At 42.8% G+C, this 72,089-nt stretch overlaps 1 protein-coding gene across 1 annotated transcript; it reads right to left on the bottom strand.

Moving 5' to 3' along the window:
* Positions 1 to 37,277: 37,277 nt before the first annotated feature.
* On the bottom strand, positions 37,278 to 68,298 carry HINT4 (histidine triad nucleotide-binding 4). Its single transcript, XM_086496157.1, has 6 exons — positions 68,056 to 68,298; positions 38,181 to 38,227; positions 38,027 to 38,103; positions 37,853 to 37,919; positions 37,685 to 37,762; positions 37,278 to 37,603 (listed from the first exon to the last, which is right to left on the bottom strand). The coding sequence occupies exons 1-6, from the start codon at positions 68,263 to 68,265 to the stop codon at positions 37,516 to 37,518; spliced, it is 567 nt and encodes a 188-aa protein (XP_086352283.1). The 5' UTR covers positions 68,266 to 68,298; the 3' UTR covers positions 37,278 to 37,515.
* Between the last annotated feature and the right edge of the window lie 3,791 nt (positions 68,299 to 72,089).

Genomic DNA, 72,089 nt, shown 5'->3' with positions numbered 1-72,089 from the left:
TCTTATAACACAAGTTCATCCTTGCTAAGATACATCTTCCTTTTACAATTGACATGTGCACCGATACAAGGTTTCTTCAAAGACTCCTCTCTTAAATATGTGTTGCTTTGATACAAATGCAAAACTTAGCTACCCTAATACACTTAGACACAATGAATTTCTTGACAATTGGTTTTGAAAGAATTTTCTTTATGAATAGATGAGGCCAATCCATACTCCATGCTGCAATCTTCAATTTTAAATTTCCATGTGGTCAACATTTTGAATTCCTAGTAGAAAAGAGAGATAGAAGTGGAGCCAATAGGTCAATGATAGCTCCACCTAAATCCATGAGAGAAAACTTGTCACCATCTTGTAAGGAATCATGCGAGAGAGAGAGAGAGAGAGAGAGAGAGAGAGAGAGAGAGAGAGAGGAGATGAGATATAAGGGAATTTGGAAACATGCTTGAGGTTTATTCTTCCCTTAATTTGATGTCATAGTACCTATTTTATGAATATTTACTTGCATAATCATTGTCTTTATTTCTTTCTTTTATTGCAATCTAGTTAGATTTTTTCGCTTTTCAACCATTTGAAGGGATACCTTTACTAAACCCATTTCAACAACCTTAATTATATAAAGTAAGGAGAGAGAGAGAGAGAGAGAGAGAGAGAGAGAGAGAGAGAGAGAGAGAGAGTATAAGAACATGTAGGGAGAGCATTAGGAAATTTCGGAGGTCATTTGGAGGGCCTTCTAAGAAAATGTATTTTTTGCACTCTCTCTCTCTATAAAAAATGGCAAATAAAAGAGCTGGATCTTTCATAGTAAAAGTTCAAAAAGTGTACTTTAAGTAGATTCCTTACTCTTCTGAACATTCGTTCGTAGTGATTGAGGGATAATCCTCTTTTCAGTTGCATTGAATGAACCTCGTCAATATGGAGGGAATGAGGCTAACATGGAGGGACGAAGGCGCAGCCGCTATTCACTTTCCATTAAACCTGCACATTTGGCTAATGGCGCACTCCTCAAGTGGCACAAATGTTACCCAGAAACGAGCCAAATATCACCTTCACATTGATTTAGACAATGAGTACCAACCATTGATTAAGCGCAGTAAAACAAACACACATATACCTCTGGCTTCCATAGACATGCTCAGAGCTCAGGGAGCTAAACACATAGATATCTGGACGAGAGGCTCTCTCTACCCTAAGAATCCAATGACTAATGCGTCTCCACCGTTTGTAAATCCTACAAGCTTATTGACCTTTGCTGGTGATGGAGAAAAGGGCCTTCTGGGTTATTGTAAATCTCTTACAAGAGAAGCTGAAACTTACAAGAGCATTCTCCAAGCTCAACAATGTGAGATTGTTCGCCTTTCACATTTACATTCTACAGATCAGGTTACCATTTTGCAACATAAAACAGAGGTACAAGAACTGAAAGGAAACATGCGAAGTTGTCAAATGAAGGACACCATCTTGGGTGGTCGTATCCGAAAGAAGAAATTGCGCAATCTTGAAACATTGCAGGTTGCATCAGGAGGTCTCAAGAAAAGAATCCGAGCATTAAGGTGATGCTTCTTGGTTGGCTACATTGTCTTAGTTAAGTAATCTTTTTGTTTTTTCTTGTTATGCATTGTTTTCATGTGCCTAAATAGTGTTAGTGAAGCAAATTTTCTGTTATTTACTTATGCATTGTCTTCATGTAGAGATTCAATCTATCCTTACAAGGAAAACATTGACCCCAAAGCCAATATAGGAAAGAGATTGAAGCCACTTATAAGTAGAAGCCTGGCAGCAGATATAGTACATGACAAGAAGTTTAAGGTCCTACAACGAAATGTAGTGGACCGCTTTATTTCAGAGAACTCAGTGCCTGCAAAAGAGATACAAGGCACACTTGATTCACTTGGTGTAAGCAAAAGAGGATATTCGGCTATCCAAAATTCTGTCTCATCCATCTTTGTTAGGAAGGGTATAAAATCCAAACTTCTACCATCAGCCTCAAGAGTTTGGAAAGAGAGGCTTCAGCTTAACGAGGCACAGGGAGACTATCTTGGACAGCCCTTTCATATTAAAGCAACTTACAGTGGCCATGGAGCAAACATGGCATACGATGAGTTCAACAATATTTTTATGGACCTGCGGATATTACAGAAGAGAATGGTGGAGTTTTACAACATCACATTTGAAGAGTCACGAGGGGTATTACATTTTGTGTTAAAACTGGATGAGTGTGAGCTTGTTAAAGAGAAAAAGCTAGAGCGTGTTACTATTACTTTAATGAATAGAGCCCTCTCAAAGTGTCCCAGTGATGATCCTTTATATTTTAGTGTTCAATCAAAATCTAACATATGGTGGCTTAGTGCGTTTGAGGTAAGCGAGATTCTCAGGTAAGCTCAAATGTTCACATCTACTTAAGTCTCATTTATTTTGTGTTGCAGGTAAAGAAAGAAGATCATGAGATTCTATATTGGGTGTTCCATCGAACTAATATTCCGGAGGTGATTGATCAACAGACTAACCAGGGAGAGGTACTACGTCTAGATGGAAGGGGAGACTTTCAAGTTCAGTGGCATCTTGCAGATTACCTCAAAACATTAAAGTGCATGTATAATTGTGGAATGGGTGCAATGGCAAAGTCACCGTGTTTGTTCTGCATGGAGCCTGCAAAGGTCATGGACCCAAAGTGGTGGAGAAAAGCTCCAACACCTCACATTGAGGATCCTGCTTTTCGACCGGTTTTGAAAATACCACTTGTGAATGTCTACATTTGTACAATGCATGCACTTTGTAGAATTGTGGAAAAATTGGTCTACTTATACATCGGGTTTGCTTAGAAGATTAAGAACTCCGCAGAACGACAAGTAGCCATACAGTGCTTAGAAATGGTACTGTCGGATATGGGGCTTCATGGTGGCAATGTGAAAATCCAGTGGGATGAAAAGAGATCAACTGCTGAGAAGGATGTCCCATGCAAACCATCCATCGATGGGGTGAAGGCATGGAGGTTTTTATCTAAGCCCCAAGGTACAAGAGATCCGAAGCTAACAAAACATGGAAAAATATATAACACATCTTATGTTAGCAAGGTAGAGTATCAGAGCTGAAAAAAGCTACATATTGCAGTCAAAGACCACGAACCAACTACTCGTAACGCGAAGGCTGAGGTTTGGCGATCAATAGACATCCTATTTTTGATGTGCGACAAAGATGACTGGTCACAAGTTGATATGAACAAGTTCAAGGAAAATCTCAACCTTCTGAAAAAATCATTCAAGACAGCATGGACAGACACCCAGATTACTCACTACATGGTATTATCATGTATTTCTTTCTCTCTTATGTGCAAATATGTGACTGTAAAACATTCTAACTAATCTGTTTTCATATCCAGCACATCATCTTCAATCATTTACCATATTTTATACAAAAGTATGGGAACCCGGCAATATGGAATACCCAAGGGATGGAAAAGTCTCATTACATGGCGAGAAATGCTTATTTCAGGCACACACGACATGGTGGCTCTCGAATCAAGGCTAACAGTTTGAGAGAACTATTTGAATGGTTCTATCGTAGAGTCATTCATCAAATGCAGGCAAAAGAAGTCTTGGCAAATTCAGCAACAGCACAAGCCATCAGACATTTACAACAACAAAAAGTTAAAAGATCAATGGCATACAACAACTCCGGAGCTCGTGAAAGTCAACAAAGGTGGAGAGAGGCAATGGTGTATGTGAATCACAAGTGGGGAAAGATACTCTGAGTGGATGACATTGTACAAAATTTATGTAATACATGATCTTATACAATTGCTACTTGAAGTGTATCAAGATTTTGAAGGTTCAATTTGATTTTTTGGCACGTCACCCTTGTAATGAATCATGAGATGTTTGCCATACTCTAAAAGTTCATCTGGGTTTTGTCTACCAAGAGCTAGTGCCATTGCTATGTAGGTGTAGTAATACGCTACCCGACCACCTGTATAGCCCGGGCAGTAACCAAAATAATCTCTAGCAAACACTTTGTCCACAAGAATGACTTTATCTGCACTTTTGGGCAGCACCGGTCCACCCAAGAAGCGTGATAGTGTCTTGAATGTGTAAGTTACTATTGAACCCTCTTGTGACATGGAATTGTGAAAAACTACTATCGGCGACTGGCAAAGCTTTGAAAGGTACTGCAGTAGGGCCGCATCCCTTCCTCGATACTCTCGAGTCCGGCGCCGAAGGAAGTCATCCTTGTCAGCAATCCAAGACTGCACATACCATGTCAGAAGTGACACAAAGAGAGAGAGAGAGAGAGAGAGAGAGAGAGAGAGAGAGAGAGAGAGAGAGAGAGAGAGTTACCATGAAGCTCTCATCCTGCAGAAAGAGGTTTTCTTGCCACAGGTCTACAGATGTAGTTGACCCCTGACCTGAATGGTTAAATCAATCCTCCACTTCTTTGTTACTTGTTGATGGTCTTAGGCTTTGTCTTATTGCTTGGAAGGTGGCTTCATCAGGTAGTGTCTCCTTGTATTTTTCAGCTTTCTCAAAGCATCTTCGAAGGCATTCCATTGGATTGCTGGATGTTTCCATTGCCTCATCATCACTACTATCCTCTGAAACAAATCCACTCCTCTCCTCTTGGACTCTGGAAATAATAGCCAGGGAGAAATCCTCCCTCAAATAAAAGACACTTTGCACATCATGGAAGAAGATATCTGTCTCCAATCCTGAAGTCAGGCACAGCAGGCAACATCATCTGAGCATGCTTCTCAGTGAAGTTACTGAGATCCAATGGAAGTTTGATTTCTGTGGTTTTCACAGAGAGCATCTTACTTCTTTGTACTTCAATTGCCTCAACCTCAAGGTTGACTGTGTCTTCAACCTCCTCGACTTCTTGTATATGAGTTGTCTCCTCGCATTCTTCATCTGGTGATGCATCCTGCTCCTCTAACACCTCATCAGGATTCTGCATGAGGAATCCAAACAGGCTGTTCAGGTAAATCAAAAAGCCAAAGGCTTCCTGAATGAGTTTGCATTCTTTTTGATGCGAAGGGCAGGCTGAATGTCGGCAAGAAGGTGGTAATTCCCTATACTTCTTCAGTCCCTGTCCCTTTCCACCACAGTCATTTAATTGCACAAGAGTCATAGTAGGTAGAACAACCCTCCCTACCTGCACCATCACTTCAAACTTATCTCTGTAGGACTGCAAGAAAATACTGTGCTGAGCTAACAGGTCTTCAATGTCAAACTTTGGATTAAACATAGAATGAACTAGATCAAACTTGTCCCCAGCACCACAAGATGCTGCAAAATCAAACAGCCTCTCATCAGTTGCAGCTGGGTCTTCCAGACAAGACACATCCTCTTTGGCTTTACATTTAGTTGCACAGGGACTACTTTCTAGCACATCTGCATCATCTGAGAAGTCTATATTCCTCTTTCTTGTATTTTTCTTCAGAAGTACTGTACAGGTCACCACAGCCTTGTAGGGTGAGGGATCCTCTTGCCCTGGTGACCTCTCTGATTGATCTTCACCAATTGACTTTTCTTCAGATATGTCCTGACAAAAGTCAACAGTTCTTTTGGCAGAAACATTAAGCAATTGAGCCTGCAAAGGATGAAATCCTGGCACAAGCTCTGGGTCTGGTTTCAGCCTCTTCTGCCTACTGGACCTTAATCCTATTCATCAGGAAACATGACAAGTCTCTCTCTCTCTCTCTCTCTCTCTCTCTCTCTCTCTCTCTCTCTCTCTCTCTCTCTCTCTCTCTCCATATATATATATATATATATATATATATATATATATATATATATATATATGTATATGTCTCTCACCAAAGCACAAACAAAAACACACATAGTCTCTCTCTCTCTCTCTCTCTCTCTCTCTCTCTCTCTCTCTCTCTTTGTATGTGTCTATTTGTACTAAAGGCGCGCAAGGATGAAAACGTGCTTTTTGCAACTCTCTACGCGCGCCTTAAGTGAAATTGAGGGAAAGGCGCATAAGGATGTAAACGTGCCTTTTGAGAGAGTCATAACTATACTATAGGCGCGCGGAGAGAGCTGCAGCCAGTGTTTGGTTGGCTCTGCACGCCGTTAGTAACGGGGACAGAGAGGGGAGGGAGAGAGAGAATGTGTATATCTGTGTGTGTGTGTCTGTGTGTATGTGTGTGTGTGTCTCTGTCTATGGAAGTATGTGTTGAGGTGTGTGTGTGTGTGTGTGTGTGTGTGTGTGTGTGTTGAGCAACAGTTTGGGTTTTTCTTTGTTTACACACACACACACACAATTTGTACCAACTGTTGGAAATACAGAGAGAAAGAGTGAGAGATCACCTTTTGTTGGTGGGGTTTGCAGGAACTCCAAGGGAGGTGTCTCCTCCATTGCTTTTTGTGTGTCAAACTGACTCTGTCTCTCTCCCTCCTCTCTCTCTCTCTGAGAGTAAGGAGTCCCTCTCTCTATCTCTCTCTCAATCTGTGTCTCTCCCTCTCTCTATCTCTCTCACAATCTGTTCTCTCTTTCTCTCTCTCTCTGTCTCTCTATCACTCTCTCTCTCTCTTTATCACTCTCTCTCTCTTTCTATGGCTCTCTCTCTCTCTCTCTCTCTCTCTCTCTCTCTCTCTCTCTCTCTCTCTCTCTCTCTCTCTATTGTTCTCTCTCTTTCTCTCTCTCAAAATCACACTTATAATGGATACACACGGCGGCGCCCCACGTGTCACTATAAATTAGAGTATAATTGCATGTTGTCACACGTGCGGTCATTATTGAGACCGTATACTTTTGTACGTCATATATAGAGGTCAAGAGAGAGAAAAACCACACCTCGTGGAAGAGAGTGAGTGAAAGAGAGAGAGAGAGAGAGTGTGCAAGAGCCGTCGTCTGCGTCTCCGACAGCAAGCCGACCCATCGACATAACGAAGGTCTGCCTCTCCCTCTGCCTTTGCCTCTATCCCTCTATCTCTGTTTCTGTCACAGTACCAAGCTCAGTCTTAACAAACAACACACACAAACAGTCACAAGCACAACACACACACACACACACACACACACTCACAAACACACAGACACACACACACACACACACAAATATAACATACACACACACACACACATAGAGAGACACACACACACAAATATAACTTACACACACACACACACACACACACACACACACACAAATACAGGCACACACACACATAGCCACTCTCTCTCTCTCTCTCTCTCTCTCTCTCTCTCTCTCTCTCTCTCTCTCTCTCTCTCTCTACCAAAGGCGCGCGTAGAGAGGCATAACCGGTGTGCATGTCTCTATGTGCGCCGTTAGTACTGTGCATTGACTAGTGTATGTCTGAGTGTTATAGAGAGAGAGAGAGAGAGAGAGAGAGAGAGAGAGTGAGTATTTCTTTTACCTTATACTAACGGTGCGCGGAGGTGTTTGTTGAGGTCAAAACGTGCTCCACGCACGCCTTTAGTAATGGGCTCTCTCACTCTCTCTCTCTATTTAAATATGCTAAGCTATAGAAAGGAGAGAGAGAGAGAGAGAGAGAGAGAGAGACTCTTCTTTTTGTGTACAGTGAAATGGCTAGAACAAAAGTCACTGCAAGGAAGGCAGGCAAGGGACCAGGATTAGCATCTAAAGCAAGTAGCAGATCTGCAACCCCAAAGAAAAGACCTGGAAAACCCAATAAAATTCTGAAAGGGCCAAGGGTGAAGAAGTTACAAACCTGCATGGGACTTTTCAGAGAAATCAGAAAGGCACAGAAATGTGTAGATTTATGCATACCAAAGCTGCCCTTCCAGAGGATGGTGAGGTCCATATGTGAAGAAGCTACCTGGGGCACCAAAAGGTGGAAGGTGGTGGCATTAATGGCTCTACAAGAAGCAGCAGAGGACTTCCTACTGGATTACTTCAGTAACATGACCATTGTTGTAGCCCATGCCCACAGGGTTACTATAATGGACAAAGATAGTGAGACACTGAAAAGAATAAGGTGGAGGTATGACAAACTACTGGTCCCCAATGTCTGCAAGGATAAGAAAATGAGGGAAATTTTGTTATACCCCCCGGAGCTAGTTCCACAACTCACAGTTGTAGATGTCACACATGATGTGAATACAAGGGCAAGGGCAGAGACTATTGCTCGCCAAACAGAGAACATGAGGGAAGCAGAGCTTAAGGAGAAAGCAAAAGTAGCAGTGGAGTCCCAGAGGCAAACAGAATGCAATGTGACCCTGTCCATAGAGGCAAGCAATCAAGAAACTCTACTTTCAATGAAGGATGGTTTGCTTGCAGAGATACCATTTGTAGATGGAGCCAGAAAGCTAGCTCTGAAAAAAGTGGACATTAATTTATTGCAGAATCCAGATGCTCAGATTTCAGACACAATTATCTATGCTTGTCTTAAGTAAGTGTTACTATCTTGCTAGCTTTGAAAACTCAGATAATAGGTTTGCTAACTCAGGTAAACTCTCTGCAGCCTGATCAAAAGTCAACTCCCACTGCACACCCACACAGAGGTGTTTCTTCTTGATCCACAAATGTCAGAGATTATTAGACAAAAGAACAGTCCATCTGGGACCTTTGAGAGTTGGTTTCTCCACTGTGCTATGCTGGAAGTTACTGTCATCATCTTTCCATATGAGAACAACCATCACTGGAGTCTCATATGCCTTGATGTTGACCAACCAGCAGTGTGGGTGTTCAATTCAATAAAAAGAACCCACCCTGAAATTAGGCTGTAAGTGTTTTGTATCAAAAAGTGTTTCTTATAGATATCCATGTAAATTTGACGGCTCATGCTAACATCTTGACATTGCTTTGTGCAGTTGTATAAAGAGGTTGTTGCTTGCCTATGGCAAGCTATGTGGAAGGTATGAACTATACAAGGCCCCAATCAAAGATGTACCTATCCCAAATCAAACCGATGGAAATTCTTGCGGCTAGAGATGTCTTCTCCATGCAGAATATGTCCTGCAAAGCTACTTTGCATTAAAACCTTTCATGAATAAGGTACCCATTTGGCAATGCATTCAGTTAGTTTTGGTTTAGTCTATAAAATAATTCTCACCATGTGGTCTTTCAATTTTGCAGAGTGCTTTAAAAAACTACACATATGATTATTTGCAAAGATACCGGGTAAGTTTAATACAACAATTGCTTACTATGTCTAGCCCCAGAGAGCTTGAAGATAGCGGCTTGGATGACCGCACTATTGATCTAACAAAACATGACGTGCCACCACGACAAACCCCTGCATCCGATACAGTGGAATCACAACGGGCCGAGGGGGTCATATCAGCAGAAGATGAAAGAGCCGAGGATGAGGAAAGGTCAAATGAGCATATGGAAGGTGCTAGTGTACAACCAGAGGAGACGATGAAAGAGCCAAGTCATCCAGTGGAGGAGCCAAAAGAGCCTATGGCTAAAACCCAAGATGAGGAAAGCAAGCCTATAGATGAGCAAAAGGATATGGATGAGGAAAGCAGGCCTAGGGATGAGCAAACTAATATGGATCAGGCAAGGATGTATGAGGCAAGCCGATCAACCGAGGGAGAGGAAAAGACCTTGGAGGAAACCTTGAATGAGGTAGAAAGAGCCATGGGGGAGACCCCTGATGTAGATGTGAATGATGACTATGAAGATAAAGCAGAGGAGAGCAACAATGACATGAACACTACAGAGACCCAGTATGGACCCTTGCTACCTGTAGATACGATTGTTCCGGTAATGTCTATTCAAGTATGGAAAAATATGTTCAGCTTCTAACTACTTATATGTACTTGTCAACTTTTATAGAGGTTGATTATCTTGGACGTCAATGGATTGCTGCTGATGCGGGTGCCTCTCGGTGACAGAGAACCCTTTGAGGATTTGCAAACGTTTCGGATGGGAACTTGTCGAGTCGTGGTTCGTCCAGGAACCAAGGAATTTATTCAGTTTCTTCTTCCGCGCTTCAGAGTTGCCATATGGTCTTCAATGCAAAGGCAAAACTTGTCGCCACTAGTTAGAATAGCTTGTAGTGTATGCCACGCTCACACGTCAGATTTTGCCTTTTTGTATGATCAAAGAAAATGCGTTACCGTTGAGGGCCACTACCACCCTAAAAAACCACACTTACCTCTTTTGTACAAACCGTTTAGCCAAATCGGTGTACCCTTTGATGCAACTAATACACTACTGATTGATGATACTCCTGAAAAGGGAGAACTAAATCCGCCGGGAACAACTATCTCACCACCTTCTTTCGAGGGGCATTCCTTCGATTTTTACCTTGAAGACATTCTGATTCCATACTTACAGAAATTGTATCTCGGTCCATTGTTCACGGACGAGTTTGTACTTTCTAATGAATTAAGATGACTCTTCTATCATGTCTTTGTCTTGTCTAACATTGAGAGAGAGAGAGAGAGAGAGAGAGAGAGAGAGATTTGACATTGTAAAGAAATGTATTTCAAGCACACTTTTTCACGGGGCACAATTGAAAAATGAGCTCAATAAACTTCATGTCTTGAAAGTCATTTGTATACACTTGGGTTCACAAGAATATCTGTTACATTGACACTACTTCAACCCGACCATCCAACTCTTTGCACAAAATATCTTTTTCCCTTCGCCGCATCACCTTACAGCCAGCTAGGAAAAAGGAAAAATCTGATAGGTCCTTGTCCATTGACTCTTCAATTATGTCATGCCGCAAATGCTGAAGTCTGCATAGCTCCCTTATTGTAACCACCAACAGTAGGCCATGCTCTTTATCAATCACTTCCACATCCATAGCAGGATTATCTTCCAAACCTGCAGAAACCTGGTCCATAGGAATGTACTTACCGTTGAGCATTTGTGATTGCATATACCAAAACGAGAGTAACAGTGATTGGCTTGCAATCATGTACTTGACAACTAGAGTATCAAGCGCGACCTCGCACCGTAAACCAATCTCTTCCTTTGCATACCATCCTCTGTCAAGAAGTTTGTCACAGGATGACTGCTGAAATGACTTGCACATGAACATAGTTTTTGTAACACGGATGTTGTAGCTATGAAACAGCTCTATGAAGAGTGCAACAGGACAAAAGTTTGCAATTCTAACCAGTTTGGTGGGAATAGAGCTACGTAGAGACCTTTGTATATCCTTGTAGAGCTTACTTCGCATTGCCTCCACCATTGTTTCCTCGGGAACTGGCCAGTCCACAATGTTCCAATCGGTTGGTAGAGGCACTTTCACCAACATGCCATTCTTATTCCCTGAGCTGAGTTGGTAGAACTGGTCATAAAAAAATATTCCCTCATCAGCCAATCTTTTGTTGCTCCTCCCTGAATACTGTAGAGAACCAATGTGGGCATGAACAACATGGAAGAGTCCTATTATGCACTCCACAGGCTCCCATTGCTCATAAGAAGAGGGATAAACATCTGCAATATATATAAGAAGAGTTAAACTAAGAGTATCAATAAGTACAAATGACAAATCTAATGTAATTGAGCTGTGAAGAATGGAGACATTGCTCATAACAAGCCGGAGAAACATTGCAAAATATATAAGAAAAGTTATAATGAGAGTATCAGTAAGTTCACATGTCAAGAGTACTTACAATTGCAATGTGGTTGATGTATATATGATACATTTCCACCGTTTGCTATCACCTCTGGATGGGTAAACACATGCTGAACAAGAACTTCCTTTACAGATCTTTTGCCGATTTCAACTTTGAAATCCAACACTCTGGCCTTCCATGCTGAGCGGTAAACGTTGATACCACTAGACCTCTTGGGTCTTCTTGGTTGCATGAGGACCCATGAACCTTTTTTTATCCTTTGTCCAACCCATTGGTTCTCTGCACTTATTGAAGCTGGTATTGTAATTGAGGATATGCTACTACTTGGCCTTCTAGGCAAAGTGCAGTTGTTGGTTGTTGGTGTGAGAGACAGTAAACACCTGGAGCCTCTTGGGCGAGAAGACGTGGAAGCCATAGCTCTCAGAGAAAATCTTTAGTGGAGGGAGATTCACTTTGAAAGCATTCTAATGGAGGGAAAGTGTTTTAGAATTCCAATATCTTGTGCGGGCTTAATGGTCACCCTCCAGTACGTTAATGACCATAAGAGAATATCAGAAGTGGGACCACATGCAAGCACCTAAAAGCTCGGTAAAAGGAAGGAAATTACGATGCTAGAATCATAGATTCGTGAAAGTTTTATGCTATTTTCCTATTTTTTGAGTCTTTCCACGTACTTTCCTACGTAACGTAGCCTTCGTGCTCATTGGACGCGTTCTATTATTCTCTCTCTTCATATGGCCTTCCAAATGATCTCTGAAATTTCCTAATGATAGCATAGTGGAAGAAGGCAAGAAATCATGAAAGCCAAAAATATGCTAGGGGTTGTTCCTTGCCTTGCTTTGAGCTCATAATGTATAATTAAAAAATAATCTCAAGATAGCTATCTTGCATTCTTCCTTTCAAAACACTTTTTAGTATTCTAAAAAAATGTCTTTTAATAACGCTAAATTTGATGTTAAATCCATTCTGCAACTTTTAGTTACATAGAGAAAGTGAGGCAAAAATAGAGAGGGAGAATAAGAGAATCTAGTGAGAGATAGAATAGTGGAACTTAGAAATTAGAGCAAGGTGGGTAGATGCTTTGGTTGAACCTTGGCTCTCATCCTCAAAAATATACGTCATTCCAGAAACTAATCCTCAAGCAATACTAAATGTCAACTTGTAGTGAGAATAAGTTGGTGGCTGGAGGTTCTATAGGTTAATCCCACTTGAAATAGTTTGTATATAATGAGAAATCGTGATGAGGTATGCCCATCCAATCAGAGTACTTATCTCCTAGAAGGGTGTTGTGTCCTTGTACTCAATGTGAATTGGATATGAGTGGCACTCATTGTGTTTCAATGCAACATTCATGAATACGACAAATTTGGTCCAACCACTATAGATCAAACTATTGGAAAGTATAATTTGTTCATAAGTTTTGATGATGATGGTAGGTAGGATATCTCCATTTTTTCTTACTTGGTAGGACTAACATGGTGCGTGTGGGGATACAATCCTACAACCCTAACTTGCTAGATCTTTTCATTGGCTCGTTCTACTGAAATTAGTGAATGCGGATGAATGATGTACATTAAAATAAAGGGATTGAACCCTCTAGAAACATGCTTGGCACTATTACAAGAAAACTTTAAAATTGGCAGATAAAGTTCCAATTCGATTGCTTACATAGGTACATAAGATATCCGTTGTGACTAGATTTACCCTGTTGGGGTAGGCCATCAATTTTAGGATGATTAGCTGTACTTAGACATACTTAGCACCCAAATTTGGAATATTTATTGCTAAAAATGGTTAGTAAACTTACAATTGCGATCACTTCCAATATTGGTGGGTAAGCCATGAAATGTATAGAGATTCTCCACAACCATGTGTACGCCATGTGGCATGCTTCTCCTTTTAGATAGCATCAAAGGCTTCCTAGAAAATTAAGGGTAAATATTGTTGCTAATTCTAGATTTTTCATGATATTCTTTGTAGGAATAAACCTAAACATCTTGGCAAGATGGCCAACCACTACTCAAATGGGATAATTTCCACCATCTACAATAGTCGATAGTCCTACTATGAAATCCATAGAGATACTTTTCCGCTTGCCATCAAGGATCTCTAAGGAATGAAAGGACCCTCGTAATTTTAGTTTTTTTTCCTTATTAACCTGGCCTTATTAAACACATAATCTTGTACGCATTTATGCAAATGTATAGCAACGTACAAGTGCATAGATCTTTCTTAGCTTGGGATGACTCGTGCTAAGACTATCATGACATTCATAAAGGATTTGGTGCCTAATTTTATTACGTGTTGGTACACATACTATCCTCTTGTGGAGTAAGAAAACCTTATCAATAAATAAATGCTTCCATCTATTACGTTCATCCTAGTTAAAGAGGAGCCTTGTGTAGAGTCATTCTAAACACTAGCATGAGTGGTGAGATCTTTTCTCAGAACATGACTCCACATCTTGGAGCAAGATCGATAATCCTCGCATTTTCCCTTAAGAGATTACAAGAATTTTCTTTAACTTTCCAAATTTGTAAAAGCATTGACCTCAAGCATGTGACCTAAAGCATGAGCTACAACATCGTATTGACCTTTACAATGTCCTAACTTACAGTTGTACTCTTGCAGGATGTCAATCCAACTAAAAGTATGTCCAAATCTTTTTGATGTGAAAACCATTTGATTCTTTTGTGATTAAAAAAAAAATCTCAAGTTGAGCACCATACATATAATGTCCCCATTGCTCCAAAGCACGAATGATGGCACACAAATCATGCTTATAAGTGTAATAATCTTGTTGAGAAAAGCAACATGTTGTATTTATTGCAATAGCTTTGTGCATATAACTTGGTTGCTTGCATCCATCTCAAGCACAAATAGTTTGACAAGATAAAAAATAGCTAGAGTGGGTGTCATAGTTAAAGTCCCCTTAAGCTTGTCAAAACTACGTTGTTGCTTTTCATCCCAGGTGAAGGCCTTGCATTGATTCTTTACTTGATTCATTATAGAAACCATTGTCTTTGCACAATCTTTGATGAATTTACAATAATAGCATGCCATACATAGAAAAATTAGATTTAGGTTAGCTGGACGAGGCCATTTGAAGGCCAGGATAAGAGATAAAGTGCCCCCAGTACTTGATTTTAACTTTCAAGGTATCACATTGGATAAGCTTTGCATAAAACTTGTGCTCTGTTAGCGAATCAAATACAAACTTTAGGTGCCATAAATTCTCTTCTTCAGAGCACTCTGAACCGAAATTTCATCTAGGAAACAATGATAGATGTCCTTGAATATCACAGAGTACCATGCATCATGGCCATGAAAATAGTTGGAGAGCTAACTAAAACAAAAATCATGATCAAGAGCTCATAATACCCATATCTTGTACAAAAATTAGTCTTTGGAATATCTGCTAAGTGAAATCTATCTTAGAAAAATATCGAACTCCCTTCAACCTATCAAATTAATACACCCTTGGGAGATTCTTAATAGTCATTGCATTCAAAGCATGATAATCTACACAAATGTGCATAGGAACGTCTTTTTTCTCAACCAATAAAATTGGTGCCACCCACAACAAAGAACTTGTTGAACGAAGGCTTTAAGTAGTTGGCAAGCTGCTGTTGTACTTCCATGGCTTCCATGTGACTTAGCTTGTACGAATGCTCGCTTACATGTTTACTACCAAGCACCAAATAAATGCCATGTTGCATTGAACATTGTGGTGGAAACCCTAGATGTAAATCTATAGGAAAAACATCATTACAATCTTGTAACAGTTGGTGGATTTGGTACAACATGCTTAGAAACATATTGTTGAGTGTGTTCGTGAGTAGCCCCACACACACACACACACAGTTGCATTGAGAAAGTTCCTTCATTAATAAACACATTGTCATCAACACTTAAAGAAAAATCCAACAAAGCATGAGGCAATGAGTAACACAAGACGACTTCTTCTATTTACGATTTTGAACAACTTTGAAAATTCCACAGAACATAGCAGTGGAGATCGAGGTACATCATGTTCGTCTAGCAACACAACATAACCTCAATTGGCAAAAAAACTAAGAGAATTATGCTCTTATCTCCTAGCTAAAGGACCTAAACTATGTACCCATGCTCTACTATGGACCCCATCCACACAACTCATGTCATCATTTGAAAATCCAAGTGCATGAGATGTCTTTGAATTTTCAACAAGGAGATACTTAAACTCAAAATTTCATACCTCCTTCTACACCCCATTTATGAGAAAAATAACATAGCGGGGTGAGTGACATCATCATCAAATTAGTATATGCACTTCTCTACCATGAATAGTGCCATGCATACATACAAGCTCATGAGGTCATGAAGGATAGCCACCAGTGAATTAATGGTTTGAAGGTATTTATTTTTTACTTATTTGACATGAATTTAGGATTCTAAGTAGGGAAATTTGTTGAGGGAGGTGCTTAAGGCCCCAAGCTAATTTATAAGTGCATAGTGAGCCCCGTTGTAGCAATCAATATCTCATTGCTTAGTTGCTTGGTTCAACAACTCTCTCTCTCTCTCTCTCTTTCTCTCTCTCTCTCTCTCTCTCTCTCTCTCTCTCTCTCTCTCTCTCTCTCTCTCTCTCTCTCTCTCTCTCTCTCATTCTCTCTTGCCCTACACTTCCTAATCATTGATTGTGACATAGTATTAGAGCTTTGGTGGAAGAACTAGCTGCAAAGTTGAGAAGAGTTGGTGCGGCAATGCTACCTTTTAAAACATAGGAAATTTGGCTTATTTCTCCCTTGTAGCATTGTTTGGTGGAGTCTGACCCCTTGGAGTGCTTTAAAACACTAAGGCAAAACTATGGGCCAACAACAACAAAAAAGGCAAGCCATGGGTGCTTGAAATGGGGTGAGATGCAAAAAAAAATCATTTCGAAACGCCTATGCATACCTACAGACTACATCAAGGGAGAGCATTCTAAAATGCTCCCTAGTTCAGACAACTCTGGGACAACACATTGCTGCCTATTGAGATGCTCATGCATGTGGGCTCTTTGATAGCAAGGGAAGCTAACTCTCTGAGTGTTTTGAAAAAGTTTGTGGAGAAGATCCCGTGATAGAGCTTGGGTAGGGTGTTTTGAGATGCCTTGGCTATAGAGCCTTGATGAGCACACTCAAGGCATTTTTTTTCTTGTTCTTTGAAATGCTATAGCCCTAGGGGGCTTGGGAGGTAGAAGGCTTGGAAACTTTTGAAGCTTTTGTAGAGTTCCATTCTGTGTGAGAATGTAGTTGAAAGTGGTTGGGCAATTTTCCCAAGCAATTAAGGTTCTCATTGAAAGAGAATTTTAAAACATTGTATAAAAAGCTTGTGGGGACACCTATTAAGCATGGTATTTTGAAATGCATTGGTAGAGGGGATCACAATTTCTTGACCTATTGATGCTACATTTGAAACACTTTAGAGAAAAGATGCCCCCAACAGTCTGAGTCGGATGCTTTGCACGATACGTAATGAAACCTTAAAAAGGGAACAAGCTAATTAATCAACATTTTGAGATGCCATTGACAAGGGTGGGCTGTGTATGGTGTGAAACATTTTGAAATTCATAGTTGGTGGAAGCTCAACCTTGAGGACTTCTTGAGAATAGTTTCTTTGCAATCCCTTCCAGGGTATTCCCCCATAGGCCTCAACATCAACATGACCATCACGAATATGGATAGCATATTGGCTAGTACTTAGTTAACTGCCTCGGCACACCCAAAGTCCTTACGGGAGTCGACAGTTCATTTTTCGAGCCCTCAAAAGGACAAATGCAAAGGAAAGTTTGACGAGGACAACAAAGGCATTTGTTCCACCCAAGACATCAACAAGGCAAACATGGTGGCAGCCACAATGGCCTCTATTCTAAGTTCTAGCCTGGTGGAGGTTGCCGCAACATGCTTTAGACAAAGAGACGTGATAGGCAATTGGATCTCCAAATTCTAGATTTGGACCTGTATGCAGAGTTCAATTCATCAATGTTTGACCCCATGTGTCAAAACTCAAAGCACATTGAATCTGACAAGGACCCAACATGACGTAAACAAACCACTATGGATGTGCTGCATGCATTCCATTTTTGTTGGCCAAATTCTGGATAGGGTGTATCCCAAAGTTCATTATCTTGTAAAACCTTGGACGTGATGCATTCACAGCTCATGAATGAGGATTCTTGGATGTAGGGCCATCTCAAATTCAACTTTCTAAGAGGAAATTGGTGCTCAAGATGGACTCAATTTTGGTGACAAGTTGGTGATTGCAATCCAAGGTGTATTCACAACCTACCTATGCATAGCTCTCCTCAAGCGACCTACTCTCCTGGAGGGGAGACAAAGATTGATCCCATGCAAGTTTGAGCATGGTGCTTGAAGCCAAGAGTCAAGACGAAGCATAAACCCTACATGAAGCAAATACTACACATGAAGAAGACCAAGTACAAACGTCAACACCAACTTCATCCATCCCTCTAGCATCCTACTCTCCTTGAGGGGAGACGGGGGGGGGGGGGGGGGCAAAGATTGATCCCATCCGAGTTTGAGCATGGTGCTCAAAGTTGAGAGTCAAGATGAAGCGTCAACCTCACATGAAGTAGAGACCACACATAAAGAAGACCAAGCCGCGAGTCATGGTGAAGAAAAAACCTCGAATGAAACAACTTGCATGCACAAAGAAAAAGAGAATTGCTTGGGTACTTCAAGAAACCCATTTCCTTGATCTTGGATAGCCTCTCCCTTGACTATTCTACCTACCTATGCTTAGCTATCCTCGGATGTATTAAAAAAAAAAACAGCACTCTTGTAGCCACACACAAGAAAAATTTTCAATAAATCTCTCTCTCGCTCTCTCTCTCTCTCTCTCTCTCTCTCTCTCTCTTTCCACAATTGCGCTTGAGGGGGATTGTTGCAGCTCAAGCACAATTGGGCACTCACAATTGTCCACCACTCATCATCCAAGGGGCACACACCCATTGGAATCACACCCTTTGCGTAGTTATAAAACCTGTACCTAATTATTAATCAACACCATGTAACTGTAAACAAAAGTGTGTTGCCTCTCTTTCTTTCTCTATGTGTATGCACAACTCTCTCTCTCTCTCTCTCTCTCTCTCTCTCTCTCTCTCTCTCTCTCTCTCTCTCTCTCTTTCCACAATTGCGCTTGAGGGGGATTGTTGCAGCTCAAGCACAATTGGGCACTCACAATTGTCCACCACTCATCATCCAAGGGGCACACACCCATTGGAATCACACCCTTTGCGTAGTTATAAAACCTGTACCTAATTATTAATCAACACCATGTAACTGTAAACAAAAGTGTGTTGCCTCTCTTTCTTTCTCTATGTGTATGCACAACTCTCTCTCTCTCTCTCTCTCTCTCTCTCTCTCTCTCTCTCTCTCTCTCTCTCTCTCTCTCTCTCTCTCTGTAGGTAGCCATGGGGCCCTTGTTGGGTGTGTGACACATCCGCACCACCAACTAGTGAGAACCCTCTCTACATTGGAAGCCTACACATTTGAAATCATTGTTTACATCGGTAGATGCCCTCTCCCAATTTTAAAAAAGAAGCCTAAGCTACATACTTTCTATCCACTTTGCATCCCCACTCATTACCATCATTGTAGCCCACTTTGTAATCATTTGCATATTTGTTATTTTTGCTACTTCCATTAGTGTCAATCTCTCTCTCTCTCTCTCTCTCTCTCTCTCTCTCTCTCTCTCTCTCTCTCTCTCTCTCAATTAGCATGTTAATTACATTATGAAGAGCTCATTAACATTTTTTCCATGATCACAACCCCTTTCATGTGATATCAAAGCCGATGGTTCCTACATAGACCTATTTATCTCTATTGCATTAGCATTCTTAATAATCCCATTCCCCAATCACCACTTGGGCATGCACATGCTCCACTATACTTTGTTGATTAGAAGAGGAGGAAATCATTCATCTCTTGCATAATTTTTATCTTCAATTAGCCTTTTCACTTAGCGTGGTTTTTTCATAATTTTTGTCTCTAAATAGCCCTTTTGACTTCATGATCTATGTGCATTAAAAGTGTGTGCAAGAAGCCCTTGCCAAGAGCTAACCATTGACTATCTCCTTGCTCTAATTGGGCTTCGTTGGTGCAATAAATTGCTCGACCAATTTTGCCTAATTAGTGCATCATTAGCCTCTATAATTTATACAGAACTACAGCTTAAAAGCATTTTGTGTGTGTGTGTTGAAGGAGTACGAGCGGAAGTGCGACGCGAGAGAGAGTGCGAGAAGAAGAGCACGACGATATGGTGAACTCGCTCTACTGTAATGTGTAGAGCATAGTGAGTTCTTATTAGGTTTTTACAAAAGAACATGTGTACATACCTAGTGGCCCGCCCACTTACCTGGGCGACCACATTGGGCTTTATACCCCAACAACCTCCCACTTAAAGTCCAATGTGGTACTTTAAGTGTGAGAGAAGCTACTATACAAGCTAATATACAAGAGATGTAGAGAAGTGATGTACTACCCTACACCTAACTGCTTGCGAAAATGCACAAAGCTCTCTGAGGGAAGTCCTTTTGTAAGTAGATCAACAGGATTTTCTGTGGTGTGAACTTTGACAAGCTGAAGTTGCTTATCCTCGAGCATTTCCCTGATGAAATGATACTTCACATCCACATGTTTTGTCTTTGAGTGATAAACTGGATTGCGAGCCAATTGTATAGCACTTTGACTATCACAATATAACACAGGCATCTCTTCTTTGATTCCCAAATCTGTTACTATTCGATTAAGCCAAATTGATTCTTTGCATGCCTCTGATGCTGCAACATATTCAGCCTCTGTAGTAGACTGAGTAACACAATCTTGTAATCTAGAACGCCATGATACTGCTCCACCAGCCAATGTAAAGACATACCCTGACGTAGACCTTCGGTTGTCTAAGTCACCTGCATAATCTGAGTCTGTAAAACCCTTTACACTTAGCTCCTGACTCCCATAGCATATACGCATACTCTTTGTAGCTTTCAGGTATCTCAATATTCCTTTCACTGCCTCCCAATGTTTCTTGCCTGGGTTTGACATGTATCGACTTACTACTCCCGGACAACCTTTCTGGATTCGGGATCCCAAAGTCTGTACCCCATCTCACCAGAATTACCATAGCCTAGAAAGATGCACTTTCTACTCTTTGGCTCAAGTTTGTTCCTAAATTCCTTTGGAACGTGAGTATATGCCTCACAGCCAAAGACTCTGAGATGCTTGTATGAGGGCATTTTGCATGACCATATCATCTCTGGCATTGAATCCTTCTGCAAAACCTTTCTAGGAGATCTATTTACAAGATGAACAGCTGTTGATACAGCTTCAGCCCAAAGCCCATTTGGCAGCTGTGCATTAGACAACATACTTCTGACCTTCTCTTGTATGGTCCTATTCATCCTCTCAGCAACACCATTTTGAGGAGGATTGTAAGGAGCAGTAAGTTCACGTTTTATACCTTTTGACTCACAAAAGTCCTGAAAGGCCTTTGAAACATACTCTCCACCATTGTCAGTGCGTAAGCATTTAAGCTTCTTGCCACTCTGATTCTCCACAAGTGTCACAAACGTTTTGAAAACACTAAACGCTTCATCCTTGTGCTTGAGAAAGTAAACCCATACTTTCCTCGAGTAATCATCTATAAATGTCATAAAGTAAGAAGCTCCCCCTAGAGATAGGTTAGGCATAGGTCCACACAAATCACTATGAACAAGTGTCAACTGTGTATCTCTTCTACTGCTTCTATGCTTATGTGGCTGTTGTGTTTGCTTACCATACAGACAATGTTCACAGAATTCAAAATCATTAAATGAAAAGCCAGGCAAATAACCAGAACGAGACAAGATTTCCATTCCCTTCTTGGACATATTTCCTAATCGGCTATGCCACAAAGAAACGTTCGGCTTCTCGGTTACATTGATTACATTTTTAGAGACATTTGATACATAAATCATGTAAAGTCCTCCAGACTTTACTCCATGTGCTACTGTCATAGAACCCTTGGATATCTTCCACATGTTCTGTCCAAAAGTGGTGACGTAGCTAGCATCATCAAGTAAACCTGTGCTGATCAAGCTCTTTGTAATTGCGGGAACATGTCTCACATTCTTCAGCGTGAAAGAAGAGCCATTCTGAAACTTCAATTGAACATCTCCAACACCTAAGATCTCACATGTCTGCCCATTGCCTAGCCAAACATGATCTTTAGTGGTCACATAAGAGGTAAACCACTCCTTGTTTGGAGACACATGAAGTGATGCCCCTGAGTCTATAATCCAGTCACTCAGTGCATTTCCATCAGATGTTGTAAGAAGAGCTGAGTCCATTGTATTCTTCAAGAAGTAGATGTCTCCTGACACTAGACTGTCATCCTCTGCAACAGTGTTTGTCACATTTATTTCTTGAATCTTCACTGAGGACTTGTTCTTCTCACCATGGTCTTCAGCTTTCTCTTTGCCTTTTTCTGCTTTCCATTCTCTGCAGTCTCTTTTCATGTGACCCTTCTTGCCACAATGGTAGCATTCTATGTCACTCTTGCCTTTAGCACTGCGGGACTTGCTACGAGACTGATTCCTCTTTCCACCTTTGTACTTTTCTATGGTCCTTCCCCTGACAACTAAGGCTGTTCCTTTGCCTTTGTCCATTGTCTTTCTATTGGTTTCTTCAGTAAGCAGACTTCCTTCTACACCTGCTATGTTCAAACCATCTGGAGGTGCAGAATTACTCAAAGCTGTGCGAAAAGTGTCCCAACTTTTCGGCAATGTAATCAACAGGAACATAGCTCTAACAGGTTCATCAAACTTGACACCTTGAGCTGACAACTGACTATAGATTGTGTTGAATTCATTCAGATGATTGGACATAGGTGTCCCTTCTTTCATCTTCAAGTCAACAAGCTTCTTAAGCCAGTATACCTGTGAAGCTGCACTCTGCTTCTCATAAAGATCACTCAGCTTTAACCATGCTTGATAAGCCGACATCTCGTCTGCTACATTGAAGTAAACGCTTTCTTCCAAAGTCAGCATAATGGTAGAAAGTGCCAATTCATCCATTTCGCTCCATTCATCTTCGTCCATATCTTCTAGTTTTATCCCCTTGAGCTTTATAGGTTTTATCTGCTTCTTTTGTACCAACACGTGCCAAATCTGCTTCTTCCACAATGGGAAATTGGTTCCATCCAGCTTCTTGATATTGTAAAGAGCAGTGTCCTGTGATCCAGCCATAGCTATGCTTCACAGTAGTTTACTTTTCTGGGAAAAATTCGGCAGAGTTTCCCCTGCAACCTGACCTCTGAACCAATATCAACCTGTCAAATGAACCAAGAAAGCTTCAGATTCTGCAAAAATTTTGGCAAAGTATCCTTTGTAAAATGGCTCTGGTGTACTAAAAACAGACCAAAAAACAGCTCAAAAAACACTGTCTCTCTGACACTGTAAGCTGCGGGTAAACCTGTCCTACACCTGTACTGTCTGTCACTGTCCTGTCACTGTCCTATAAGCATAGACTGCGACAATGCCTCAACGGCAGTAAAGCAAAGATGCAATCCCAACTGTCTAACTCACAGTCAATACATCCTAGCTGCCTATCTAAGGGTGCTCGAGGGATCGCTCCAAGACCTGTATCACCGAAAGGATCTCAACATTCGAGAATCCCCCAGCTCAATAAAACCTCACTCGACCCTCAACAAAGGCTGCAGTAAATCTGACAGTACATAGACTTCCCACAAAGTCATACATCCACAAATTTCCCACTGTATACTGTAACCGCTGGCGGTTGTTTGCTGCGTGACTCACAGCCAGCAAACCCTCAACAGACATACATCATCTCTGACAATACATCCCATGTGGAAGTACCTGCAATGTCAGGATGAAATCTGGAATATCAAGCAGCAAACACAAGCTACCTGATGAACTAGTGGATGTCGCCTCCAGTCTGTGTGTAGATGCGCCCGTGTCGTATGTGACACGCCTCCAAGAACTGTGAGCCGTCCTTCGATGTGTAGACAGCCACAAATCAACACTCTGGGAGTGTCGATATCCTCAGCACCTACAGTCGTAGGCCGAAAACCCCAAATTTGCAGAGTCGGATCTGCACCCGTCGAGACCACGTAGTCGAAAATGGCCTGCGCAGACCTTTGTCGAAGCCGAACGGTGGCCGAGATGACCTCAGAATGGATTTCTGACAACACCGTGGCCTTCGGGCTTTCCCACAGGATTTGGGGCCGTGTCTTCGCCTGTCGAATTTCACTCCAATCTGAGCTGGTGACTCTAGCCTCCTGCACTGCTGCCCCGAGCCTCGATCTGAGCTCTGATACCAGTTGAAGGAGTACGAGCGGAAGTGCGACACGAGAGAGAGTGCGAGAAGAAGAGCACAACGATATGGTGAACTCGCTCTACTGTAATGTGTAGAGCATAGTGAGTTCTTATTAGGTTTTTACAAAAGAACATGTGTACATACCTGGCGGCCCGCCCACTTACCTGGGCGACCACATTGGGCTTTGTACCCCAACATGTGTGTGTGTGTGTGTGTGTGTGTGTGTGTGTGTGTGTGTGTGTGTTTTGTTTGGGGGGGGGGGGGGGGGGGGGAGCATTTAATGAAAAGAGATTTTTTTGGGGACAATGGATTTTTTCAAGCCTCAAGGGTTTTGATAGTCGTGTGAAGAACCTCCTAAATTAGCCCTAAAAGGGTTCCCACACACATCTGCCACCCAAGGAAGACTCCATCCAAGTGCTTGAGCCAATTGAATATTTGTCTCGGGTCCGAATGGACCTCAACCAACCGTCTACGCACGGAGTAGTCATCTGATGATGCCCTGCCATCGACACATACTATCCATAATGCCACACCTGCCTGACTGGCATATTTCACGTCATGAGTTTTTCGGGTTTGCGCTTGTGGAAATACCTTTCCCACGACCTATTGGGATTGATAGTCCACGATCTCTGGATGATGCCCCAATCTTGGACTCCAAGGACTTCATTAGCCCGATTCTCGCAAACCGCTATCTCAAGGGCCCCTTCATGTGATGTATTTTGAGGCACTAGTCTCTTAAGGTATGAACCCATGTTCCACAAGACCTCTGCCAGCGAGCAAAGGGAGAAAGTTTTACCACGCTTGTTTTCAAACAAAATATGTATGTGTTTATCCAATCAAAAACTAAACTTGAGCAGGCACTAAACTTGAACACATGAGGCATGCATATCACCTCACAATATAAAGTCATAAAAACGATTGTGATTACATGATGCACGCGTGGGTGAGGTGGTTAGCTTATGTGACCCTAAACTCGGACTGCAAGGTCACTAGTTGAAATCGTGACAGCGTGTCTCGTTTTCCCACTGGTTTATTGTGCCTAGCTTTTTGGGCAGCCGTGTTTTGTGCACCTCCAAATCTCGCCCCTCAACCCAGAACGTCGATCCCATTACTCCACCCCGCATTAAAGATGGGTGTTAGTGCCAAGGATTTTCCACATACAATATGATATATTAAATCTGTGTATTTTAAAGTATCCATGGTGATATAATTTGTCATGAGGTATATGTTAGTTGGTATATCTTTCCCCAGGCAAAGTAAGCCATGATTGTTAGAAAAAGCTAACTTTAGAAAACTTCGAAAATTCGTTAAAACAAGTTGTCGACTTAATACTCTTATGCCGGAGTTGTGTGTTCCTTCCCTCCAAGCAAAATGTTATTGTGTATCCTCCCCTCTGATCAAAAGGGTGTTTATCTATCTAAATGATAAAAAATCGGACAGCACCTTGTTTATTTTACAACAGTCTTTCAATCGTAAAAAAACTAAGATCGACTAATAATTAAGACTCAAAAAAAATTAGGTCTTGGATTCTAGTATGGCTAACCACATAGTTGTGTGTGTGTGTGTGTGTGTGTGTGTGTGTGAGAGAGAGAGAGAGAGAGAGAGATGGATTAAGCATCGGTATTGGGGTGTGTGTGTGTGTGAGTGAGAGAGAGAGAGAGAGAGAGAGAGGGGGAGGGGGGGGAGGAGGGGCGGGGGGGGGGGGGGCGACCAAGAATACACTCTTGCATTGAACACATTTCTCTCAAAAAACTTACCCTTCTTTTTGGTAGCTTAGTGAGAACAAAGCTCAAGCTATGTACACGTGCACTAATGAGCCTCTGTCTCCATCACCTTCAAGCGACGATGGTGGGCCTAGAGATGGTTTCGAGGTTCAAGCGATAGGTGGGGCAATGACCTTAGTGGTGGTGTCATGGAGAACCCCTTGGTGGAGGTGGTAGCTCACAGCCACCATTGGCTTGCATTCGAGGAGGTTCTTATGGCGGCTTAAATGGTGGTCTCGGTGGTTTCAATGGTGGACTTAGATTTGGCAGGCGTGGTGGTCTTCGCTATTGAAGCCTTAGCATTCACAATTCCATCTATTGCTCACTCATTGATGTAATACAAAGTTATTATGTATTATCATCTGCCAAATTACAATGTAAACACCCAACTTTCCAGACATAATAACTGCATTCAACACCTCAGTTCTACTAATAATACTACTACTAGCGAGAGAGAGAGAGAGAGAGAGAGAGAGAGAGAGATTTTTAACATCATAGAAGAGATCTCAAAGATCTCCCTAGCGAGACTTCAACTCAAGGCTTTTACTCAAGAAAACACACACACAAAGATGATAAGAAGATTTCGTAGGAACAGTTCCAAAAGAGATTAAAGATCTACTTGACTCAAAAACTCAAGGCGCCCGCGCGCGCGCACACAGACACACACACACACAGATTTCATTGTCATCCTTGAGGTCAAATAGGACCCAATAAGCATAGCAATAGAGTCCACATCGTGAATTGGGAGAGAAATGTATGTTGGGAGAGCTCATGGCTGAAAATGTGAAGACAGAAAACTCTACTATGATCAAAATTTGAACACTCAAGTAGGGTGTGATGCTCAACCTTAGTGACTTTATGGGGGCATGTGCATAGTTAATGAGACTCCTCATTGGTGCTCCAATGCCATGTTTGACATTGAAGAGAGAGAGAGAGAGAGAGAGAGAGAGAGAGTTTTGGAGCTCAAGACTTGATAATCAATATAGCAAGAGAGGAGGAGGAGGACAAAGAAGAGAGTTCTTAAGTTTTCAAAACAATCCAAAGAGACATTAAAGATCCACCCGATTAGCTTCAGCTCAAGGCACGAGAGAGAGAGAGAGAGAGAGAGAGAGAGAGAGAGAGAGAGAGAGAGGTGGATTGCATTATTATGCACAAAGGTGAAATATGACATATGGGACCATTTGATCAATGCTTTATGTTGTGACTCTCAATGCTTCATGATTGTGGATACAAGGGTAGTCCACGAAGTGGCTAGAGAGAAAGGTATGTAGGGATGGACCTCGCTAGAAATATGCACACACACATATAATCACATCAAGCATGGGCATGGCCTCAATCCCAAGAGACATCAAAGCTCTACATTACGAGTCTTAAACTCAAGAACTACAGTGGAGAGATCTTGGAAACATCCCGAGATCCCTTTGTTGTAAATATAGTGAAAACTATATACTGCTCACAAGAAAGTGGTAGGTATGCAAGCAAGCAAAAGAAACTAGTAGAGATGTTGTGTTGAATTGTATTCCAAACGTTGAAGCCCATTCATGACAACTCCACTCTTGCTCGATGCTTTATTAGTTGTACCAGTGTTTATAAACCCCCTATCTATGTGATGATGTGTACTGCAACCTATCTTGCATGCAAGAAGGAGGAGGAGACGCAAGCAATTAGATAAGAGCTGGAGAGATGCCAAGGTTGATTGCATCTTAATGTTAGAGAGAGGGAGAGAGAAGGGGGAGGGGAGGGACACTCTTAATCAATGGTGCACATGAGTGCATCAAATTATTCTTAGGTCCTTCTTCCTTACCTTGCTAGTGTTACTATCATTAGTTAAATGGAGAGACTCATAGATGTATAGGGGAAACATTTTATACAATAAGGAGCATTGATTGTATGATTGGTGTTACGAAGTGGGGACACAAAAAAGGAATTGAAGACCACACTTTCTATAGCCACAACAACGAGCTAGTTACATACTAGTACTTTTTGATCGACACACATTGAAAGGACCTCTCAATGAAACCAGAACTATCAAGAAAGTTAAAGTAGCGGACAAGAATATTAACAACTGCACGAGGAGATCGATGCCTATAAGAAGCTCTCAATTGATTGAGAAAGTTAAATAGACATGTTGAAAGATTAAGTTGAGAACCTACACGAAGGTCTTGCTACAAAAGATCAGCTAAGGATGTGGTCACGCGAAGCATAGTGTTATAAAATCTAATATCTAACTTTACCAAATGATTTTCTCATATTAAACTGATCATTTAATGTGGGAGAATAAACGGGAACAAGAGTTAGAATAGAGACATGTGCTTCTAGACCTATCTCAACACGGGACCAAAAGGAGAGATGGTTGCATCTCAATAGGGTCCAAAAGGAGATGGTCTATCAAAGAGAAATGTGCAATAAGTGCTTCTAGACTTACCTCAGCAGCGGACCAAGAGGAGAGATGGTTACATCTCAATAGGGGTCCAAAAGGAGGTAGTCTATCAAAGAGCAATGTGCATCTAATGGAGCTTAAAAGACCTTAGGGTTAGCTTCATTAAAGACCTCCAATGGTTAGTGTTAAAAGTCCTTTGATCAAGCTAGGGCTAAGCTTGAGGTGGGAACCCAACCTAAAATTACCTTTGACCTTAGGCAAGTTTTAGGCAAGCTAGGGCTGTGAGCTTGAGGCGGGAACCCAATCTAAACTTACCTTTGACCTTAGGCGACCTTAGGCAAGCTAGGGCTTAGCTTGAGATGGGAACCCGACCTAAACTTGCCTTTGACCTTAGGCAACCTTAGACAAGCTAGGGTTGAGCTTGAGGTGAGCTTGAGGTGGAAACGCCACCTAAGGTGCTTGTCATGCTTGATGAATAAGGTACTTGAGGTACTTGTCATACTTAATGAGGAAGGTGCTTGAGAAGCTTCCTATGCATGGGGGGTAAGATGCTTGAGTCAAAAAGAGACCCTACAAACTTAATGAGAAAGTTGCTTGAGAAGCTTCCTATGCATGAGGGGGTAAGATGCTTGAGTCAAAAAGAGACCCTACACACTTAATGAGGAAGTTTCTTGAGAAGCTTCCTATGCATAAAAGTCCCAAAGATAGGGGAATCTTTGACCTAACCTTCCACTCACCGCAAAGGCACCCCTTTTTCTAAAAGGACACATGGGACACATGTCAAACTCTCACTAAGCTTAACCACATGGTGTGCTTGAATGCTATTGGTTGGGCTAAAGAGGGGTCCAATGAGCTTCTACTTCCATCCAACAAATATCTAGATATTTTCAAGCTCTCTCTCTCTAAGGGGTAAGTAGGACACTTGTCAAAAGACTACCCATGTACTTGAATGCATACAGCATGTGATTGGCTAGAGGGAGAGGGGTCCAATGAGCTTGCAGCATGTGGAAAAGTTAGCCCCAAGCAAGCAAGGGGGGTGCTAGGGGGATATACACCACACACACACTCATTTTGTGGATTCATTCTCACTTGGTGAAAGTAGAGGAACACCACCTCCTTCTCCAAGCTTGTGAGAAGTAAGAGCCTACACCAACACTCTTGGCTATGGAATGCAAATCCAACCAAGAGTCATGCTTCAATGCTTAATCTTTCCATCTTCATTACTATGCTATTATGTATGCTAGCAAGTAGAGTGATGATAAGTGAGGAACTATTTCTTTCTCCTATGGGATGTTTCTTCTTCCTCTTCCCTACCCTCATTCCCCACTAGCTCTCTCCACCTTTTAAGGTGTTTTAGGCCTTGGGACTGAGGCTTGGGATAGTTAATTCTTTCTACAAGTTTATGTTATGCTTGTGATGCATGAAGCTTTCCATCTTCATTGCATCACGTAGGTCACAGAGCATTTGGTTTCTCTTTTCGTGCTTAAGAAGAGAGGTCCTTAAGTAGCCTATTAATGGTTGATTTTGTTAATTATATTAGGGTAAGTGGGACTGGGATCTATTATCGGTTTTGTTGAGTCCACTATGTGGGATATGGTGCACAACTCGGGAGCTTTGGTCTTAATAATGGAGTCTTTTTAGACTTGCCTACGGCTTTACCATTATTGAGCCATAAGAAGTCCGAAAGGAGCTATCCCTCGGCAGCTTCGCTATGTTAGACTCACTCCACTACTCTCTATAATTAACCAATTCGAGCCGTGGGTGTAGATACTTAAGTGCCTATTTTCAAAGGCTAAGAGGAGTAGCAACTAAGGTTTTGAATTGTCAAAGCATACACTAAGTAAACACATAAGTTTAATTAACATGGCTGACAATAACCAAGAGAATAGAATGAACATTGATAACTTTGATTTTTCACATGAAGGTGTTATTGATGATGCCCCCATGTTTGTTAATTATCTTGTTACTAGGTTGCAACAAGCTATGGGCAACCCCTCTTTACAGGCCGAAGTTACTCAACAACTTCGTGCTTATGGAATTTCCTTTCCTCTCAAAGAGGAGAGAGAGCTTAGGAGGCCTCTTGGTGAGACCCCCGAAGACTCTCTCCCATACAAGAGGAGGAAACCAAAGAATGAGAAAGTAATGACTCCCTAAGTTCCTCAAAAGATGTGGCTCCATGAAGACAGCGGTTTAGACGATCACCAACTCCTCCCAAGAGGAAACGGTCAACTCATAGTCCTTCTCTTTGTCACTCCGAAAGGGAAGAGAGGAAACAAAGGAAGAGAAGGGGAAGAAAGAGGTCACCCTCTTCTTCTAATTCTTCACCTTCCTCCTCTTTCGAGACAAAAGCTATGGCTATTCTCCTAGAGAATACAAGAGCGGAGGACATTGCAAGTCTTACCATGCATGGCGAAGTTCACAAAAGCTAAAGATGTTCAAAGAGGGAGGAAAGAGTATCTCTTTTCTCACCTACGATGGAACCTTTGGTGCTACCGACAAAGTATTGGCCTTCATCCAACAATTTGATGCGGCCTTTGGAGAAGAGGGCTTCACGGAGTCCTCCAAGCTACGACATGTAGCTATACACTTCCAAAAATCGGCTCGTCAAAGGTGGGCTAGCCTTCGTGGCAATGGTGAAGCCCCAAAGACATGAGAAACTCTACGAGTTTCCATCACGAAGCAATTCCTTGCACGTGATGCAAAGGACAAAGTGCTTACCAAATGGTGAAGTTTAAAGCTTCTCTCTCATGAGTCTATCCACATATATGTGGAGAAGTTTTGGAATTTACATCTCAAGGCTACTATCTTTCAAAAGATAGACTTTGCCGAGCAAAAGCAACAATCCTATGTGGGATTACCCAAAGAGATGGCCGAGTATGTCAACTGTCAACGGCCTGGTTCTATCACTAAAGTAATCCACCACACCATAGTTGCTTCGCGCATCATTTTCCAACAAGGGGCTAGATGGAATGTCAAGCCCATGGAAACTAAATACAAAAGTGATGCCAAGGGGAAATCCAATGCCCAAAATTCTTACCAAGGCCATTCCAACAACAGCAACAACAATCGGTCCAAGGAGAAGGGAGTTTACAAAGGTAAATATAAACTCTCTCCTAAAGAGCTAGAAGCTTTTTGTAAGGACCACAAACTTTTAAGTGTGGGGAGCAAGGCCATGGTTATCATCCTTGCCCCAATAGAATTGCCCGCAATAAGACTCCTAGAGCCTCTATGTTTAAAGCTCCAAAAGAGGATGCTCATTGCGAAGGATTTCTCCTTTCCTATGCTTAGGGAAAGAGGCATGATGCCTTTATTTTGTTTGACCCTATTTCAACTCACAACTTCATATCCACGGAGTTGACCACCAAGCTAGGCATACAGCCCACAAGATGGGAGATACATTGAAATCAAATGGAGCTATCAAGGGACAAGACCTCTCAATTACTCCGTTAATGGGAAAATTGAGGCTTCATGTCCAAAGCTATGTGGACAAAAAGGATTTCTTCATCTCCCCTCTCAAACATGAGAATGTTAATCGTTGGGGCACCATGAATTTCCTTGAAAGGAGAATCTACTTCACCTACAAGGAAAAGAGCATGTACATAGATGCTAATGAGCTAGGGAACACCATACCCTTGCAATAAAGGGAATCACGAGGAATTAGAGTTGTTTAATTTCCTAAATGGATCCCAAGATGTTTCCATTGATGACATCCCTAGTGAGCTAACTCTAAAATGAGGGATGATGACCATGCAATTGAGCTCCTACCAAGGAGCTCAATGCCTAACAAGTCTCCTTATCGAGTTTCACAAGCTCGGCAAGAGGAGATCATGAGGCAAGTGCATGAATTGGTGGAAAAAGGCATGGTGAGGTCTAGCTCCTCTCCATTTTTTTCACCATTGCTTTTAGTGCAAAAGAAAGATGACGCATATCACATGTGTGTCAACTATAGAGCACTAAATATGATCACTATCAAAAATAGATTTCCCGTGCCGCGGGTAGAAGATCTATTTGATGATTTACAAGTTTTGGCTTGACAAATGCTCTAGATGCATTCAAACTCATGATGGACAAAAATCTTCAGGCCATCCAAATTCTCTTGAAGAGTACAAGCGACACCTTCATGTAACCTTTCAAGTTGTGAGAGAGAATAATCTTTTCATTAATCAAAAGAAAAGTGAATTTTTCCTACAAGAGATAGGTCACATTATCTCTAATGATGGCACCCATATGGATCCAACAAAGTTAGAGATAATAAAAGGATGGCCTAATCCAAGGAATCTACATAAGATACAAAGCTTCATAGGTATGTGTGCATACTATAGATGCTTCATAGAAAAAATTCTCGCTAATAGCAGGCCCATTATATGACTTAACAAAAAGAAATGTTAAGTATTCATGGATTGCAAAAGTGCAAGAAGCTTTTGAGAAGCTTAAGGAGAATCTTATCTCTCAATATGTGCTCACACTACTAGATCTCTCAAAGCCATTTGAGGTCCAATGTGATGCTTGTGGTAATTGCCTTGGAGCTATTTTTCTTCAAGAAGGGCATGCCATAGCATATGAGAGTCAAAGACTCAACTTCGATAAGTGAGTATTGGGCAAAAGCAAAAAAGAGCTACTAGCTATTCTATATGCCCTAAACACGTGGAAACACTGCCTCTTGGGGACTCCATTCATCTTACAAATGGATCACAACGCCTCAAGAACTTCATGACGCAAACCAAGCTCTCCGACAAACAAATGAGGTGGGAAAATTTTCTTTTGCAATTTAAATTTCAGATTGCTCACATTGTTGGCAAGCACAATCAAGTGGTCCATGCACTTTCATAATGACCAAGGGTAAATGTGGTGTCTATAGAAACTCACAATGATATATCTTTTATGATAGATGAGTATACTACTGACCAAGACTTTAAGTATGTTATTACAGCCTTTGCAATAGGGAAGAAAAAAGAACCATTCACCTTGAAGGATGGTTATCTTCCAAACGGCAATAGGCTATGTGTTAATCACCCATACAATACGAAAGCCATTTATGAATCCCATACTTCTCCTTATGCTGGTCAAAGAGGGATTCCATAGTCTACTTTTCAAGGAGTAGAAATGTATTTTTGTTGGTCTACCATGAAAAGTAAACATACAAGAGTATGTTTCAAAATGTGTGGTATCCCAAAAGTTGAAAATTGATCAAGGGAAGCAACTTGGATTGTTTCAGTCAACAGGCTTAACAAGAAAACACACTCTATGCCTGTCAAAAAAACTATTAAGGCACATCAAATGGCAACCCTCTTTAGATCTCAAATTTTCAAGCATCATGGATTTCCAACATCCATAGTGTCAAACAAAGATCCTAGAATGACCAGTTATTTCTAGAAGGGTCTCTTTTGGAATCTAAGAAGTAGATTAAATTTCTCTTTCGACCTGTCATTCACAAATGGATGACCAAATTGAAATAACTAATCTAATGGTTCTTGAATCTACTAAAAGCCTATGTCATGGAAGTAGATCAACGTTCTCGATGATAGAAGTACCTACCTCTTATAAAGTATGCGTACAATGACATTCTACATACTTCTATGGGGAAAGAACCTTTCGAGGTTAAAGAGGGAAGATCCAAAAGTTCCTTACTACTTCAAGTACATGGGAAGATCTTCGCTGCTGATGATTATAGATGAGACCTACAGAATCTTTTCCAAAAATCAAAGGGGTTATATCCATCTCACAGGAAAGGCAAAAAGGGTTGCTGCTACTAAGCACAAAAGAGCCTTAGCCTTTAAGCAAAATCATTGGGTCTTGCTAAAGTTTCTCAAGGCTCATGTGAGGCATACTATGGGCAAGAGTCCTACGGACCACCAAGAGTATGATGCTGAACTAGCAAAAAGATATTATGGTCCTTAAAATTCTTAAGCCAATCACAATGACATGGCTTATCAAGTGAAGTTGCCCAACCGTTGGCTCATGCACAATGTTTTCCATGAGAACCTACATAAGCCTTACAAAGGAGCGCCATCAAAAGAAGCAATAGTTGCAGACCCTCCAAAAATCGAAGATCAAGAACAAGTACTTCAATCTAAGTCCATCCTATGACATGAAGACAAGGTACTAAGAAACACTAAGATTATCTGACGATATCTTATTGAGTTAAAGAATTATTCTTTTAAAGATGTTAAATGGATGCAAGGAACCTAGCTTAAGAATAATATGAACCTTGTCAATGCTTACAATGTTGCACTAGAGTAAGCATATGAAAATGAAATTTAAATGAAAAATATTTATGTCTTATAAGACTAGTTCTCTTTTTATTGTGCACAAATTTAAATAGTATGCTTAGAATCATGTTTGTGGTGACGACGTCTCCCAAACACCAATTAGAACTTATCACTCTACTTTGGAAGTATGATATGGACTAAAGAGAAGACATGCTTGCGGCAGCTATGCCTCCCAAGCACCAAATGGATTAGTCATCCATCTTGGAGTGATGTCGAAGGGTAAAAAGGGATCCTCTACCCGCTAAGTAACATGGACTAATGACTAGGCTTTATCTTCTCTACCTCATAGTCGAGGACGAATATGATTTCAAGAGAGAGGTAATGTCATAAAATCTAATATCTAACTTTATCAAATGATTTTCTCATATTAAACTGATCATTTAATGTGGGAGAATAAACGGGAACAAGAGTTAGAATAGAGACATGTGCTTCTCACATACACCTCATCCTCCTCAACTTCACATAAAAAGAAAAGAGACAACACGGGGATGTCGGATCCCAACCCTCAAGGGCCCCTTGCCCTGTTGCCAGAGCAAGTACTTTCTTTATTCTTACACAATGCATTCTGATGCTACTGGGTATTGAGGTACTGAAGGGGTACTGAGGTTCTATGTCGAAGACAATGATGTCAACAACAGGTACTGCAGGTTCTATGTCGAAGATGGAGAGGTCGACGACGAGGTCTATGTCAAAGACAATGAAGTCGACGACGAGGTACTAAGGGTCTTTGTCGACGACGATGAAGTCGACGACGGTACTGTGTCGAAGACGGTGAAGTCCACAACGGTTCTGTGTCGAAGACGGGGAAGTCGATGATGGTTCTGCTGGTCTATGTCGACAACGAGCTGAACTGTTGAGAAATGCTAGGGCTCCTGCTGAGGTGCTGCCTATCTGCTGCGGTGCCTACCTCCTTCTTCTGCTTCTACTAAGTGCCCAATGGGCTTCTTTTATAGATATTTAGCAATTTGCCATACCTACTTTTCCAACAAACTTACAAAAAGAATTTCAAAAGTCACTTTTAATAAAATAACTTATAAGAGGTGGTTCACTCGATAAAATGCCTGCATGATGAAATGATTGTTCTTGTGCAAGAGAGGGTATGCAACTATGACCGGCCTGTACATGCACACCTTGCTAGAGGCTCACAAAGTGCCAGGCTAAGTCCTAAGCTAGGCTAGGGCTGATGCTAGACTATGGTAGAAGCATGTTCACGTGGCGCAAGTGAAGTGCGCACGTGACAGGGATACTGACAGACTGACTGTTTTGTAGAATGACTTTATGAAAATATATACATTAAATTGAATTCTTTTTGAAATTGAACATCCTCTTTCATCTGAATTGTTAGAGTATGTGTTGGAAAGATGAAATGTCTGCAGCATTTTATATCTGATGAACGGTTTGAACTTAGTAACATCTGTTAGAGACCAACGAGATCTAGATGTGATGGCTAAGTGAATGAGAACTGAATGTGATTCTAATCCATCAAGATTTCTATCTGGATGAGATGACTCGATATTGATGTGAGTGCATCAAGAGTTCCGAAAGGATCTAGGTGCATCAAGAGATGAAATGGCTAGATTGAATGATTGAAACACGATGTTCGGTGTGAACTAACTGTGTGATTTGTGAACTGCATGCTCTATGAATGTGTTGTCTTGTGGGGATGATCTTGGGCATGGTTTCTTTGAAATGTGAAACAAAAGGATATGAATCTGATAGTGATAAGATTTAGTAGAGCAAGTCATCAAGCATGGTTTCTTTGAAATGTGAAACAAAAGGATATAAATCTAATAGTGACAAGATTTAGTAGATCAAGTCATCCGTAAAAAAATCAACGTGGTCTGGATCCGATTGCTAAATATGTTACAATGATCATGATTTGCATCTGAGACCCTCGACAAAAATGTGATTGATCAATGATTGATGTCTTTGTAGAAGTGTTGGATTTGTGGAGTGCATGGATACATAAGTTTTTTACTTCGGTTGTTTTTCATGGATATATACAATAAGTGTCTACTGAAGAAAGTTTCTGACCTTTGACTGTTTTGCAAGCATAATCGAGGTGATTACAATTCTTTCAGGAGGGGGAAATTGATGACATGGCGTGCCCAACCAGAGGAAATGGCCGAGAGGACAAGGAGTTAAGAGTTTAAAAACTCTAACCCAGAAGATGTGGCTGAGAGGCCTAAGGGGTTAGGGTTTAAAAGCCTAACCCCCGTGCCAACTTGAATAGCACCAACTAAAGGGACTAAAACGGTCTCTCTTTTGCCTTACCTCTAGCAAGTTGATTGGCTTCTTTCCTGGCTTGCTTCCTCTTGGCTGGTCTCATATGATAGTGACCTTGTTACCATGTTCATAAGTGCCTCAAAGCTGAAACACAAAACCTAGGCTTGGGTTGCGGAACATTGCTCAAAACATTGATAAGCTTTGGTGAACACGTAAAGTTAGGACATTCTTGAGCTTCATAGTTTTTCTGTATACTCTCCATTGCATACCACTTAATCAGTTTTGAGGTCCATAATTTGCACTAGCCCCTGGCTTCATGCACTGTCCTCACCCCTTCTCTCGTGGCAAAAGCATGCTACACGGAAACAAGTTTCGCCCTCTTTCAAGGCAGTGGATTATTATCAGCACACTAATGACATACTTGATTGCTAAATGCAGTAGTGAGTGTGGTTAGCTTCTTGGATGAAATAAAATTCACACATCAAAGGGGTCTCTACTTCCACCACCTCATCTAAACTAGCCCCCCCGCGCCCCCCCCCCCCACACACACACATAGAAGTAGATCTGCACATACTTGGCGCCTACACGCACGTATATTTTCGCATGCACGCACACAAAGAAACATGCGTTAGAAAAAGAAAAGAAACAGATTATTTTCATTGCTTTTGAATGTCCAGTTGCATACACCTAATTATATATGCTCTTACACCCAACAGCAACACACACCGCAAAACTCAAAAAGATGCCTATAATAAATGAATTGAGGAAGATGGAAGCATACGAATGAGATTAGCTGTTTCTTATTGTTTTGCTATTATCATCACATGTTGCTGGAAAGTGGTTAAACATCCTTTCTCAGGTTTTTAGTGCCTTTCATGTCCAAAAGACCAAGTGAGAGGATGACCTTATCTTTAGAGGGCATCTCATCCTTCTTCATTTGATGCTGCCCATCCACAATGGTGGGAAGTGTAAACCTAGATTAAGAGTGTCTGATTGCTTTATCCGACATCCAATTTCTGTAACAGCTCGTTTGCATCAATGTAACCACCCCAGCGACCTAATGGTAAGTACTTGAATGCTCTCCACCTGCAATAAAATGTTGATCAAAATCCCAATGCTAATGGTAGTCAATATATCACAGCTGCTCTTATTTCTGTCAAATTTTACCTTGAATGAAAGGGAAGAGCCATGCAATGCAAATGAAGATGGTTAACACTGTTGAAAGGAGGCCTGTGAAACCCAAACCTTTGCAAAGGTTTGATATGAGGAAAATGTTACTAGATCACAGAGAAAATCAGGTGATGAATCAAGAAGCCCAACAACATTATAAATCACCTGTACTCAACAGCCGCAGGAGCATCCCTATGCATCAAGGTGTCACCGGTCTTCAGCATGTGTTGAACTGTGCACCATCACAACAATTAGGATATGGTACAAAAAAACAATTCGAGCATTCCAGTTAAAAGATTTGAATTGGATCTGAGAAGCACAACACTTTCGACATATTACCTAGCGCATAATGCTCTTCTCCTTTGCACAACTGCTTTACTGTCGGAATGTGCTCTTTAGGAATCACCAAATAATGCCTGTGATTTCTTGAGAAGATTAACATCTTAACTTGTGAACAATGAAATAATCGAAATCATGGATCTTGTGGGAATACCTATAAGCAGATGGATTTCTATCTTGAAAGGCCACAACTTTCTCATCCTGTATTTGTATACACAGCACACAAGAAAGAGCTCAATTGTAAGAAGATACACGCAGGCCAGCAGGTAAAAACAGGCAACAAACAAGGAGCAAAACGGTGCTGAGCTTAGCATGTCATGCCACACTCCATTTGAATGCTCATAATAGCATTGCCAGGTTTTACTTAGCCTTGAAATATATCAAGTATTTTCAAGTTTCCAGCCAAGGACCTGCTTTTGGCAAGCAAAAACAAAGCTTCTGTTAGATCCAACCACCAGTTCATGGCACTTCCGAAGAAGAGTAACCCTTCGACGATTGTCAGAGTTTTATACCTGCTCACCTGCCCTATCCGTGCATAAGCCTAATCAATCCCTACCACTGCAAAAAATCTGAGCAAAACCCAGTTTCCAAGTATGACCAAATCTATGCGCAAACAAGAGCTAAAAACCTATATGACCTTCTGGTCCAAACGAGGTCCTAGCCAACTCAATTGATGGTTGCTTCTCCTTAGTATGGCAACCAAATACTCAAGTCATTCCCCATACAAAAATGGTTTCCCATGCTGATTGCAAACCAAATCCAGAAACGCTGTACTCAGACCAAGGTATGCAAACAACTCCCTCTCTGCAGCTTTATAGCACAATAAGCCCAGCAAGAACACATTTACAGAGGCTGAGAGAACCAAGAGAAGAGAAATAAAGAAGAGGAGAAGGCAGCAAAGGCATCTTGAAGCTTATGGACCACGATTTGGACGGATATTTGTTGCTCATAGGCTCACTAATTTTTCCACACAGTTGCTCCGGCACCCAATTCAGTTAAGAAGGAGACTTTCAAAGGGAAGAAGAAGGTGGAGAAGTTGGTACAACAAAAGAAGTCAACTGCTCCTTGAATATCTGCAGAGCAGAAGGTAGAGTATTTCAAGCAAGGTGAGTGTTATGGTTGCAATGAGGTTGGGCACTCGGAGGATGTTCAAAAAAAGAGGAATATCCAGAAGACAAACCGGAGACTTCAAAAGCAGAAGAAGAGCGAGCAGCTAAGAAAGCAAGTTTTCTATTCAATTTCACGAGGATGCCTAAGGATCATGAAGATGGGAGTACCAAGCTCTCCAGAGCTGGGGCAAGGTACAAGACCACGAAGCCTTGATTTTCTTCGACAACAGAGCCAAGGCCAACTTTGGACCGAGAGTCTTGACACGCAAGGGGATGTTGCTGCTAGAGTGGCCAACGGCCTCATGGAGCTTAGTCGCTTCTTTCTCCAAGTTTCGACAGCGCGATTGTCTGCGACCCGAGAGGAGGAGAAGCAACTATGTCGGGGCTTTGTCTCCTTACAGAGGATGCAGGAGCGACACCTAGGTAATCCCTAGATAGAGGATCAGATGCAGCACGCTCTGACGAGCGGCGCCATGGGTTTGCCTATCACTGTCCGGCATCTTAGTAAGTTAGTGGACCCAAGTGGGCGACAAAGTTACTCGAGAGTTTTTTGAGATGGTGGGTACCCGCCATGGGAGAGGAGCTTATGGATGCTGAGTTTGCTGATGACTCAGGTTTGTTTTTGGAGGGCCGGGAGGCCAACTTGCACAAGCGTGAGCAGTCTCCTGAGGTTTTCTATTGTGCATCCGGAGCATTGATCAACTGGCGGAAGACGGTGGCTTTCTGGGTTGGTAGTGCTCCCTTGCCCGATTGGTCGCCTCGAGAGGACTTTAGGTGGATTCCTCCAGGCCCCAGGGACACCAATACGCTACTTGGGCTGCCAGGTTGGTCTAGATTTGTCACCAGAGCAGCAATTTGCTCCTCTCCTCATTTCCATCAAGAGGAAACATCTTCATTGGAGCTCAGCAAGGCTTTCTCTTGCTGGCAGGGTTGTGGTGCCCAACCAGGTGTTGTTGGCTAATATGTGATACATCACGTCTTGCTGGATTTTCTCGAGCTCTTGTATCAGCCAGCTGGAGCGTCTGATAAGAAACTTCTTGTGGTCAGATCGACACACACAATCGGCTCAAGCCAAGGTCTCCTAGCAGGTCATTACTTTACCCTGCTCTCGGGGAGGTTTGGGGATCATCGCCTTTGCATGACAGAGTGGAGCCCTCCTTGGGAAGCTTGTGATCAGAGGACTTCTTCCAGGGAGGAGCCCTAGAAGGAGCTGTTGCTACACCGGATTCGGGCCCAGGTCCCACAGGCAGGCGGCCCATGGAGGTCCTCCACCCGTTGGATCTTCTCAGAGATGCACAAAGTAGGCCTGAGCAAGAGATGGGACGATCGCTTTGCTGCGAGCCTGCTTCACTCTTGGAGCAGCTCCCAGGTGGCCTTGAGCAACACCAGCCCACATGCATACAAAAGTGGTTGAGGCAGCCACTTGTTTGGAACCCTTTGGTTAGCACACAGTGAGGCCACATGGTTGGTAGCAGACCCCATGTCTGTTGGGGCCACATGGCAGTGGGTCCAGCCCGTACTTTTGGAGAGACTGGCTACAATTTACAGGACTCTCTAAGGAGATCCAAGACATGCAGCCGTGCGACATGAGGGGAGCACAGAGCATGTGTCAGGACATTATAGAGGCTATACCTGCAAAGTGGCACACCCGTTTGGAGTCGGCAGCTCCCTGCTAGATGGGGGCCTTCACGCAACTGGAGGTCCTCATTTCAGTCGGGGCGTGCTCAGTCTCACAGGTTCCCCCAGTTTCTTCGAGGTACAGAGGGAGGGTCACCTCCATAGAGTCACTGCCGAGGCATCAGCATGGCCAAGTGCTACTTGTTGGGTTAAAGGCCTAAATAACCCCTTTTTGTACATTTTTATACTTTGTCCAGGTTCATATTGAACCTGGACAAATATAAACTTGGACACATTTTTTAAAGGTCACTTACAATAAAAGTGGGAAAACCCAAAACTCACTTATTGAGTTTTCCCCAAAAACGTGAGCCCTCTCTATCTCCCTCATCGTTCTGCTAGCGCTTCCTCTCCTGCCGGCTTTCGCCACCCCTCTCTGCACACACACTGCACTTCCTCGCATGCTCTTTCACTTGCACACACCGCCGCGCGCTCAACAACTAGTATCAGAGCCAGATTAGGGTTTCAAAAGCTTTGCGTAGGTGGCTGGACAGCAGGCAAAAGGCTTCTCTCGCGTCAAATTTCCGCTTTCATCGCGAAGCCCCTTGCTTCTAATGTCACCTAGGGTGATTAGGGTTTCCAAAACAGCCTAAAACAAGCTGAAATTAGGTCAAAACAGGTAAAAACCAGAAAATTACAGGTCAAAACAGCAAAACGCAGGTGTTCGAAATCGATTCCCGTGAATGCCCCTTGCTTTTTCCACTCAAAACAGGTCCATTTGATGCAAATTGATGCGCCAAAACAGTAAATTTGCAGAAAATTCAGAATTGGACTGTTTTTATGTACACAAATTGAGGTTTATATACGCCTTTTGTGGATTTATGCAAGTACGCATTGGGGATACTTGTTAATTGCTGAAATTTTCAACACATTGTATGCAACATGCGGTACATTGTGATCACTGAAAATTTTCAGATTTTGTGTAGACACTTTCTGTTGCATTTTTATCCGTGCAAATGGCCTCTACTTCCTCGTCGTATGATGCCAAGAGCTTGATGGAAATCAAGCGATTTGACGGTACAGGTTTCGACCTATGGCAAGACACGATGCAGGGGATTTTGTTCCTCAAGGATTGTGAGGACGCCCTTTTGGCTGTAAAGCCTTAGGATATGCCGGATGAGGATTGGGCCAAGCTCAACAAGAGGGCAAAGGCCTATATCAAAAAGGCTGTGACCGATGACATTCTGGTGGACATAAAGGGCTTGGACATTGCACATGCAATTTGGCATAAGTTGAAGGCCACTTATGAGAATGCCACCCCTGTGAATCAGGTGCATTTGATGCGCAAACTGGTGAACATGATGCTTGACGAAGCCAAGTCGGCTTCTGAGCACTTAAGTGCTTTCACCAGTGTTATGAGTCACCTACAGGATACTGGGCTTCAGCCTTTTGATGACAAGTTGAAAGCCATATTTTTGTTAATGACTTTGCCAGACTCTTGGGAAACGCTTGTGGTTTCTTTGAGTAATAGCCCCAACCTCACATATGATGGAGTGAAAGGCTCCATCTTAAATGAGGAAATTAGACGCAAGTCTAGTGGTGGGGAAGGTGGCAGTTCTGCTTACAATGCGAGAGGCAGAAGTCAGAAGCAAAATGCAGGTACCAAGACTCAAAACAGGAGCAAAAGCAAGTCTAGGGATAAGGATGTGACTTGTTACCAATGTGGTAGAAAAGGCCATAAGAAGCCAGATTGCAGGTATTTCAAGAAAGAGCAGAAAAGAAAGAAGGAATCACAGGAGAAGAAGAAGACAGAGGATAAGAAAGGGGAAAAATCAGCAGGTACCTCCTCCAAGGATTCAGAGAATGTCAATGTATCCTCTAGTGTGGTTATCACAGAGTTATCCGACAGTGAGGAGATCTTGGTTGCAGCTTCATGCCCCTCAGATTTTGTTGTAGCAAATGCTAAAGACATGCTTATCTCACGTAGAGATGTCATTGATGCATTGCTAAGTGCAAATGATGGCCTTACACAGTCTTGGATAGTAGACTCGGGTGCCTCATTTCATGTGACTCCATCTGTGGAGTGTTTTGCTTCTTATCATGCAGGCAAGTATGGCAAGGTTTACCTTGGGGATAACCATGCTTGTGACATTGAAGGTATGGGCACTGTGCGCTTGGCATTAAACAATGGCCAAGAGTTTATGCTTAAAGATGTAAGGTATGTACCAAGCATCAAGAAGAGTCTATTGTCTATTGGCCAGATGGATGCACAGGGTTATACAACCATTTTTGCTGGGGGTTCATGGAAGTTGCTTAAGGGATCAATGCTCATTGTCAAGGGATGCAAGAGTGGTACATTGTACTATTTACATGGCAAAGCTTTGCCTGGCAAGTTTCTTGCAGTGGCCGAAATTGCTTCTCATTTGGAGTTGTGGCACACAAGACTTGGCCATATGAGCCTGAAGGGACTTGATGTGCTCTCCTCTTTGAAGAGGGTTGATGTAAAGGTCACCAAGTTAGATTTTTGTAATGACTGTTTGTATGGTAAACAAAAGAAGTCTTCTTATTATTCTGGTGTCTCGCGCAAAGCTAATGCTCTTGATTTAATTCACTCCGATGTATGTTCAATGCCTGTTAAGTCTTTTAGTGGTGCATTATACTTTATTACATTCATTGATGATTGCACTAGGAAAGGTTGGGCATATTTGTTAAAGAATAAGAGTGAAACATTTAATGCATTTAAGAGGTTTCATGCTTTTGTGAGTACGCAAAAGGGTAGTAAGCTTAAATGTCTGAGATCTGACAATGGGGGGAGTACACGTCTGCTGAATTTCAGCGTTATTGCGAAGAATATGGGATTAAAAGGGAGTTGACAGCCCCTTATAATCCATCTTCTAATGGTGTGGCTGAGAGGTATAACCGTACTTTATGTGAGAGAGTGCGTTGCATGTTGTCCACGGCTAATCTCCCTCATGGGTTTTGGGGAGAGGCTTTGAAAACTGCAGTTCATGTATGCAATCGCTCTCCTAACAGTACGCTAAAAAATGACATTCCAGAGGAGGTTTGGTATGGCAAACCTGCCTCTTATGATCATTTGAGAGTGTTTGGCTGTGAGGCTTTTGTCCATGTTCGTAATGACTTGAGGACAAAGCTAGATGCCAACTCCATCCAAGGACTCTTCCTAGGTTATGGGGAAGAGGGTGAAATGGGCAACAGGATATGGTTGCCTCAGTTTAAGAGGGTAGTACGCAGCCGAGATGTAGTGTTCAATGAGGCTAAATTGCTGAAAAATGCTACATCTTCTGAAATTGACAAGAAATCGGTTAAATTTCAGCCTCTCTTGCCACCTATTGATGTTGAAAAAGAGCCTCAGGATGCATTACCGCAAGCTGAAATTGATAATCAACCGGTTAAAACCTTGAGCCAGAAGAGGTAGGACATGATTTAGATGCTCCAAATGAGGATGGACAGCCACCTGTCATGGCTGAAAATGATTTTCAGCAGCATGAGCATGCTGAAAATGAGTTGCCTCCTGATGTAGAACCTGTGCCTGAGAATGTAGATCATTGGGTACGCAGGTCTACTCGTGTCAAAAGGTTGATACAACGCTTTGACCCCTCTTTGCATCATGTTATGTTGACAGATGAGGGAGAGCCTCTTACATATAAAGAGGCAAAATCATGTGAGTTAAGCAATAAGTGGGAGCTTGCGATGCAAGAGGAAATCAAATCTTTGCATGCAAACAATACTTGGGATCTTGTGCCATTGCCTAAAGGAAGAAAGGCTCTTCCTAACAAATGGGTTTACAAGGTCAAATGTGTTGATGGAAAGCCCAAGTATAAAGCAAGGTTAGTTGCCAAAGGGTATGCACAGAAAGAGGGGATTGACTTTCAAGAGACCTTTTCTCCTGTTGTAAAGCTTACGACATTGCGTGTCCTTTTTGCTCTCGCTGCAGTGCTTGACTTAGAATTGAATCAAATGGATGTAAAAACAACTTTTCTTCATGGTGACATTGATGAAGATATCTACATGAAGCAACCTGAGGGTTTTGTAGTTCCTGATAGAAAGGAACTTGTATGCAAACTAAGAAGGGCACTGTATGGTTTGAGGCAGTCATCACGTCAGTGGTAGAAAAAGTTTGATACTTTTATGCTGTCTCAAGGCTTTAAACGCAGCCATTCAGACCATTGTTTGTATACAAAGAAGGATAATGATAGAAGTCCTATAATCCTTGTGCTATATGTAGATGATATGTTGATTGCTGGGAAGCATAAGTCTACCATTGATGCTCTTAAACGTCAGCTGAATTCAGCTTTTGCAATGAAGGATTTAGGTGATGCTGAGCACATCTTGGGCATGAGAATCAAGAGAGATAGAAAGCTGAAATTGCTCTTCTTATCTCAAGAAAAGTACATTGCTGAAGTACTTGACAGGTTTAACATGGCTGAAGCTAAGTCACTTGGAGTACCTTTACCTCCACACACAAAACTTAGCAAAGCCGATTGCCCAAAGGATGACGTGGCAATGAATGCTATGAAGGGAATCCCTTATGCATCAGCTTGTGGTTCTCTTATGTATGCTATGGTTGCCACTCGGCCTGACATTGCCCATGCGGTGGGAGTTGTTAGTAGATACATGTCCAATCCCGGCAAAGCACATTGGAAAGCTGTGAAATGCATTCTGAGATACTCGTCAGGTACACAATCTAGGTGTATATGCTATGGCAAAAGTGACCTGAAGTTGCAGGGCTATTGTGATGCAGATATGGCAGGTGACTTGGATACCAGGAAGTCCACTAGTGGCTATGTGTTTGCTATTCCTGGTGGTGATGTCTCTTGGTGTTCACGACTGCAGAAAATTGTTGCATTGAGTACTACTGAGGCTGAATATATTTCAGCCACTGAGGCTTCTAAAGAGGCCATATGGTTGGGCAGACTTGTCAAAGAGCTTGGTATGCCTGCTAGTACTCCTGTCTTGGGATGTGATAGCCAAAGTGCTGTCTATTTGGCCAAGAATGCCGTGTTTCATGCACGCACAAAGCACATTGATGTGTGATACCACTTCATACGACAGGTATTGGAGGATGGTCTAGTCACCTTGACTAAGATTCACACACAGGATAACCCTGCAGATGTTCTCACCAAGAGTCTTGCTAAGGCTCAATATGAGCATTACATACAGCTGGTGGGAGTTGGTTAACTTAAAGGTGTCATTTATGCCTTTAAGTGGGAGGTTGTTGGGTTAAAGGCCTAAATAACCCCTTTTTGTACATTTTTATACTTTGTCCAGGTTCAATATGAACCTGGACCTGGACACATTTTTTAAAGGTCACTTATAATAAAAGTGGGAAAACCCAAAACTCACTTATTGAGTTTTCCCCAAAAACGTGAGCCCTCTCTCTCTCCCTCATCGTTCTGCTAGCGCTTCCTCTCCTGCTGGCTTTCGCCACCCCTCTCTGCACACACACTGCACTTCCTCGCGTGCTCTTTCACTTGCACACACCGCCGCGCGCTCAACACTACTTTCAGAGGATCAGCGTTGTAGGCATCAGTCGGAGGATTTGTGTCATCGACCCCGACCCGTCAAATCTCCAGTCATGACACTGGCTGCTCTCGCCTTGGGAAAGTCGTCCCTTGGTGCGAGTGTAGTGGGCCTCTAGGCCGCCCCTTGGTGCAAAGCGGCCTCCCGGCAGTATGTGCCGCCTATGATCACCCACTTGAGACACAGCGACACTGCCTGCTAGGCTTCCATGCCTGCGAGGCTTTTTAGAAATCTGCTTTTCTTGCTTTTTCTCCGCTTCTTCCGTCTTTTCTCATCCTGTCTAGTACTAGAGGTCGACGAACTGTCAGAACTCTCTAAAGACGAAAAAAAAAACTCAATCATCCTTGAAATAGGCACGCTTCTGGATCTGCTTGTCACCTCGAAACTCGACTTTCGGCCCAAATAACCGGGGAAATCCACCGATTTCCTCTTCTTCCGAGAGTGCTTCAAACCTTTCATTATCTGGTTCGTCTTCCTTTTGAGAGCTTTGTCCATCTCTTTCTACGAGTACAACTTCCACTTTTCTGCACTCATTTGTCCTTTCATCTCTCTCCCCTGAGAGGAGAATCAATGGCTTCTCGCCATCTCGCGTGAATCTAATCCATCAAATAAGTCTTTAGATACTTCACATATTTCGGGTTTTGGGAGTACTTCATTTATCTTTTCACACACGTGTCAACCTACAGTTGACGTTTGTATTCCGCTCTGGCAAACTTCCCCACCGAAAATTTGCCCAATTCTTCATTCTTTTCTTCAGTTTTCACGCCGGATTTCAACTTTTCTTTGCCTTCCCCACCGAGAGGTGTTATCTCTGTCAGATTCTCCGTGAGAACCCATGTGCACTCTTGGGTTCTTTATGGCTTATGCCCAATAAGACAGATGGATGAAGACACGAGCGCGCCCGATGCGCGATGGACGAAGGGTGGGAGTGGCTAATATCTGGGGTCGAGACACAAACGATTCTTTAACAAACAAAAAAAACTTGACTGGTCTATCAGATTCTCCCCAAGAATCAATGTGTTTTGTAGAAGGGATCGGATCCTCCGTAAAAGAAGAATCTTTATGAGCTCTGATACCACTGTTACAAGCTTGGACACTCCAAGCAAGAAATCAATAGCAACACACGAACAGAAACTTCAAAATCACTGAACTTTACTTAGAGAGAGAGAGAGAGAGAGAGAGAGAGAGAGAGAGAGAGAATCGACACGGCACGACGGAGTTCCATGCCCAGAAGTTCTTATTGATCACTGCAAAGTACAACTCCCAAGGGTCCTCTACTCTTAGACTTTGTGTCCAGATGCTCTGCAAAGTGAGAGGCCCAAGGGCTCTTTTAAATTTACAAGGGATGTCCAAAAGCAAAGCACCAAAAGCAATTAGTTCAGAAGCACTAAACCCCAAACGCTTTGGGTCCCAAAAGATAGCGCTAGAATCTGCAAAAGCTGCCAGCATAATTTACGAAAATCCATACAACCTGCCATGTCAGCACAGCAACGCAATTTTCGGAATTCTGTACAATCTGTCATGTTAGCTGTCTGTAGAACACTGCCACATCAGCAATCAGCGCGTTTTACCGATGTGTCCGCCAGAGTTCAACTTCTGGCTTTTAGGGCTTCGCGCCCCACGGCCGGTGCTTCATAAGTTCTTCAAGTTAGTCCGTTCAATTTCTCTTGTCCACTCAGCCATTTCTCATGCCACATCATCACTTTGTGACAGCCCTCTTTAGCAGGGGCAAATTGTAGCCCATTCGGCAATTTTATTAACTACTGGAAGGATCTTTTTCTTGGAAAAAAAGAATTCTGTCCACAACCAGCAAAAATTCGTACAAAATATGCCACGTGGCAGTCAATGCAAATCGCAAGCATCCATACACTTGCCACGTCATCTGTCCTTTTTATGCAATCTTTGTGTGTGTATGTGTGTGTTTAATTTAGGCCCCTCCAGAAGTGTCAATAAGTTGGTAGGGGTTAGGATTACTAATTCCTAACCCTTTGGGCCACTAGGTAGGACTCCATAAGTTGGGGTTTCCTCTGTTTCTTTGTCACAAACTGGTGACGTGGTTGCGCAGTATACACACACTTGCATGGACAAGCCCAGGGAAATGCTGACGTTGCTGGCTGTACGGCAGCCCCACAAATTGCGGAAAATATGACACGTGGCAGGCTGTACGGATTCCGCGATTTACGGCACTACTTTTTTTTTGGGCAGCTTTGTGTGGGAGACCTTTGCTTTATTCTACGCAAGCAGTTGAGAGAGAGAGAGAGAGAGAGAAAGCAAGTTGCTCTATTTTCCACTAAGCCCTATGAGAGGGAAAACAAAAAGTTGCTTTATTTTGGAAAGCTTTTAAAACTTAGAAGCTTTTGGGGCTCTGCTTTTAGCATCCCATGTAATCTTTAAATAAGCGCATAGGCCTCATAACTCAGAGCATCTGTAAGCAGAGTCTGAGTGTGAGCGCTTGCCTGCACTCTTGTACTTTGAAATACCAAAAGGGGCGCCAGTCTTTGGGGCCAATATCTCTAGGCACGGAACTCTGCCGGGCCAGTGTCGAATCAATTGTGAACTGTGAACTGTTTGAAGTGCTTATTTGTGTTGACGCGGTAGATTCTCGACTTGGAGTGTCCAAGTCTGTTACAGTGGTATCAAAGTGCGGCCGATTTCTCTCCTACAAGAAATCCGATCCTTTTTGCACGACACCTATGGCTTCAAGCAAAGATCAGTCGACTCCCACTGCATCCAAAGATGCAGAAAGGCATCACAACGAAGATTCACTCGGGTACGGCCCGCCTCGGCCTACTCAAGCGGAGCATCAAGAGATGGAGCGTCGAAAATTGATCGGTGATGCAACAAAGATGATGCTTAATTTTGCGAAGGATCCAAAATTTGCAAAATATATGAGCCAGACTTCTTTTGATGAGATGCACACGCATTGGCGGAAGACCACAAAACCACCCCGCAAACCCGCTCTTAAGAAACCTCCTACTCCTAGGAAGTATACAGAGCAAGAATTAGAAGAGGTGGTTGATGCACGAATTGCTCAGCTTTTTGACGCGCAGAACAAAGCTAAAGAGCACGACAAAAAGCAAAAGAAAGGTGCTGACTTCCCGGGTTATTTGGGTCGTCAATCTACTTTTGAAAAGGCAAGAAAGCAGAAGAAGCGTGTTCGATTTGGAGTACCCAGTTCTTCTTCTTCTTCTTCTTCTTCTTCTTCTTCTTCTTCTTCTTCTTCTTCTTCTGACAATTCTTCTAGCTCATCGGGCTCAAGCGAAGAAGACAGAAAAGGCAAAAAGCAAAGCAAAAAGCAAAGCTTTGGAAAGGACAAGAAAAAGGCAAAGAAGTCTAAATCTCGCCCCGTGGTTGACAATTCTACAGAGGACTAGTCTAGTTCATACTCTGATGACAGCAGCTCTTATGCAAATAAGAAGAATTTTTACAAAGCCAACCAGTATGACTTTCTCGAAGGCAAAAGCAAGAAAGTCCGAGAGTTTAAGGAAGATGGACAGTCAATTAAATTTGACACGTTTTCTAGTTATAGAGATGCTTCGAAGGCTTTGTCTTTTGTATAGCAGTTTGGCATCGCTTTCGCGGGAGGGCGTTATTCAGAGTACTCTAAGATTCGGAGAGTTGCCTCTTACTTTAAGGGGAATGCTCGAACTTGGTGGTCCACGCTTCTATTAAACAAGACAGCGCCAATTAAATGGCTGAAATTCAAAAGGCTTTTTATTTCTTCTTGGCTGACTCTAGAGTATGAACGCGATATACGAACTGCTTGGAACCATCTTCGGATGGCCAAGAAGGATACAGTGGACGCTTATTGCGAGAAATTCTGGAGCTCTTTTCTACCTAACTCATCATTTAAGAAGATCTCGTTCAAGGAACAGATTGAGCGCTTTACCTTGGGTCTTTCTACAGAAATCCGAGATCACTGCTTGGAACAAAAGTCAGCTTCCATTCAGGAGTTGATGAGTCATGCGAAACGCGGTTTTGCCATTCACTCTGGCAATTTAACCTACCCCACCGATGAGATCATGACGCAAAGAGCCGAACAGACTTCGACAAATGAAAGTAGAAAGAGGAAGAGCAACCCAGAAATGAAAGAGAAAGATGCACGACCCAAACTCACTCCTAAGGAGAGAGCTCGCTACATCAAGGAGGGGAAGTCTTTTGGATGCGGGGAAACTGGACATATCTCCGCGAAGTGCCCTAAAAAGGCATAGAAAGAACAGAACGACAAGGACGATGAAAGGCCTGAGAGTTCAAGAGCAGCCAAGGAACGTGGAAGAAAAGGCAAAAAGAAAACAGAACTGGTTCCAAATTGCGTGGGTACCGATCCCAACACGATGGACGAGAGTACAAAACTTTGCCGAACTTGGGGCAAAGTGAAAGACCAAGAAGCCCTAATCTTCTTTGATGGAGGAGCTAAGGGCAACTTCATTTCACAGGAATTGGCAGCGCGGCTCGAGATCACTCCCGATCGGATGGGACCACTTGCAGAGGCAGTTCTAGCGGCACCCGGCAGGGACGTAGCCATTACACCTGTCATTGGCAAACTTTGGTTGCATTGTCAGGGGTATTTGGGGCATGAGGACTTTTACATAATCCCTTTGGAAGCTTGGGAATTCCTTGGTACCACAAGAACAACACGTGGTCGACTATCGGGTGAGGAAAGCGACATTGACCACAAAGAAGGGCATAACCATTGTACTCGATGTAAAACTTAAGGGAGAGTCTGTCCCTATTGTATCGACTTCGGCCATTTCAAAATTAAAGAAATCCAGTCTGTTTGTTTACTCGATCTTTATGAAAGAGTTGAGTGATGAGGATAGGACAAATATGTCTGAACTTGATAAGGAACGCCAAGATTTTCTCCACTCTCATGCCGATTGCTTCTCGGAGGGCCTGGCAGGCGAGTTACCCCCCGCTTGTCCTGAAGATCATACCATTAATCTGATACCTGGAAGCACACCACTGAACCGGCCACCTTACCGTGTGAGCCGAGCCCAAAACGAAGAGATTATGAACCAAGTGAAAGACCCGTTGGAAAAGGGTCTTGTCCATCCTAGTACTTCACCGTATTGCTCTTCAGTGTTGTTGGTTTTGAAGAAAGACAGAACTTGGAGAATGTGCATCGATTATAGAGCTCTCAACAAAATCACCATCAAGAACAGATTTTCAATTCCTAGAATCGATAATATACTTGACCGACTTCAGGGATCCTCGTGCTTTAGCAAGATCAACTTGAAAAGCAGATATCATCAGATCCGAATCGCGCCGGGAGATGTCTACAAGACAGCCTTTCGGACGACTTTTGGGTTATTTGAGTTTTTGGTGATGCCTTTTGGCTTAACCAATGCTCCTGCGACATTTAACCGGATGATGGACAGGATCTTTCGAGAGTACAGACTATTTGTTGGCACTTTCTTTGACGATATCATTGTTTTCTCCAAGGATGAGGCAAAACATAGAGATCATTTGCTTCAAGTCTTTCAGGCATTACAAGATCACAAGTTAGTGATTAATGCAAAGAAAAGTAAATTTTTCCTACGAGAGATACACTTTTTGGGACACATTGTCTCAGCAGCAGGAGTGCAGATGGATCCGGCCAAGATAGAGACTATCCGTGATTGGCCCGATTTGAAGAATGTCCATGAAGTTAGAAGCTTCTTGGAATTGTGTTCGTACTACAGGGGGTTCATTCGAAAGTTTGTAGAGGTTGCTTCCCCTTTGCATATCTTGACACAGAAAGGAGTCCCTTTCTCGTGGGGACCCACAGAGGTGACTGCGTTTCAGACATTGAAAGAGAAATTGACTACAGGACCAGTTTTGACTTTGTCGGACTTGCAGAAGTCATTTGAAGTATACTGTGATGCTTGTGGTCGTAGTCTCGGTGCGGTCTTAATGCAAGAAGACCATGTTTGCTTACGAGAGCCGATTGTTCTCAAGGCCGGAATTGACAGCACAGATTTATGAGAAAGAGCTTTTGGCGGTTATCCATGCTCTTACTCAGTGGCGGCACTACCTACTCGGAGCGGATTTTACTATCTTTACAGACCATCAAAGTTTACGCTACTTCTTGTCACAGAAGCAGCTATTGGAAAAGCAGATGCGATGGGCGAACATCTTGTCACAGTTTCACTTCCAGATTGTCCATGTGCAAGGATTGAAGAATTTGGTGGCAGATGCTTTGTCTCGGAAGCCGTTGGTTCTGGCTATTTCTGCGACTCACCGTAGGAGCTTCGAGGATATGGTCGACAAGTATGCCATAGATACGGATTTTGCAGACGTTTTCACACGGATACGGGATGGGGAGACAGTAGCGGGATATTCCATTCGGGATAGCTACTTGATGAGGAAAACCATGTTCTGCATTACACAGCCGTTGAGGGAAAAGGTTATGATTGAATGCCATTGTCCGCCTTTTACGGGTCACCGCGGCATTGCTACCACCTTGAAAGGGATAGAGAGATACTTCTTTTGGCTGAGACTCAAGAAGGATGTGGACGAGTTTGTGCACAGTTGCTTGGTATGCCAGAAGGTCAAGTTTGGCAGGCATAAAGCACAAGGATTGTTGCAGCCTTTGCCCATACCCACCCGCCCTTGGGAAAGTATTGCAATGGATTTCATTTTTGATCTCCCAAGAACACAGAGTGGTCACGATGGTATCTGGATTGTTATTGACAGATTTAGCAAGCAGGCTCATTTCATTCCAGTAAAGAAAACAGTCAAGCCGGATCACTTAGCGAGATTGTTTGTGGCCCAGATTTTCAGATTACATGGCATGCCCGAGACGATTGTCTCCGCCAAGGACCCCAGATTTACGAGTTTGTTTTGGAAGGCAATTTGGGAGAACATTGGCACGCGATTGCAGTTCTCGTCATCTTTCCACCCGCAGACTGACGGGCAATCTGAGATTGCCAATTCAGTGCTTTTAGATTTATTGAAGTCTTATATCTCGGATCAGAAGACTCAATGGGAAGAGTATCTACCTTTGGTGGAAATTGCCTACAACAACACGATACACTCTTCGACGGGGGAAGGCGCCATTTGAGATTATTGAAGGTGTTGCAAAGGTTCTACCCTTCTTAAGCACGAAAGATAAGATTTTTGAAGCCGATGAGTGTACGCGTGACTTGGACACGGCTTTTGCCAAGGTCCGCGAGGCTTTGCAGAAATCTTAGGAAACACAGAATAAGGCAGCGGATCGCCATCGTCGCGATTTGAAATTGAAGGAGGGTGATTGGATGCTCTTATGTTTTGAGAAGGCACGCCGGAGAAAGAAGAAGGGAAAGAAGAAGCTTTTCCCAAAGCTTAGTATGCGATACTACAGACCTTTCCAAATCTCTGAAAAGATCAATGATGTCTCCTTCCGACTGAAACTGCCTGACACTTGGAGGATTCGCAATGCATTTCATGTGAGTCTCTTGAAACCTTTTAACGGAGATGTGCCCAAAGATGGGGAGCCTGATGAGCAACCCGAAGTGGAAGAAAACGAGGAGATCCTTGTTCCTGAACACATTTTGGCACATAAGGACAGAAAGAATAAGGGTAAAGTGAGAAGGCGGTTCTTGGTTAAATTCAAGAACTATCGTGCATTGGATGCAAAGTGGATGAAGGAGGAGGACCTAGCAGATACTCCTCAGATTGTGAACCTTTACCTTGAAGCTTTTGGTTTAGCATAGTCTACTCCAAATGGAACCCCGAATTCAGCTTGGCCGGAAATCTAGTACAGTGGGTTGCACAAGAGGGGAGTTACTCCACTCCTTTGTCAACAGATGCCTTGATTTTAGAATACTAGAGTCACTGATGTCTCTTTGAGCTTCAGGGATACTGAGAGCTGACAATATGCTCTGACAGTATGCTCTGTATGACTTTATGAAATGGAATTCCGGAAAAATATGAAACTGCTTTGTTCTTGACTTGGTTTTAAGTGCAGGAACTGATAGACGAAATGACTGCAGCATTTTGGTCTGAATGATCTCGAATAGACATGGTTGCAATAGGGGTTAGTCAATCGGGCATCTATGAGGTCCTGAGTGGATCTAGATGCGATTGCTAACTGCATTGCCGATAAATCATGGTCTAAGATCCGAATGAATGTTGAATGTCATGTAATGTCTAGTGATGTCATGTGATGTCGTGTGATGTGACTGTCGATTGGTACATGTGCTAGATCTGTGTTGCTAGTGCATAGGTACTAACAGTCAGTGTCTGCTAAGATAGTTTATGGCTTCTGTTTGTTTTGCAGGCGTAATTGAGGGCGATCACTTTGATACCACTGTATGTCACAAACTGGTGACGTGGCTGCCCAGTATACGCACAACTGCATGGACAAGCCCTGGGAAATGTAGACATGCTGAAATGCTGACGTTGCTGGCTGTACGGCAGCCCCGCAAATTTCGGAAAATATGACACGTGCCAGGCTGTACAGATTCCGCGATTTACGGCACGGCTTTTTTTTTTAGCAGCTTTGCGTGGGAGAATCTCTGCTTTATTCTACGCAAGCAGTTGAAGAGAGAGAGAGAGAGAGAGAGAGAGAGAGAGAGAGAGAGAGAGAGGGGGGGAGCAAGTTGCTTTATTTTCCACTAAGCCCTATGAGAGGGAAAACAAAAAGTTGCTTTATTTTAGAAAGCTTTTAAAACTTAGAAGTGGAAACTGGTAGATAAGCGTCCCAAAATCTTTGCTTGTACGTTGGAAGGGTGTTCGAGGGATACATCCTGAGGCCAGGCCATGCTGCAAGTATGTCTACTTCAAAGGTCTCATCAAGGAAGCTTGGGTAGAAAGCGAATTTAAAGTCATGCCAGATTTTGGAATGTCATGTAATGTGTAACATTAGTGATTGATGGTGAATGCTCAGGATGAGTGCTCAGTGTGTACTCAAGCTTCTTATTACTTCAAGAGAGAAGTGCAAAGACTAGAGAGAAAAGAGAGAATGATATTGTGAATGAAGGTTGTGAGTGTGTGTGTGTGTGTGTGTGTGTGTGTGTGAGAGAGAGAGAGAGAGAGGACTATGTTGGAATTAGGGTTGCAGAGAAATGCACACAGCTTGGAGAAGACGAAGGAAGCTCAAGGCACACGATAGAGAGTGTGTTACTTAGTGTGCAATGGAAAGATAGATAGCCCTAGAGTGATGGGCGTATATACAATGCTCGGGGGGATAAACCTCTTAAAGAGGGAAAAAATGCCCCGGAGGACCTAGTGTGCTCACACACATCACTACCACATGTATATGGTAACAAATCCCCCCTGGAGTGATGCGGTGAACGAGAGTTGGCACATGAGTAAAGGGAAGTGCCATGCCCTAAGGACATGATCAGTCCACAAAGGGGAGTAAGCCCAAAGCTTTGCGGAAAGCTTCAAGCTTCTCACACGACAATGCCTTTGTGAAAAGATCTGAAAGGTTGTCCTGTGTTGGCACATAAGCCAAGCTGATCTCTCCTCTTGAGAGCCTCTCCCTGACATAGTGGTAATGCACCTCAATGTGCTTTGTGCGAGCATGAAAAACTGGGTTCCTCACAACTGCCAATGCGCTCTGACTGTCAATGTAGATAGTGTTGGTAGTGTCTTGTCCAACACCCAAATCAGCCATAAGGCGTCTGAGCCATACATACTCAACCGTAGTTGTGAAGACTGCCCTATACTCAGCCTCACAACTCGAAGTGGCCACAGTAGGTTGCTTCTTGCTCAACCATGATATACATGAACTGCCAAGCATGAAACAAAAACCACTTGTGGACACTCGCGTGTCAAAACAACCAGCCCAATCTGAGTCCGAAAAAGCATGTAAGTCTGGCGGCAATGATCCCCCCTTGGGATAAAACAAGCCAAGATGTAAAGTGCCACTAAGGTAGCGGAAAATCCTCTTGACAGCCTGCCAATGTTAGACCCTGGGCTATGCATAAATCTGCTGACCTGTGAGACTGCAGACTGAATATCTGGCCTCGTGTTGCATACATAAATGAGGCACCCAACAGCAGTTTGGTAAGAGTGACATCAGTAGGATCGCCAGCATCATGTAGACTCAACTTCAAACATGTTTCCATGGGAGTGGCAATAGGTTTGCAATCCCCAAGTCCAAACTTGCATAGCAATGTCTCTATGTAACTTTTCTGACACAAGGCAATACCACCATCACACTGCTTAAACTATATACCCAAGTAATGATGCAACAACCCCAAATCTTTCATCTTGAAAGTAGCATTCAAATCAGCCTTAAATTCAACAATATGTCTCTCATTTGGTCCAGTGATCAGCAAATCATCGACATAAAGAACCACAATGAGAAGTACATCACCCTCACGCTTTACATACAATGTGCTTTTTGTTGGACTGTTACAAAAGCCTTGTTTAACCAAATGAGTTTCAGCTTTCTTATACCAAGCATGAGGAGATTGCTTCAACCCATACAAAGCCTTCTTACATCTGCACACTTTGTCCTCTTGTCCTTCTATGACAAAACTGCGAGGCTGTGTTACATAAACTTTCTCAAATATATCACCATTTAAGAAAGCACATAGAAAACACACAGTAGTCATACGACAAGTGGGAGCAAAAGTCTCTTCATAATCTATGCCTTTTTGTTGTGCATAACCCTTTGCAACAAGTCGAGCCTTATGGCGATCGATCTCACCATCCGACTTGCGTTTCAACTTGTAAACCCACTTCGTACCAATGGCCTTTTTGCCATGAGGCAAATCACATAAAGTCCATGTGTCATTTTCTATAAGTGCATCATATTCTGATTGCATGACAGCCATCCAATTTTCTGAATTCTGTGCTTCATCAAAAGACAGAGGCTCCTCAACATCATGTAAGCTAGACACAGCCAAAGCATAACAATCTGATGCATAAGATGCATGGCGAGAGCCTGAACGAGTACGACTAGACAAAGATGCATCCAATTTACTGTCACGCAAAGTGTGCACCAGCCATTTTGGCATACCTCTAGCCTGCTCATTTTCAACCCTTTCCTCATCAAGTACATCATGTACATCTGCATCAGTAATAGGTTGATCTGTAACATTTTCAAAAACCCCCATAGGCTGTACATTTGCCTCATTGGAACTTACATTCGTATTTCCACCACTGAAAAGAGGCAACAAAGTGTCATAAATGTCCTGTGAGCTTACATTACTGTCTCTAGTACATGACAGCAAGGGCTGAACAGAATCTTCCGCAAACACTACATTCCGTGAAACCAGAATACGCTTTGTTTGCGGATGATATAACCTGTAACCTTTGCTTTTGGCACTATAACCAACAAAAATACATTTGACAGCCTTATCATCCAATTTTTTGCGCTGTGTTTGTGGCACCAAAGCATATGCCAAACAGCCAAAAACACGCATGTGCTCAATAGAAGGCTTTCTATCATGCCATGCTTCATATGGAGTAATAGACTGCAAAGCTTTCGTAGGACACCTGTTAAGTACATAAGTGGCACACATGATGGCCTCAAGCCAAAAAGAATGCGGCAAAGCTTGACTTTTGACCATACATCGTGCCATTTCCGTCAGTGATTTGTTTTTCCTCTCAACAATACCATTTTGCTGAGGTGTATAAGGCACTGTACATTGGTGTTTTATCCCACGACTAACCAGAAATGCATTAAATTCATGAGACATATACTCCCCCCCTCGATCGGAACGGAGGGTGCCCATAGTACATTTCGAGACATTTTCAGCCATAGCCAGAAATTGTTTGAAGCACATAAAAACTTCGGACTTCGCTTTAAGCAGAAATACCCATGCATACCTGGAGTAATCATCAATGAAAGTCACGAAGTAAAGGTAATTTCCCAAGGACAGAGTTTGCATGGGCCCACAAACATCACTATGCACAAGCTGCAACCTGCATGTGGCCCGAATTGAACCATCCTTTGGGAACTTAGAACGTTGTATCTTACCCAAATTACAACCTTCACAAACATGATTGACAGGTGCTTCAAGAGGCGGCAAAGAAGCAACCATATCAGATTTCTGCAAACTCAGCAAATTGGCAAAATTCAGATGACCAAAACGTGCATGCCAAAGTTTTGCATCTGAAATAGCCCTTGAATCTGCAACAGCATTTGCAAAATTTTGTCCACACTTGTCATACAAAGTGAGCTTATACAGGCCACGATACAAAAGGCCAGATGCAACAATTTCATCACCAAAACTGAGATCATAAATTGTACATCTGTCATCCACAAATTTGACTACAAGTCCAAGTCTAGCAAGTGCGGATACAGACAAGAGAGACTCAACAATGGCTGCATTTGTAGTGGAACTAGCATTTGCAGTGGAACCACCCTCTTTCTTCTTAGCCTCTTTGGCCTTCAACTTAGGACACGACTTGATCAAGTGATCATTAGCTTTACAATAATGGCAACGTATCTTCTTTTTGCCCTTATCAACAGAATTGCCAGACGAAGTGCTTCCAGCAGAAGCATTGGAACAGAAGTTTTGCCACTCGCAGCAGAACCATAAGAAGTGGCTGCATTGATGTTACCACCCTTTCTTTGAGAAGTAATAAAAGCCTGTTCAACTGCACGTTGTCTAGTCTTGTTTATTCTGGAAAGTGACTCTTGCAACAGCAATGTGCATAATGCATCAAACTTGATAACTTCTAGATTTCCTTATGTCATGAGTCTCCAAGTACTAGCAAAAGTCCGCTAAGAATCTGGTAAGGCATCAAGAACAGTCTACACAAGGTAACTGTCTGAAATGACTTCACCTGCAGAAATAAGTTGCTCATTGATATCCTTGACACCAGCAAGAAAAGTGTCCGTATCATCTGCCTCATGCATAATTTTCGACTCCAGCTCTTTACGCAGCAAAGCAATTTTAGCCTCATTGCGGCTTGCATAAAGACCAGCCAAAATATCCCAAGCCTGTTTTGCAGATTTTGCTGAACGGATGTGAGGAACAATGGTGCGCTTCACAGACAACGCAATCAATGCATGAGCCTGCGCATCCTTTACATCCCAACGAGCTTGTTCTGCCGTAGGCAAAACAACTCTAATAGCAACAATCCTTGCAGCAAGACCTGCAACATCCTCAACATCGCCGACATCCTCACAACCAGGACGTACATCAATGTCCTGCACAATATTCCAGACGCCCTTTGACACAAGAACACGTTGCATCATGTAAGCCCACATAGGGTAATTGTCCCCATCCACCCTGTCCTCAGCAGCAAACATCTTGCACACATCTGTGTTGTTGTCAACCATGGTAAATGTTGCACCTGATGTGAAAACTGCTCGAAAATAGAAGAAACGGGGCGGGAACAACACGTGCTATATAGCACAAACCGTAAAAGGACCTGTTATGCAGAAAATGACACTGACAGAAATTCTACACAAAATGACAAAATAGCCTGTGCAACACTGCATGTAGTGGAAACGGAGGCTGAAATGAGCCCGATCCAAAAATCTGAGCAGACCAAAGCTCTACGAGCTTTTCCAAAATATTTGTCAACCTGCGAACGCTCGCCAAAACTCACTGTAATCGGAGAAAGTGAGCAGGCGTGTGCTGGAGCAGCTGGCGACTAAGCCCGGGAGGACGTAACCTGCTCTGATACAAATTGTTGGAATTAGGGTTGCAGAGAAACGCACACAGCTTGGAGAAGACGAAGGAAGCTCAAGGCACACAATAGAGAGTGTGCTACTTAGTGTGCAATGGAAAGATAGATAGCCCTAGAGTGATGGGCGTATATACAATGCTCGGGGGAAAAAACCTCCTAAAGAGGGAAAAAATGCCCCGGCGGTCCTAGTGTGTTCACACACATCACTACCACATGTATATGGTAACCGACTAACACCACATGGAGTCCCAAACCCCCCTCCAAGGGCCCCCCCTCTCTATCGCTAGAGAGGTATTTGCTTTAGATTGCAAAGATGCTGATACAATGGTCCTAGAAGCTGATGGGATCTTGTTGAAGGTGCTTGGATCTCAAGGCTAAGGGCTGAAAATGCAAAACGCTAGAGATGTTAAATGGGATCTGGAATCTCGACGAGGCTATGGGCTGATTTGCTATGGCCGATGTCGAGGATGGGCTGAAAACTGAAAGAGCGATGGCTGATCTGAGGGCTGAATCTGGAAATGCTGGCTGACCTGCTGTCTTGGGCTGAAAACTGGAAATGCTGTTATTGATCGCTAGAGCTCCGACGGTACGGCGAGGTTATGGCTGAAATCTGAAAATGCTGGTGCTGATGGGGTGATCTGATGCAAAAACACTAAAGATGCTGAGGTACTATGAGTACTCGGTATTGGTACTGAGGGTACTAACTTATGCTTAAGAAGTGACACCTAGGGTCACTTATATATGGGATTAAAGCTGGGTCGAGCAATGCCAATAAAAATCCCATGCTTTCTAGAAATGTCACTTATTAATGAGTTAATATACTCACTTGTAAGAGGCACTTCACATGCAGATAAATATCCAGGCTGGGTACAAATGCAACTGTATGGGAACACTCCCCAGTGCCTTCACGTATCAGACACTCACTATGCTCATGTGCAATCAAAGGGTATACAAGTAATCTAAAGAGCATGGACATCCAGGTCTTTCATACAAGCTCACAAGGGTGTGAGAACATTTCCTAGGTTGTCCTAAACCCTAGAAATAGGAGTTAGTTTGTCCACATGCACATAGGGTGTCAGGTTTCCTGGATAGGGCAGCCCATCATGTCAAGGCACTATCCTTAAGATAGAAAGTGACCCGTAGCAACTTGGATTCTTTTGTAAAATTAATGGTACTGAGTAATACGTCAAACTATTGTAGAAACTTGAAAGCGTTGTGAGAATCTTGAATGCCTAAGAAGGTGAAAAATTTAACTATAGCACCTCCATCCTTGAAGGGTGTTGGACCTGAATCTGCCACCGGAGGTACTGAATAACAATAGTAATGGTGATGGTGCCCATCTAATGAATAGAAAGGCGCAGTAGGTGGTGGTGGGACATAGGGTGGAGGTGCAGAAGGCAATGGTGGTGGTGCTTCGGAAGCCACATGCGGTCGTTCTCTTGAAGCCATGTTCTTGAAAATACTTCCCAGAAAATGAGAGACATCTCCAAAACTTTGTTGTGAAGAGGTAACCGGGTGATTTCGAGAAGGGTCAGGCAGAAGAGAAGAATAAATCTGAGAAGGTTGGGGAGGAATAACAGGGTTAGCAAGAGGATTCAAGGTGTCCAAATAGTTGTGCAAAGCTTTAAGTCAAAATTCGATCTGTCGGTTTCTGTTTTTTTTTTGTTCAATTGGATATACCAATTGTCGAACCACATACTAGACATGTGTTTCCTCAGGTTGCCTCTAAATGGAAGGGCTTAGGATCATTAATTCCTAACTCTTTGGGCCACTTGGCAGGACTTCATAAGTTGGGGTTTCCTCTGTTTCTTCCTTGTTTCTCTAGGCCTAGGCCCCTCATCCGGAATCTGCAAAATACAATCAAGTTAGTTTAAGACCTGAAGGTCACTTCGATGTCCTTAGTGCCACGCAGATGAACACACATGAAAGAAGAGCAAAGAGAACAGATCACGGCATAGAGAATTCCAGCTTTGACCAAGAGATTGGCATGGACCACTTTTCTAGGGGAAACGAACGAATTGATCCGATGTGTCTATAACCTCGACGCAGAAACCCTAACCGTAAAACCCATCACAATGTGCCCCAAACAGTGTATCTCTAATAGAAAGAACTCACTCTTTTCCCGTTGATGACCAACCTGTGTTTTCACAGTGCCTCAAGAGATGTCTTCTGTGTTCTTCATCTTGGAGAATACGATGACGTCGTTAAAAAAGGTGCCCACAAACTCCCTAAGCTCTCAAAACTTCTGATCCATCATCCTATTAAGAGCATTTGTAGTACAATCCGAAGGATGTCCTAAGCGTAGTCTTGTATAACATCTCCAAGAATGATCCTAATTTGATGATAGCCACTTTTCAACTCGATTCTGCTGAAACATGAGAACCCTGTCATTTGTCAAGTATATCAACTATCTTCGGTATTGGGAATTTGTTCTTGATGGTGATTTGTTAAGAGTCCTACATCCTCCAAGATCAACCTTTCTTTAAAAAACAAAGCACTAGTGAATAAAAAGGTGAGGTACTGGGCTAAATTAGACCCTTTTCCAAAAGTCCTCTACTTGGTTCATTATTTCTTCATTCTAGGCTTTGCTCATTCTGTAAGGTGGCCGATTTGGTGGCGTACTGCCCAGAATCCAATCAATCGTGTGATCCTCAGGTATCCCAGGAGATAGCTCTCCAGGTAAACCCTCAAAGAAACAATCGGCTTGAGCTTGCAAGAAATCATCAGACAAATTAGAAACTTTATGTTCTTCCAAATCTCCCCGTCAAGCGGATTCCTAGGTCGAGAGATATGCTATGTGTGCCACGTAGACATGCTTCTCGACTTTCACAGTCAATTTTGCACCTATCCTTGGATAAGAGTGTCTAGAATCCTTAAAGAATTAGTACCGGCAATTTTGTGAGCCTGTTCAAAGGACCTACATGTCCAAACGAGTCCATTAGATTAGGGGTTTTAGTTTCGGAACCCTTCCTACATAAATGGGTTGTACAAGCGTTCTGAGAAATGTTAATACACTATGGTGGGCGTCTGGCATGACGTGCATGTAGTTTCAAATTAGAGGAATCCAACAAGCCATTCCCCGTGTCAATCGGATTCCCTGGTCGACAAATGTACGCAGTTTCACCCCGAAACTTAGCCCTGGTCAAGTTTATCAATAAGTCATTTTATGATTTATTTTTTATGAATTAACTGAAGGTTTGCTCTACCTAAGTCCTAAAAAGTTCATACCCAATATTCTCCTCTATAAAAGGAGCAAGAGCCCAGCGTTCGCCATCAGATCACCTAGCACCAAATTAGCCCAGCGTTTTGCAGCAATTAGCCCCAGCGTTTTCTGCAGATCAGCGAAAAGCATTTTTGCTACCATCGCGACCCACCTTCGTGCCAGATCAGCCCTAGCAGCCATCGTTTTTAGTTTTCAGCCCTTTTGGTCGTCGGAGATTGCTTGAATCCGCTAATGCTATTCTCCCTACTGCAGCCCGCGGACCTTCTGTACCCCATTGAGCCTCCACTCGGCCATTCCCTTGCCGCATCGAGTGCTCCCCTTGCTGTCCATTATCGGCTCCATCATCATCTACGTTTTCAGCAATTCAGTCCTCTCACATTGGGAGCGCAAATCAGCCCCATATCTTCCCCTTGGTAACCATCAGCAACCCCTCATCGAGATGGATCCAAAGGTGCATCAAATCAGCCCTGGATTTTGAAGAGTTACCGTAGCGACATTCCCCATTCGCATCAATAGAGTTTGCATTGAGGTATTGCATGTGTGTACATTCCATTTACGCAATCAAAAGCAAATACCACATCGGCAACTGTGTGGGGGGCCCTTGAGAGGGTTGGTTGGGACCCCATCGGGTCTCTCTCTCTCTCTCTCTCTCTCTCTCTCTCTCTCTCTCTCTCTCTCTCTCTCTCTCTCTCTCTCTCTCTCTCTCTCTCTCTCTCTCTCTCCGAGGAAACCATTATCCGTGCTAAGTAGCACACATCAAAGCAAGGAAAGAAGGAAAGATTTGTGGAAGTGTAAAGTCGAGATCTTGTCACCATTTCAATTCTGTTGCACCTCACAGGATTTTGGTGAGATATACGATCAGGTAATGAGAGGAGACAATTTTTCAGATATTTGATGCAGAAAACCATGCCATGTGTTACACGGGTCTGAGGCAAAAGGTATTGAAAAAGTGTCATATTCCTCTCTTTGTTGGGCACAAGCGCATCGAGGTGACACTCAAGGTGGTTCAGAATTACTTCTATTGGCCTCAGCTCAAGAAGGATGTGGAAGAGTTTATGCATACTTGTTTGGTATGTCAGCAAGTGAAGTATGACAAGCACAAAGTGTAACAGACTTGGACACTCCAAGTCAAGAATCTACCGCGACACAATAGGAATTCACTTCAAAACAGTTCACAATTAGATTCGACACTAGCCCGGCAGAGTTCCGTGCCAAGACGTATTGGCCCCAAAGACTGGCGCCCCTTTCGGTATTTCTTTTTGTATTAAATATGTTGCACAAAGTACAAGGGAGTGGGTAGGTCTCACTCTCAGACTCTGCATCCAGATGCTCTGAGAAGTGGGAGCCCAAACTACACTTATAAAGGTTTACAAGGGATGCTAAAAGCAGAGCCCCAAAAGCTGCCAATTAAAAGCATTCAAAAAGAAAGTAGTTCATCTCACAAGCTTCTTGCTTGGTAAATAAAGTAAAATAAAGCTCTCTCTCTCTTGCTAAATTGCAAAGAATAAAGCAAGCCCAAAATCTGCCGTACGTTGCTCCCACGTCATCAGGCCGTACAGATTTCCGCAGAATGCGCCGCGATTTCAAGGGAGGTCCATACGTTGTTGCCACGTCAGCCAGCCAGAGCGGGAGTGTGTGTGTGTGTACAAAGCCGCCACGTCACCAGTTTGTGACATACCCCCCTCTTGAAAGCATTGTAATCGCCCTCGATTACGCCTACAAAACAGACAGACCATAAACTGTCTTAGCAGACACTGACTGTTGGTACCGACGCACTAGGAACACACATCTAGCACATGTACCAATCGACAGTCACATCACACGACATCACAGGACATCAGATAACAAATCACATTCAAAAATCATTCGGATCTCAAACCATGATTAATCAGCAACGTATTTAGCAATCACATCTAGATCCACTCAGGACCTCATAGATGCCCGATTGACTAATCCTTATTGCAACCATGTCTATCGAGATCTGTCAAACCGAAATGCTGCAGTCATTTCGTCTATCAGTTCCTGCACTTAGACAAGTCAAGAACAAATCAGTATCATATTATCGGGAATTCGAGTTCATAAAGTCATACAGCAGAATACTATCAGCTCACAGTATCCATGAAACTCAAAAAGAGACATCAGTGACTTTAGTATCAAAAATTGGGGCAATCTGTTGACAAAGGAGTGGAGCGACTCCCCTCTTGTCATACCCGCTACACCAAATTCCGCCCAGCTGAGCTCGGGGTTCCATTTAGAATAGACTATGCTAAACCAAATGCTTCAAGGTAAAGATTCACAATCTGGGGAGTATCTGCTAGGTCCTCCTCCATCCACTTCGCATCCAATTCAGGATAGTTCTTGAATTTAACCAAGAACCACCTTATCGCTTTACCCTTAATCTTTCTTTCTTTATGTGCCAATATCTGTTCTGGAACAAGGATCGAGATCTTCTTAAATGAAGAAGCTGGTAGAAAAGAGCTCCAGAATCTCTCGCAATATGCGTCCAATGTATCCTTGTTGGTCATGCGAAGATGGTTCCAAGCAGTTCGTATGTCGCTCTCGTACTCGAGTCAACCATGAAGAAATAAAAAGCCTTTTAAATTTCGGCCATTTAAGTGGCGCCTTCTTGTTTAATAGAAGAGTGGATCACCAAGTTCGAGCATTTCCCTTGAAGAAAGAAGTAGCCCTCCGAATCTTGGAGTGCTCTAAGTAATGTCCTCCAGAGAAAGCTATGTCAAACTGCTGTATGAAGGCCAAAGCCTTCGAAGCATCTCGAAATCCAGAAAACGAGTCAAATTTAGATTGTGCACCTTCTTTAAACTCTCGGACTTCTTCCTTTTATCTTCCAGAAAGTCATACTAGTTGGCTTTATAAAAAATCTTCTTGCTTGCATAAAATCCATTGTCGTCGGAGTCCGAACTATCCGAAGATGAGTCATTGTAGAACTTTCCGAAATTGGGCGAGATCTAGACTTCTTTGCCTTTTTCTTGCCCTTTCCAAAGCGTTGCGTTTTGCTTCGCTTTTTCCTTTTTCTGTCTTCTTCGCTCGAGTCGGAAGAACTAGGTACTCCTTCAAATTGTACACGCTTCTTCTGCTTTCTTTTCGAGGCAAAAGTAGATTGACGACCCAAATAACCCGAGAAGTCAGTGCCTTTCTTCTGCTTTTTGTCGTTCTTTTTTGCTTTGTTCTGTGCATCAAAAAGCTGGCTAATGCGTGCATCAAACACCTCCTCTAATTCTTGCTCTGTAAACATCCTCGGCGTAGGAGGTTGTTTGAGCACCGATTTGAGGGGTGGCTCCATGGTTTGCCGCAACTGTGAGCGCACCTCGTCGAAGGAGGTCTGGGTAAAATTTTGCAAGTTTAGGATCCTTCGCAAAATTCATCATCAACTTTGTCGCTTCATCGACCAATCTCCGATGTTCCATCTCTTCAAGCTCCGCCTGAGTAGGCCGAGGCGGGCCGTACTCTTCGCGTGAATCTTCTTCGTGATCTCTTCCCGCATCTCCAGATGCAGAGAAAGTCGACTGTCCTTTGCTTGAATCCATAAGTGCCACATAAAAAGGATCGGATTTCCCGGTAGAAGAGAAATCGGCCGCGCTCTGATACCACTGTAACAGACTTGGACACTCCAAGTCAAGAATCTACCGCGACACGACGGGAATTCTCTTCAAAATAGTTTCCAATTAGAATCGACACTGGCCCGGCCGAGTTGCCAAGAGATATTGGCCCCAAAGGCTGACGCCCCTTTCGGTATTTCTTTTTGTATTAAATCTGTTGCACAAAGTACAAGGGAGTGGGTAGGTCTCACTCTCCGACTCTGCGACCAGATGCTCTGAGAAGTGGGAGCCCAAACCACACTTATAAAGGTTTACAAGGGATGCTAAAAGCAGAGCCCCAAAAGCTGCCAATTAAAAGCATTCAAAAATAAAGCAATTCATCTCACAAGCTTCTTGCTTGGTAAATAAAGCAAAATAAAGCTCTCTTTCTCTTGCTAAATTGTGTAGAATAAAACAGGCCCAAAATTTGTCATACGCTGCTGCCACGTCATCAGGCCGTACGGATTTTCGCAGAATGCGCCATGATTTCAAGGGAGGTCCGTACGCTGCTGCCACGTGAGCCAGCCAGAGCGGGAGTGTGTGTGTGTACAGAGCCACCACATCACCAGTTTGTGACACAAAGTGCCAGCATTGCCTTTACCTACTCCAGAGGCCCATGGGAAAGTATGGCTATGGATTTCATTTTTTATCTTCTCAAGACTCAGGGTACGCATGATGGTGATTAGACTATCGTGGCTAGACTAAGCAAACATGCTCACTTTGTACCATGAAGGAGACACTGAAGGCCGACCATTCGGCACACTTCCTTGTATCGCACATTTCGGGTTACATGGGATATCTAAATTTTTCTTGTGTCAGACAAAGATACCAGATTTTCGTGCTTGTTTTGGAGAGCACCATGTGAGAATGTTGATACTATAATCATGTTCTCTTTGTTGTTTCATCTGCAGGCCGATGGGCAATCAAAGATTACCATTCAGTAGTATTAGACTTGTTGAAGAGCTACTTATACTCATCATCAAATCTGCTCATTTTTGTGTCTCATATCCACATTTTTAACCTTGACTCCTCTCACATCAATGTGCTAATCAGCCCTAGATCTACCCTACGGTGGCCTTACAAATCCTGAAAGAAAATAGGCAAATACAACAAAGGCCTCACATGTTTCGCTCATCTAACGCATGAACCACTCGTACAGAAGTTCACCAACTTCAAACAAGCAGGAAACTGACTGCTTCACCAAGCATTAAAAGAAAACAGTGTGCTCTGAACAGCCAAAATTGGTTCGAGCAAGTACTTCATCATTCATAGTCACTTGCAACAGCCCATTAGAGTATCGAAGACCCAGCCTGCTTGACTGCGTGCAAGAAATGCATAGACATAAGCTGTTTTTCTTCACACGCAACCTTTAAGATGAGGCCCTACCTGATAAAGAAGGGTGGAGGTGCCTCCTGCGGGAAGGTTTTGAGCTAGCAAACAAAAGGGGCAGGCTGCTGCTGCCTCTCGCTTCGCCCACCATCTCATGCTTCCGCACCTGCAATGGCTGGCGCAACGGCTTAGAACACACTTCACCCCATGCTTTTCGTTGCAGCACTTACTTGATGCTGCTGAAATTGCTGGGTGACGGGTCAGCATGCCCGTTGACCAGCATATACGGCGCTGGCCGTCCAATGACAACTCCCGGCGGTGCTCGAAAAAAAACCTACCTTTAATCCCACCTACAAATTTTCAGATTTACCTTTAAAATTTAATATTTAAAAGTGAGAAAACCCACAGAATTCATTGCAATAATATATAGGCCCTTGGCCTACTCTCTCTCTCTCTCAAAATAGTGAGACTCCATAGACATCCAACCAGTAGGTAGACTAGTGTTTTCACTCTCTTCGTGTGCATGGAAACCGAAAATAGAATTGGGATGACCTGCTAATTGGTTGCAACCGGCTATCATGGTGGCGATCCTCTCTTTTGAAGGGCGGTTGGGCCCCCTCTCCCCCCCAAGGTGAAGCTGCAGCGATCACCCTAGCATTTTTATCTTGCAATCATATTTTTTGAAAAGTGTTCTATGGGGAACATCAATCTCTGTTGAACATCCCTCCTGTAACATTTAATGGTCTAGTAACTTGTGTGTAGCGGAAAAGAGCATGAACATAGTGAGCATTTCAATAGAATAGAGTCCTAATGAGATTAACAAGAGTGCTTGGGTGGAGAGAGCAACAAAAAGTTATAACACCTAGTTAGATAGCATGAACAATACTTCAAAAGAGAGAAAAGGGGGACACATGTCAGAAGGCTATCACTTATGCTGCTTAATTTCCATTGGTTGAGGCTAGGGAGGTCCAATAGGATGTGAGCATGAGCAAATAGCAAGAGGGGTCGACCAAGAGAGAGAGGGGGCTGGTTTTTCAAAGGCATTATTGACTTAAACACTCACACAATCTATGTGTGAAGCAAGAAGACTCTCTCTACTCTCTTCTCTCCTTCTCAAGCTTTAATGGAAAGCTTACCACCTACTCCAAGCTTGTGAGAAGGGAGGCCTACAACAACAACTCTTGGCTTTGTGATGGAAATCCAACCAAGATCCAAGCTTCAATGCATGCTCATCTCCTCTACCATGCTAATTACTAAGCTAAGCTATTCTAATAAGAGTGATTATGTGAGGAGATGTATATCTTTCTCGTAAGACTACTCCTTTTTCCTCTCAATCTACTCTCATACCCCGCTAGCTCTCACCATCTTCGAAGGGTGTGTGAGGTCTTGGGTCTGAGACGTGAGGGAATTGATGTTGTCTTTGATAAGTGTATTACTTAGTTCTTGAAGTTTCCATCTTCATTGCACTAGCTAGTATTGAAGGAACACAAGAATTGTATTGTAAAATGTCTCTCTTGATGGGAGAAACCATAATACAAAGCCTTTTGGAGGGGGAACCGCTCCATGCAAATCCGGTCCTCAACTGCTATCAATTGCTTAATTTCTCTCTCTTTTGAAGTATTTTTCGTGCTATCTAACTAGGTGTTATACTTTTTGTTGCTCTCTCCACCCAAGCACTCTTGTTATTCTCATTAGGAATCTATTCTAATGAAATTCTCACTATGTTCATGCTCTTTTCCACTACACACAAGTTACTAGACCATTAAATGTTACATTGGTATCAGAGCACAAGGTTTCTCTTTTCTTGCTCAAGAAGGGAGTTCCTCAAGCTAGCTATAAATGGTTGGTATTATTAATTGCATGTGAGTAAGTAGAGTAGGGATTTTTCAGCTTTGCAGTGCGCCTGCCTTTGTGCAGTTCAGGGGGCATCACCGTCGAGAGCTATGGTCTTAATAGTGGAGTCCTACAGGCTTGCCTACGGCTTAACCACTATTGAGCTATTAGAAGATTGACGGGAGCCGGTGCTATTTTGGTGTTGAACGACCCTCTCTTCTATTCCTTGGAATTAATGGTATTCAAGCCATGGGGATAGTAGCTTGAGTGCTTTTTCTAAGGGGTAAAGAGGAGTAGCAACTAGGGTTTGAAGTGCCAAAGTACACCTGAAAGTTGTTAGAATGGCTGACAATAGTAAAGAGAGTGAAATTAATGTTGATAACTTTGATTTTGCTAATGAGCAGGCTACTAATGATGCCGTGATGCTTGTTAACTATCTTGTTTCTAGGCTTCAACAAGCCATGGGCAATCCATCCCTCCAAAGTGAAGTGCAACGACAACTTCGTGCTCATGGGATTCTCCAAGCTCCCGACCATGACAAGAGAGCATCTAGGAAGCCTCCTTGTGAGACTTCCAAAAGAGGTCTTTCTCCAATTCGGGAAGAAGAAGAGGATCCATATGAAGAGCTCAAAAATTTGCTCCTTGATGACGCATCTCCTTCTCAAAAATGAATTCAAGAGCCCCCACCGAAGGAACGAGAGAGAAGTGAGTCTCCTGCCACCTCGGGGAAGATGGCTCCACAAAGAGGGCGGGCTAAATGCTCTCCATCACTTCCAAAACGGAGTAGACCATCACATACTTCTCCACACCCTACTTCAAAGAGGGATGACAAAAAGCAAGAGAAGAAAAAGGCGAGAAAGAGGACACCCTCTTCTCCATCTTCTTCATCCTCTTCCTCTTATGAAAGTGATGGTGAAGACAAACAAGATCAAGGCAAGAAAAAGGCGAGAAAGAGGTCACCCTCTTCTCCATCTTCCTCAAATTCTTCACCTTTTGAAGAAAGTGATGGTGCAACCTTTGAACCATCAAATAGAAAAGGCCGTATGAAATCCTATGCCGCGTGGAAGAGGTCGTCCAAACTCAAGAAGTTCAAAGAGAGAGGGAAGAGCATCTCTTTCCTTACCTACGATGGCCCTTTGGTGCTACGGACAAAGTCTTGGCCTTTATCCAACAGTTCGATGCGGCGTTTGGAGATGAGGGCTTCACAGAGTCCTCTAAGCTACGTCATGTAGCTATGCACTTTCAAAAGTCTGCCAAACAATGGTGGTCTAGCCTAGGGCCCACAGTGAAGCTCCACAAACATGGAAAGCTTTAAGAGCTTCCATTATGAAGCAATTTTTGGCCACCGATCCCAAAGACAAAGTACTCACCGAATGGCGAAGCTTGAAGCTCTCTCCCTATGAATCCATTCACAAATATGTAGACAAGTTTTGGGACTTACAACCTAAAGCTATTGTCTTCAAGAAGTTGGATTTTGGAGGGCAAAAGCAACAATTTTGTGCGCGCTTAACTGAAGAAATGGCGGAGTATGTCAACTCCCAAAGGCCACGTACCATATCGGTGGTTATACACCATACTATGGTGGCTTCTCGAATCAATTTCCAAACGGGGGCTAAAACAAATTTTAAGCCCACGGAAAACAAGGGTTCCAATGAGCCTAAGGGGAAGGACAATGTCCAAAAGTTGTCCAATAGTCATTTAGAGAGATTAATTCTTATTGGTTCTTTTATTTAGTGTTTTTAAATTGATTAAACTAGATTTACTCTAGCCTAATTCTCATTGCTCCACCTCCAAGGTCATTCAATAGGATTTGAGTACACCTTGTGGGCATCTGGGCTAGGGAGCTGACATGTGTCCTTCATTCCCTTTGTGTAAAGGGAGCTTGTGTGTGTGTGTGTGTGTGTGTGAGTTTCTCTCTCATCTCCTACAACTAGGGCTCGCCCCCTCCTATGTAGAGATGCATGAAGACTTTTGGGACACACACAAAGCATCCAATTTTCCTAATGTTTGACCTTTGGACACAACCTTTGAATTTTGGAACCTTAGCATTTTGGAAGTCTTAATGGGCTGAACCTTAGGGTCTTTTTAAGCCCATTGTTGCACATTTCTCTTTTGTAGATGGCCCCCCTTTGGATCCCTATTTTCCCTCCTTTGGATCCCTACTGTGGCCAGTCTGCCAGCTTAACCAATATTCTAGCTTTTTCTCCCTTGGCACTTCCCCATATTAAATGATCAGTTTAACCTGAGAAAATCATTTA

This window comes from Adiantum capillus-veneris, chromosome 22 (assembly GCF_014529385.1).
Source record: "Adiantum capillus-veneris isolate H3 chromosome 22, ASM1452938v2, whole genome shotgun sequence".
Classification (NCBI taxonomy): domain Eukaryota; kingdom Viridiplantae; phylum Streptophyta; class Polypodiopsida; order Polypodiales; family Pteridaceae; genus Adiantum; species Adiantum capillus-veneris.
This window is presented reverse-complemented; position numbering and strand designations above follow the sequence as displayed.

Excerpts from the sequence above, each read along its gene's own strand:
- HINT4 (XM_086496157.1), bottom strand. The coding sequence starts at position 68,265 with ATGCTGACCCGTCACCCAGCAATTTCAGCAGCATCAAGTAAGTGCTGC. Across the intron at positions 37,920-38,026 it reads AGAAGAGCATTATGCGCTAG|TTCAACACATGCTGAAGACC; the intron begins GTAATATGTCGA and ends GATGGTGCACAG. Across the intron at positions 37,604-37,684 it reads GCTCTTCCCTTTCATTCAAG|GTGGAGAGCATTCAAGTACT; the intron begins GTAAAATTTGAC and ends ATTTTATTGCAG.